This window comes from Scomber japonicus, chromosome 9 (genome assembly GCF_027409825.1).
Source record: "Scomber japonicus isolate fScoJap1 chromosome 9, fScoJap1.pri, whole genome shotgun sequence".
NCBI lineage: Eukaryota > Metazoa > Chordata > Actinopteri > Scombriformes > Scombridae > Scomber > Scomber japonicus.
In genome coordinates, this window is record NC_070586.1 from 11744249 (window position 1) to 11805196 (window position 60948).

General features: G+C 38.6%; 4 protein-coding genes across 4 annotated transcripts in view; all 4 read left to right on the plus strand.

Moving 5' to 3' along the window:
- The window catches only part of nos1 (nitric oxide synthase 1 (neuronal)), a 32928-nt gene extending 24535 nt beyond the window's left edge, over positions 1–8393 (plus strand). Inside the window, exons 17-27 of the mRNA XM_053324608.1 lie at positions 819–993; positions 1255–1393; positions 2139–2217; positions 2434–2627; positions 3013–3182; positions 4515–4725; positions 5748–5835; positions 5985–6106; positions 6554–6702; positions 7138–7332; positions 8271–8393. Coding sequence (XP_053180583.1) covers positions 819–993; positions 1255–1393; positions 2139–2217; positions 2434–2627; positions 3013–3182; positions 4515–4725; positions 5748–5835; positions 5985–6106; positions 6554–6702; positions 7138–7332; positions 8271–8393 — 1645 coding nt within the window. The remainder of the gene's footprint in view (positions 1–818; positions 994–1254; positions 1394–2138; positions 2218–2433; positions 2628–3012; positions 3183–4514; positions 4726–5747; positions 5836–5984; positions 6107–6553; positions 6703–7137; positions 7333–8270) is intronic.
- Positions 8394–13259: 4866 nt separating this feature from the next.
- Positions 13260–24266, plus strand: lrrc74b (leucine rich repeat containing 74B). Its single transcript, XM_053324651.1, is given in 11 exon segments — positions 13260–13398; positions 13981–14029; positions 14287–14438; positions 15072–15214; positions 17312–17444; positions 18273–18479; positions 20529–20638; positions 22364–22479; positions 22940–23018; positions 23950–24045; positions 24150–24266. Coding segments are annotated over 11 exon segments (1341 nt in total).
- A 2368-nt stretch (positions 24267–26634) lies between these two features.
- nipsnap1 (nipsnap homolog 1 (C. elegans)) lies at positions 26635–36499 on the plus strand. The gene is made up of 10 exons (XM_053325487.1): positions 26635–26708; positions 29277–29404; positions 30853–30898; positions 31350–31444; positions 31769–31839; positions 32600–32740; positions 33910–33941; positions 34088–34182; positions 35048–35131; positions 35990–36499. The coding sequence occupies exons 1-10, from the start codon at positions 26635–26637 to the stop codon at positions 36052–36054; spliced, it is 831 nt and encodes a 276-aa protein (XP_053181462.1). The 3' UTR covers positions 36055–36499.
- Positions 36500–38082: 1583 nt separating this feature from the next.
- On the plus strand, positions 38083–59412 carry castor1 (cytosolic arginine sensor for mTORC1 subunit 1). Its single transcript, XM_053326213.1, has 9 exons — positions 38083–38383; positions 45254–45324; positions 49899–50092; positions 50592–50727; positions 54154–54277; positions 54716–54832; positions 55370–55452; positions 56100–56194; positions 59084–59412. Exons 1-9 carry the CDS (start codon positions 38271–38273, stop codon positions 59153–59155), a joined length of 1005 nt encoding a protein of 334 aa, XP_053182188.1. The 5' UTR covers positions 38083–38270; the 3' UTR covers positions 59156–59412.
- The last annotated feature ends 1536 nt before the right edge of the window (positions 59413–60948 follow it).

The following is a 60948-nucleotide window of genomic DNA, read 5'->3' on the forward strand; positions in this document are numbered from 1 at the left end:
GTAGCCTATTGAATGTATATCATATAAGTTCTCTGATTACTTTTTTTGGCACTCACCTATTGTTACATTTTTGGCACGGCAACAGGAAACCCCAACGATAAAGTTAGCTTGATATAAATCTGATTGTTTTGAAAAACACAGCCACAGCCTCACCTTGAATTTACATTTGCGACTAGTGAAAAAAGGAGGATGATAAAATAATATTTTATTCATAACTTTACCAACATAACTATCATCAGTGATTAATTCATCGATTATAGACTGTAAACATCTCCCAGTAGTCGTTGATCTTATTTCTTATAAAAACAAATATTTTAAATGCAAAAGTGGTGGACTGTTACTGATCATCATATACTTAACTGCAGCTTCTCCAAATTTAAATTTGAATGGCCAATCCAATTTTTTATCCTCCCTTAGTATCTCTACTGTAGGAAAGTGGAATTGGTAGTGAAACTCTATTGTTATGACAAGTCTTACTGCAGTGGACAGTTTGCTGATGTGTTAAAGAACAGTAGAGCACAGACATTTAGCTCAAACTTGAACCTGATGTGGGTTGACTGCTTCACAGTGTGAGGGAGTGGAAAGATGACTTGTCTGCTCTTCGAACAGTAATCTATTTCATGTTTACACCTATCTAAAAGTATGTGTAAACACATCAGTTGTTTTACACTGTTTGGAGCTTTTTGAGAGGAAGGAAAGGGCAAACTTGTAATGTAGACTTGGGTTATAGTGATCTGTGAGTATGTTATGTTGTGTTTATCTTTTTTAACAGCACCTGGCTTTCTATCTCTGTCTCTCAAATATGTGTTTCTGTTTAGGTTCTCAGTGTTTGGCCTTGGCTCCAGGGCCTACCCACACTTCTGCGCCTTTGCCCACGCTGTGGACACGCTGTTTGAAGAGCTGGGAGGGGAGCGCATCCTACGCATGGGAGAAGGAGATGAGCTGTGTGGCCAGGAGGAGTCTTTCAGAACCTGGGCCAAGAAGGTTTTTAAGGTCGGTTTCTTTAGACTAGGTTTTAATTCAGTTTGTCGATCATAATGGTATGGTATGGTTTGCTGGTAATGTCATGTTGCTCCTTTGAAACATCCTCAGCAGGTGAAAAGGTGTTTAGCTACAGATGACCTTAAGGTGGTGGAGGCATTCCTACTTTGAGTGCAGAGGGTCTTTTCTGAACTCCTTTGTTATTCCTGTGCAATGCTCAGCGTTTGAATGAAGGTTATGATCTTTACCATGGCTTTAATGTTACATGACAAGGCTGCCTGTGACGTGTTCTGTGTTGGCGATGATGTCAACATCGAGAAGGCCAACGACTCCTTGATCAGCAACGACCGCAGCTGGAAAAAGAGCAAGTTCCGCTTGACGTACACGGCTGAGGCGCCGGCCCTCACAGAAGGTAAAAGATTATGTTGTAGAAATAGTGATACCCTGAGTGATATTGATGCTGTCTTGGTATTAAAAGGGCAATAAGGGTGGTAAAGTTACTGATGAAGATGAGTGACATATTCATCACTTCACCTGGTGCTGAAATGTGTGGCTCTTTTTTCTTGAGTTCTGAGATTTGACAGTTGTAAAAAACAGTTTTAAACATTTATTCTTCTATAAGATAAAGTATAGAAAGAACTCATTTAAAATCTCAATCTTAAATCAATAATGTTGGGATATGTTAAAAGACAAGATCCATACCATTGTGGGGTGCAACTAATGGGAGATGATTAGTTTAGCTGAGCATAAATACTAGAAGCAGAGGAAAACAGCTACCTCTATCCAATGTTAAAACATCTGTCTACCAGCACCTCTGAGGCTCACTAGTTTGGACATTGTATCTTGTTTGATGTAATTCATACACAAACAAAGATGCTTTAGAGGGAGCTAAATCATTCTGCTCAGTGCATCTATGTAGCATCTCTGCAGGTTTCGTGGCAAGATCACTGTGATGACAAGACCTTATAACTCCTCTAAAAACAATAAAAACACCCTATTTTCTTGTGTGCCATGGGACTAGCAACTAGTCTTTTCATCTAACTCTCTGGAGGAAAGCGTTAAAAGCATTTCCCAAAACTACTTCAGACCAGTCTCTAAATAATGCAAATCTATTCATGATATGTATATAAAGTAATTTTGTTTGTGTCTGCCAACAGCATTATATAGCATTCATAAGAAGAAGGTTTATGGAGCAAAGATGCTAGAATCTCAAAACTTACAAAGTCCCAAATCCAAGTAAGTATGTACTGACACATAAAACACTTTCGCAGCAAAAAGTAAAAAAAAAAAAAAAGAAAAAAAAGAAAATCACACATTTGTCTGTTTTGGTTTCCTAGTGTGATAATATGTAAATGATGAAATCTCCTCTCTGTTTACTGCGGTGTGTGAAATGACTGAAACAAGCTGAAAATGATGAAGCATTCTTCCCTACATCTATGATCTTTTTTACAGTCGCTCCACCATATTTGTGCGGCTCCACACAAACAACCACGACAGCCTGAGCTACCAGCCCGGCGACCATCTGGGCATCTTCCCTGGCAACCACGAGGACCTGGTGACAGCTCTCATAGAAAAACTGGAGGATGCTCCACCTGTCAATCAAATTGTTAAAATGGAGTTCCTGGAGGAGAGGAACACTGCCCTGGGTGGGTGATGCAATTAGCAACGTCACGCTACTTTATGAATACAGTAGGCGTATGATCAGGAGCTTTTGCAGTCTGATGTCCGGGCAAGATGTCAAAACCAAAGCATGAATTAGAAACCATCTCTCTCTTGCCTCAGCAACCATGAAGTCACACTTTAGTGAGATATTTTTGCCCAGAAATTGTGCAGTGAAGCTGCATATTGGCAAACAGTCACAGTGACCTTGGATGACTTAAGTGTGATTTTTCACTGTGACTGTGAAGAAAGATGTTTTTTGAACACAGTATGGTGTGCAGCACCAGAAACCAGATTCAATAAGAGTGGCTAAATCCATTGTTCATTTTTTAAAATATATTAATGCATCTTTGGCCTTCCTCTTTTCTCCAGGTGTCATCAGTAACTGGACCGATGAGCCTCGTATCCCTCCCTGCACCATCTACCAGATCTTCCAGTACTTCCTGGACATCACCACCCCACCGAGCCCTGTGCTACTGCAGCAGTTTGCTGCTCTGGCAACTAATGACAAACACAAAAAGAAACTAGAGATCCTTAGTAAGGTAAATTCACTTCGGCGTTACCTTCAATATTGACCTTTAGAATTACGGAGCTTCTTCTGCTTCTACTGAGCGCTTAGCATGGTTTGTGACCAGATATATAAGAGATTTATGACTTGATGTGCGTAGGCTATATCCAAAAATATGCTCTCTTTTTCAAGATCCAAATGTATGCAGACATTTTTTCACTTTTTATTAGGACACTGTTCATAGCACAGTTCTATAAAAAGTCACAATGCATTTGAGGCACAGCAGTAACACACACATTCATCATGAATCAAATATGATGGGTAGTTTTCTCTGTCTGATACACTTTGCAATGATGTACGTACAGTAGGAGTAAACTGGCGCCAAATTAAAGCCGTTGATCGCTCTAAACCCAGAGCCATTCCCCCTTGCAGTGCCTCCCACAATTCACTCTCCATTTTTGTCAATGTGTGGAAAAGGCTGGCTGAGGCCAAGCAATGACTCATATGCTCATACATCGAATCATTGTCACTGAAGCAAGGGGAAAAGACGGAAGGCTTCTGAATTCAGAAAAAGAAAAACAGTACTGTAGAATCAGCACTGCAGCACTGGATCAATTTTTATTTTTATATGAACCAAATCTGAAGCTCATTTTAGTGCTAGAGCTGGGTATCTCAGACTTTTCAAATCCCCCTTTTTTCAATATTCTCATGCCAAGCATTAGAGACGAGACAAGCTGTCATGTTTCATTGATGCATTCTGTTTTCAAAAGCATAAAAGAAGAAACTGATTAAACAAAAATGATGCTATTTCAATCGCTTACTTATTAGCAGTATCTCAAACAAACTAATGATATGAGTCTATAAAGAGTCCAACAACCCCATCTGTATACCAAGGTCAAACAACAGTAGGCCAACGTGCTCTTGCTGTTAAAATCTTGCTAATTGTACGTAAGGTGCTTCAAACAGGGCTTCGGGCTCAGAATGGACACCAGACCAGGCTCCTTAATGGGCACAGTGTCGCTCATTAGCAGCTTGAGAACAAAGAAAAGTTAGGAACATATCAAAGGTTTTTTTGTTGGTTTTTAGGCATGGTGGTGCTGCTCTAAATTAATCACATCAAAATGTCAGTGATGACACACTGAAACAGTTGGGCAGGGAATGGTGAATTGCTCTGCTTGTGGCTGCCTGCTGCTCTCAAGTAAAAAAATGTTTACATATCTAAAGAAGGAAACCATCCACTCTTTTTCTCTATTATTGGAGCAGTTACTTCTTAATTAGGACAGCAATGATTCTTCACCTTTCTAAGACAGAATTTAAATCCAACAAACACGTACATTTACCCAAACCTTCCTCTACAATCTTCTAGGGCTTGCAGGAGTATGAGGAGTGGAAGTGGTACAATAATCCCACACTGGTGGAGGTGCTGGAGGAATTCCCCTCCATCCAGATGCCCTCCACTTTGTTGCTCACCCAGCTGCCCCTGCTGCAGCCTCGCTACTACTCCATCAGCTCCTCCCCAGAGATGTACCCAGGAGAGATCCACCTCACCGTGGCTGTGGTCTCTTACCGTACTAGAGGTAAGGACCTGCTCATCTGGGGATCTTTTTCAAGAACGGCTCCAACTATGCTGAGCAAGAGCTACCATCTCTCTAAGGATTTAAAGGGAGTGTAGGTGTAGCTGCAGGTGTAACGGTCTTTTATGCTGCCTGGAAGAGAAAACTTTAAGTGCTCAGATTAGGCTTATTCTGGCAGTTCTGTTTGGTTTATATGACTATTTTCTTGATATTTCAATAAAACATGCTAAATAAACTCAGCCACATCCAGTAATTTCTAGTAAAATGTATTTAAGCCATAAGTTAGTTCTCAAAAAAGGTACAAGCACAAATACTGTGCATGTCTTTTCTTTTAGTTCAGTGCATGTTATGGATGAAAGGCACTGTGCTGCAGCTCTTTCAAGGTTGCTGCAAAGACTCTAAAAGTCAAATGACTCAGCGTCTCTGAAAACCCTGCGATGGCTCAAAGAAAATTGATTGGAAGTTATCTTGGAGAGCCAGTCTGCTTCACAGGGCAGCTGGACCACAACTGTAATTACAAGAAACATAGATTTAGAAACACCTCTCAAGAAGATTGTCATATCTCTCAACCAATTCTATTTAGAGATAGGAACACAAACACAAATGAGAGGAATTACTGCAAGTATATCTGATGACAGTATATAAAATGAAGTAGCTATTCAGGGTTCAGTTTCAGTGTTAAATACGTAGTACACTCTTATATCTTCACCTTTGCAATTAGCATCCATACTCCCACCTTGTCAAGTAGTCAGTAAGCATTACCAGATGCTAGGCACTACTCCTCTCTCTCACATGTGTAATGTGCATACTTGTGCAAACATATTGCTATGATTCTATATCAGCAACAGTGGAATTACAGTAATTTCCCTTTACAGAGAGAGAGAGAGAGAGGGAGGGAAGTGGCCTTAGCCTTGGAAAACATGTTAGAGCCACTCGTCTCCTGTTTGTTTTTGCACTTAAAGGGAGTGGGAGGAGGAGAGGTGAAAAAAAAGGTAAAGTGCTTGCTTGGTAATCACCCCTTTTAGATGGAGAGGGACCTATCCACCATGGAGTGTGTTCATCGTGGCTCAACAGGATAGAGAAGGGGGAGATGGTGCCATGTTTTGTCAGAAGGTAAATATCACAATGTTTCTCCAAGGACTTTTATAGAGAATGAATCTCTATTGCTGCATATTAATTGTATGTCACAAGCTTTCTGATTCATTTTAGAATGTTTTTTACTTCATTTATACTGAATTTATTTTTCAATTGCATTGTTTTAGTGCACCATCATTCCAGCTTCCCAAAAACCCCCATGCACCTTGTATCCTGGTGGGTCCAGGTACTGGTATCGCCCCATTCAGAAGCTTCTGGCAAAAGAGACTATATGACCTTGAACAAAAAGGTTGGTATGCTTTTTTTATTTCAAGTCATGGGCTTAGCAGTGAATGTTCATTCCTGCACATGAACCTGCAGAAAGGATCTTCAATTTGCTAATCATAAGAAGATCAAGGCCAAGCTGATGCATTTATATACATTTATCCTACCATTTAAATTGCTGTCATATATTTTTCTCATTAATGGTACAATTTGGCTCAAATCCCTGTCAGAGATACAACTACTGTGTATGTGAGCATTAGAAACATTGTAATGTCTTTTGGATATAAAAAAAACATTGTATGAATGTGTGTGTGTGTGTGTGTGTGTGTGTGTGTGTGTGTGTGTGTGTGTGTGAATAGGTGAATATTTACATGTATTGTAATGTGCTTTGAGTGGTCAATAGAGAAAAGCACTACATAAATGCAGTTCATTCAATATGCATCTGTAAAATGACTTTGCCCGTCTCCTTCAGGAATTGAGTCATGGCCCATGATCCTGGTGTTTGGCTGTCGGCAGTCTGAGATGGACCACATCTACAAGGAGGAGACCATCCAGGCCAAGAACAAACAAGTGTTCAAGGAGCTCTACACAGCCTATTCCCGAGAACCTGGCAAACCAAAGGTACAAGAACTAAACTGTTCATAACTCTGGATGACTCAGCTTGTCACAAGTCTCTTTGGACTGCTGTGTGGGTTTGAAATGAAATTATAGCACAGAAAGGGGCGAATAAAAACTGCTGTAGTTATATTCTGAAATGTACACTCACTCCATCTGATTTGAGGACTTTCTGCTGTAGTTTTTTAGGTAGTGCAGTATGTTTTACACTTGCTGTTTTCCAGTCCAGTAACATCTATGTCTCTGCTTCATTTGCGGTTCTTAATGATTCTTGTATTGTTTATGATTCACTATACAGAAAATATCATTTTCCATACTTGATATGTATTTACTCCCTTAGTAAAACAGACTGAAAGCCTATGATTTACATATTCTGATTTCCTTTTTGCACATGTGAGTTCTTCATGCACATTCATCATTCCTCCTGTGCCTTTCTGTTAGAAATATGTACAGGATGTACTGCGCGAGCAGCTGTCAGAGATGGTGTACCAGTGCCTGAGAGAGGAGGGAGGACACATCTACGTGTGTGGGGACGTTACAATGGCCGGAGATGTTCTCAAGACCATCCAGCAAATTATCAAGCAGCAGGGCAACATGAGTCTGGAGGATGCTGGCTTCTTCATCAGCAAGCTTCGGGTAAGAGAGGAGCAAACAGTGCAATTCATTGTGCAAAATCATCACTGTTATGTTCCTCTAAACCCCACTGAACAGCTGGGAGTGATTGTAGTGTTAGTAAAAAGAAGTTCAATAGTTTGAGTCCTAGATGAGCTGTGAAAATGGCGGTGCCCTTAAGAGAGTCAACCCTAGTTGAACATGTGAGGCTGTTCAGTGACCAACAGTGGAAGACTTTGGTTCCACCAGGCAGCTTCTTTATATTAATGTGTCTAACGAGTGCTGAGCACAGAGCTGTTGGAAAAACAGAAGACATGTTGAGTCAGAATTTGAATACAGTAATAAAGGTTACAAAACACTGTCCACTGGCTTACTTTCATCTGTGAGCTCATTTCAAAAAAAGCTAAAAAATAACTAAGACACAGGACAACGAGCACAGTATTGACACACGTACCTTTGTAGTATACAAAAGGACTTGATAAAAACTATTCAGTGAATCTGTAGAGTGCAGGTGTTTAAGGACAGATATCACAACGGAAAATCTCAGCATGCAGCATTACATGAAGAAAATCATTGATACACAAAATGAATATAAATAGAATTTTAATACTAGATATCATGCTAATTGTAGTTGGTATGCAGCATACACAGGTTTTAAACAGAGGAATAGGCCTAGAAAGGGAAACTCTAAAGACAATTGAAACATACAGAGAAGAGTGATCCATTAGCAGTGTAATTAGATGTTAAGGGCTCACATATTTCTAAAGACCTTTCTAGTAAGACCTCTGCTGTGAACTGACAGTCTGACACCATCAGGTATTTTATCTTAAAAGCTCTTACAGAAAAAGGGCTGCTTCAAAGATGTATCTAAATTCCCTTGGTTTCTGTTTGTTTTTACTTATCACATATTTCTCCCCTTCTCTCCGTCTCTTTTTCGCTGTCACCATCCTGCCGTTAACCAGGATGAGCATCGCTATCATGAGGACATCTTTGGTGTCACCCTGCGCACCTATGAGGTCACCAACCGGCTTCGTTCAGAGTCCATCGCCTACATTGAAGAGAGCAAAAAGGACTCAGATGAGTAAGTGTTGTGTGTCATCCAGTTCCAGCATTTTCCATTTAATAGGAATTAGAGTGAAACACCTCCACAGTGAAAGGGGTTATAAAAGCACAGAAGCCTTTTTTTTCCCCCCAAGGTCAATTTGTTCTGCCGGTGAAAAAAAAAAAAAGACTTGTTGAGCTTTTAAAGTGTCAGCATGAACGATACAGTTGCCTTTAGCTTATTGTACAGGCAACATGCACTCAGTTTCACGCCAATTTATTTTTAGCAGGTTATGAGATTTCTTGTGTGCAGTATGAAAAGAGTGTCCAGAGTGTTATGAAGCAGGTTTCTCCTCTGGAAAACAAGAATGTCAGCTACCCAGTACATTTTTCTGCATACAAGTGGATATTTTAGCCTGATGATGGTGCTAAAAGAAAGGTCAAGACGTCACCAAACACCTTTAAATTCACCCTGTTAAGGACATGAGTATTACTAGTTCCTGAAAGACTACAGAACATCTCACAGCTGTCTGGTCAGTAGTTCTGTGCTCCAATGTTCAGATGGACTGACTGAAAATACGTACATTCATTTATTCTTTTTCTTCATTCATACATATTTCTCTCTCTATTTCATTGGTGCATTCATTCACTCATTTATTGTCTATCTGTGAGTGGAATTTTTATGAGGCATGGCATCTACACACAATACACAAAACCAGGATCATTCAGTTTTCTCGTCTGCAACATTGCTGAACTGTGTGGGATGCTTAAGATCTATGATGATGTGTCTTCTGGTTTATTCATCTTTTTTTCCTTTTTTTTTTTTTTTAGCAGAGATCTTTCTTAACCACTTAAATTTGCCAGCTGATTAGATCATGTTTTAGTAAAAAAAAAAAAAAGCAAGCCTTGGCACAGCCCATTGATATTTATCTTAACCATCAACCATCAGAGCAGATCCATCTCTGAGAGACGTTAGTATCTAACTCCACTCTGCAACCTGTAGTTGTTGGCGATGACAATGTGTTATCACCCCTAGTTTCAGATGAAAACAGAGTGGGTAACCATAGAAACTCGTAGAGAAGGGCCTTTAAACTAACAGGATTAGAGTGAAAGCGAGTGGCTCTGCTCCATTTCTGTTTTTGTTTCCAACGTTATTTGTGCATACTCAAGATAAGACACTTCATATACCCTTGCTATGAGAGCAAAACAAGGGCCCTACATAGCCACTATGGCTCATTAAGCACCAACATAATGCATCACAGACGATGGTTCCTGTGTGGATTGTCACTTGAATTTCACATTTGGCCATCAAAGCCCCTGCTCGCTGGATGAGTAATGACTGTAACATCTCTCTATTTCTATGTCTCTGTCACTCTGTCTGTCTGTCTTTCTGTCTCTCCCTCTGTCCCTCTCTCTCTCTCTCGCTCTCTCTCTCTCAGGGTTTTCTGCTCGTAGGTCTGTGAACCAGTCTGGAGGACACGGCAACGCTGGTTAAAGAATACTGTGCCAATTTTTGTACTGTAAAAAAAAAAAAAAAGTGTTTCTTTCTTCTTCTTTTTTTTATACCACATTAATGTTTCTGTTGGGCTCTGCGATTTGTCTGTAGCAAGTTGGAAATGTTCTGTTCTCTGAGAATCTGTTTTGCTTGTTGATGATACTTCCAAAAATTATAATTGACCATTTTGATTCATAATGTGTGCACCTAGTGTAATGACCTGCCTCATTGTGAATGCATGACCAAGACAAGAATATACTCAAGAAATATAATATACTATGTGTTATTGTTACAGTTAAAAGGCTTTTACTGAGGTTTTATATTTGCAAAGAAATGAGTGGCATTGATAACAAACTCACGGACCTTTATGAAGAATGGAATAAGGGGACAGTATTGTTTCAGGTGAGAATCAGACCTGGTCAAATCTGTTCAGGCTGTCTTTTTACTGATATGAAAGGCTGTAGCTTCAGACAAAGTTAGCAAAGGAGAGATAAGTAAAAGATGTACAGGCATGCAGATAGAAAAACTGAAAGATATATTTGCTGCCGTGTTGACTGATTGTTGATGAATTATGAAAACAGCGATTCTGTCACAGCCTCAACAAACATGTTATCTAGCTGTTCATTGGCAATCCATCAAAATGCATCAGCCTTTGTGCCAGCTCTCTTTTTAGTGGCCTGTCCTTTCTCTCATAACATTATAATCTTGTGTGTCCCAGCTGGAGCTTGCCTGACCCACAGCGGCTGCTTAGGAATGTGGAGGGCAGCCACTAAAAAGGAAATCTCCACCTGAGTCAGTACCTAGTAAAATGAAGTCTATTCATTAGCTAATAAAACAGTGTGGCTCTCACACTTTAAAATATTCAATTATAGATGTGTTGACTATAATCAAAGAAAACTGATTTGTGTGTGATGCCTAAAAATCATATAATCATGATGGAGGAAAAGTGTGTTGTAAAATGATTTTTAAAAAAGATTTAAATGATTAAATCAATGGTTAAAGGAATAGTTAAACATTTTGGGAAATACACTCTCTTGCTGAGAGTTGGATGACAAGAATACTAATGCCATGTTTGTACAGTAACAGACACAGTAGCAAAGACTGAGAACAAGAGGAAATTATCCAAAGTTTCTTGGCCTTGGAAAGAGAAGCCCTGGCCAAAAGATAGTGCGGCACATTACCCCCATGAAACTACAACGTCTTTATGCTAAGCTAAGCTAATCAACTGATGGCTGTAGCTTCATATTTTACATTGGAGTTCTATCAATCTCATCTTACTTTCTATAACAATATATTGTTCATTTAAGCAAAAAGATATTTTTTTCAACCAGATCTAATTTGATGGCCGTCACCAAGTCGACCCAATCGTCACCTTTGCAGCTGTTGAATTTTATCAATAACCATGACTCCTCTGCCTTTTGCCTTACATTAACTCTGCCTCTGCCTACATACGTTCATTTTCTCATTTGTCTCTGCATGACTGTGCTAACCCACGGCTCACATGCCACCCTCTCACTGTGACCTGACACCTGTTTGTGTAGCATCAGCGTGCAAGCGTGCATGTGCCATAGAAACCATAACTGTGTTCATCTCTATATGAGTGGGCGTTAACATGCATGTGCTCAGGTGTGCTCTGCACAATGGCTAAATAGGTTTTTAATCTGCCTGTCATCTGTTACCTTTCGAACATGTCAGATTTTAAAATAAGCATGAATTTGTTGCGCTGTGAGTCACTCAAGTCTGAGAATTGAATGGAAATTGCCCACATGGCTTTTAGTTTTGATATCGGCAGTTCACTTCTACTTTTATGTTGCAGTGAAGTTTTTTTTTTGTTTTATTCAAATTCAAAGATGAGAGGCAATCACGCTGCCACTGTGGTCATTTGCTGCTTTCCAATGAGTCAAGGTTATAATTTGAATTTTGGTGCAGGGGTCACATATGTTTATTAATCACCCACTCTGCAGTAACTTGTGGCTTTTCTTGTCAGCTTCTGAGTCTTGTTTGTTCCCTTTCTTTGTCTTTGATTCAAATTAAAGATAACTGTCAGCATGATTTCAATGTGGTTTTCAAACGTTCCTAACAGCTGCCAAGAATTTTTTTTTGTTATTGTTTCTTTGTTCATATTTTGTTTTTTTCCAAGTCAACTGTTTTTACTGCCGGGAGACTATGGGCGATTCCCATTGTCCCCATTGTTATTCATTTTGGATGAATGTCTCCTCTGTACAATTTGTTTAAACAGATTTTGTTTAATTGGAATGAGAGCCGTCAAGAAAATGTCTGTGATGTAAAATGTGCAACAGGAAAACAATTGATACAAGATATAGCTTCTATATATAGCTTCTATATATATATATATTCAAAGACAAAGTATAAAATATAAAGAGTACCACTTGGATCTTTTCTAAGAATGTATTTTGATTATGTAAATGAGCACTATGATTCTGCTTGATTTAAAAAGAACAAAAAAAGGCCTACTCTGTGATGTCTCTCATATCCTTTAGGTATGGGGATGAAAACAGCAGCATTAAATAAATGCATGGTGATCTCCTGTCTCCTGTTCATATTTAAAAAGCTCTGTCTATTTACCAGCACTGTGTCAGTCAGTGAGACTGTATTGTGAGGTTATCCAGCCTTTTTCACAGGGCTTCGGATGGTTAAAAAAAAAAAGGAAAAAAAGGAAAAAAAAAAACATTCTCGAGGGTTTCTTTTTTCTGTGTTTGCATATCGCTGCTGCTATGAACAACTTTGATCCAATCAGCCTCTGCTATAATGACCTTTGTTGTGTAATTGATTGAGGATATTCCATTTTAATGCATTAACTGGAAGGACTTTGCATTTACTTACAAATAAAGAGAAACATTTACAGAATATGTCAACACAGTTGCTTGGTTGTTTTTTCTTGTTTATATGAGAGAAAAGCAGGACTGAAATGATTTCTTCCTGCAGCAGGATGTGTTTAATGTCAATGCATTTTAGTTTGATGGTCACATTTAGCTGTTGATATAGGGTTTTTTTTCTTTTTTCTATGAAAAACAGTTACAGCAAACAAGCATTTTGCTTTCACTCTTCCTCCTGCCTCTGTAAGTGCTGGTCGTCATGGCTCTGAGAGTCGGCACTCCTACTGACATATCTCTTGGCACCATGGCAACCTGTCAACAAAACAAGCCATGTAAACTTTACACAAGGACTCTGATTGGTGACTGGCTGTCATGTAGTGGAGCAGTGGCCTTTCCAATTAGTCCTGAGACACGATCCTCATTGTGGAAGTTTGACCCTCCTAGTGAGCAAGATCAGTTGCACAAATATACCTTCCTGTCAATTGCAGTGCTGTGATTTCACTCAAATTAGAGTGTGCTTTCCGAATCAAGACAAGAAAAATATCACACTCCTCAGCTGGCTCTACGGTGTCGAAGAAATGGTTCATGGGAAGAAGCTGGCTGAGGAGACGCTGCTGCCTTCTGTGCTGGAAGACAGTGATGCAGAGACAGAAAGTGAGAAGCTACAGCTGGGGAAGGTAGGAAGTCAACCATCTAGCCAACTCTGAAAACTCTAAAGTGAACTAAGGAAAGTGTGAACAACCAGGTAGGAGACGGGAGACATGCAGGAATTAATGAAATGCTTTATGGAGCCTGAGTTTAAATGAGGCACAGGAGAGGGACAGGTCTTTATTTGGCTTTAGAAATGGGGTTCTTAAGCACAGCATCATCTCCATGCACGTCTGAGCACCTTCCTTGCTCAAGGCAAGGCATTACAGGCTTAAAAATACAGACTAAAGACCTGCTATTTTCTTTTTTATGGAGTGCTCTTTTGACCTATGTACTCATGAATTTATTTAACAGAGGACACACAAAGTCTCAACCTAAAAAGTGAATTTTAATTACACTTGTATGCGGTGTAATCACAGGGCTGCATACCCCATAGTAATTTAGAGGAATAAAGTGTAAAGCAGTGCGTATTGTGCACATTCTAATACAAAAAACTCTTTGGATTTAACTTTTCCACACAAGTGCCCTGGAACATGTGTAACTCCACTCAAATGTCAAATGTAAACAGTATTTTTAAAAGTCTGATCTGTCCTGAAAATAACATTATATTGTATGATAAGTGTAGCTGAGACATAGTGAACAAGCCTTGAGATAAAGGGTAAGAAAGACAAGTGAAAACAGCCTCTGGTACAGGAGGTTAAAGGGAGGTGGAAAGATAGTGGGAGGGAAGTGAAGAAGTTGCAGAGACTAGAACGACAAAAAAGACACAAGTTAAAATAGTCTATTCACATTAATAGACTCAGTTATAAGGTATAAGCTTTATTCTCCTGGAAGCAAATCCATTAAATCTCCTCAGCAGCCAGGTTTGACTTCCTTATGATGTCTTACTTTCTCATTCTCCATCCAGCAAAGAACGGAGCCGACAGAGGTTGACATGCGTGGGCTAAAGGACCAATGCTCCAGCCCTGACAGAAACGTGCTAGACGGAGGTGAAAGAGAGGGTGAAGAGGAGGAAGAGGAGGAGGAGGAGGAGGAGACTGAAGAGGAGGAGCTGAGAGGAGAGGAGTATGTGATCTCTGAAGAATATGACACAGATTTGGAGCTTGGAGGTATAGTTGTTTTTAGATAGAAAAGCAGAGAGAATAGAATGGGGTGAATATGGATGATGAGAATAGGGTGGGAAAGTCATTACATGTTATTATAAAAGGTGTGATGTTCCCTCTTATGGAAGAATTGGCTTGATTTAAAATAATCCATTTCATCCTCTGTAATTATCTGTATAAAATGTTATTGGCTCCAACAGAACAAGGTATTTTGACTTGAATCATAATTTGATCAGAACAAGCATTGATCAGGCAAAGCCCTCCTGCCACCCCATCTGTTAATGTGTTTTTTCTTTTGCCTTATTCCATCTTCTCACTCTCTAAATGATTTCAAAAAAGAAAGAAAAAAAAAAAGCAAAACAGAAACTCCTACATGCGCCCGCCCACACATGTAGAGCTCTGTTCTGCATCTTAATGATTCCATCTCAGTCTTTGTGTCAGGCTTTCTTTTCACCAGAAGTGAAAACCATCTGGTATGAATGAGCTCCCCTGACAGGGCGAAATCAGCCACAAGGGACTTTTCAATATCACACTCAAAAGGTCTTCCTCTGGGGAATGTGCCACATTTTTCCTTTTTCAAAGAGGTATTGATAGCGAACAATTGTAGCAGACACCATAGTGTCTTTATTTATGTTGCAGATAAGGAGGAGGCATATGACCCCACAGGGCAGACGAGCTACATGGAGGCGTGTGAAATGTTACAGGTAGTGCCTGTCTCATATTTCCTGCAGCATATGCAAAACAGCGAGTTGGCCATGATGCATCAAGGTCTGGGGCCTCAGGTATTGTAATCAAAAGTTAGACTATGTGTCTCGGCTTTCTCGGCTGATTTAATAGTATGCAAGAACAGTGCTTCTCTTCACTTCTTTCACTTGTCTGATCAGCGTTCACCTGGGGGAAGGTACTCAAATTGAACCTGCCTTCCTGCAAAGGATGTGCAAATGTTTGAACATCCCAGCAGTGGAGATGTGCTCACATCAGCTACCACATGTGATTTAAAGTTCCATGTGGTGAGCTTTAGCAAAAGCTAAACATATTCATTAATAAGACTAGACCTAACACTGTTTTAGATTAGCCCAGTCCTTTGTTCACCAAATGACTCATTAATTCAAAGTCACATTCTCCTCCAGGGGAAGTACGTTGATCATGAGGAAGTCTGAGTACAGCTGTATTAAGTCTAACACAGCTGTGCTTCAAGGAGTTTTCAGTCCTCTCCAAGAAACTAGATCATGAATGTACATATCTTTGCAGAACACCTAACATATAAAATTGCACGAGTCTTCTTACTAGAACACATTCAAGTGGAGAGTCTTCACCTCTTCAAATAGAAGCCAGGCTGCTGGTATTGATTTACACTAATGAGGGCGGTTCATTATGCAGATCTGAATTTTGATTTTCCAGTTGGTAAATATGTTTTTTCCGGTGGGTAAATATGTTTTTTCCTAAATGACAGCTTTAATTAGCATTCATTATTTGTTCATAGTGAGCTTAAGACACAAAATCAATAATGTGTCTAAATGTTTGCGCTCTCATATAATCAGAAATGTACACATACAGTACATAAGCTAGGATACTTTTTGGATGTTAAACTAAGCAGGAAATTCATTTTAAATACTTTAACTTAAAGGCGCAGTATGTGAAAATCAGAAATTCCTTCTCATTAATGACACTGGTGTGCTCACAGTCCTTCAGTTTGAGTGAGCAGCAGCGCTAACATTAGCCAGCTAAAACCAAAATATCACAAAATATATCACATGCTTTGCATTAAGAGGCAAGTCACTCACAGAGCACACAAAGCCACTCAAGTGCACAAAACATCACATCTTCTTAGAAAAACCAGCCCAAGTCCTTCACATAGGAATCAGTCCACAGGCTGTTACAGGCAACTGAAAATGTCAGGGAAGGTCTCATTTCATTTTTAAAGTTATGTTACAATCCAGTCACTCATTGGCAATAGAAAACAACTGATACATGTAAATCACTTCACAGTTCTTACATGTAGCACGTTTAAGTTGATAATTAGAGCATAATTATAAAGCATTTTATACCCCAGGAAGAGGCATTTGTGAAAATGGATATCTATAATATTTTCACAGTTAAATACTGCAGCTAAATTGTATCCCAGCAGTCAATAACAATTAGAGATGTTTTTAACAGTTAATCGATGCACAATTGTACTTCCTCCTGTAGCTTTCATTAACACAGTTTGACATTTGTGCCGGCTTCCGCTGGTCCATAACGCTGTAAATGATAGTTGTAAAAGTAAATCCATTCCTTAACAAGCCATCTCCTGAGATTTCTAGTTCAGGAACATCATTCAGACGAACTGAATTGGATTTTAAGTAAGTCTTTATATGTTGAACACAGAGTACAAGTGAAGGAAGTAAGTGCAGTTGCTAAAGGCTATTTATTGAATGTCCTGCAGACTGATAGGCTTCCTCAAATCTTACAGAAAGATACTATGCTCTATCTCTCTCTCTCTCTCTCTCTCTCTCTCTCTCTCACACACACATACACATACACATACACATACACATGCAAAGAGCAGAGCAACCTATGATGGGGCTGCTTTCCTATTTTTTTTTTAAAAGATCAAGTTAACATAAGGCTTCATGCACTCAACTTTCTCATTAGCTGTGCTAGAAACTATAATTTTCATGTTCTGTGAGCTTCATTTCTGACCCACGCCTCCACACAGCTCCATTCTGCTTCATTTGTCTCAAACAGGTTTAACATTCCTCTCTTCCTCTCTCTCTTTCTCTCCGCCAATCTGCATCAGTACATCTACTCTTTTAACTGGAATGCAGATAAGAAAATATACTGCAGTGAACAAACAGAAGAATGTCACTTTGGGGGTGGTGGGGTTGTGTGTTTTGCAGGGTACCAAAGCACTGGCGGTTCCCCTGGTAACCAACACTTCAATACTGAGGCTGAACCTGCGAGATAATTGGATGGAAGGAATGGGTGGAGCTGCTATCGCCGAGATGTTAAAGGAAAATTGTTACATTACAGGTGGTTTTATCAGGCATTCAAGCATGCACATATTTTCTCTTCCTCTCCCCTCGCTCCATCTCATGTCCATCTAGCAAAAGTGCTCCCTCCCTCCCTCCCACTCCCACTCGTATGCCACTCTCACCCCAATTATATGCCACAGCACATGGTTTAACATCTGTTAAATATTTGTTAAATGTCAGTCATGCGTGCAGTTCAGGAACCTATGGGAGGATCTATGGAGAATGAGTCCTGTGAGTCATGCCGGCTCTTTTGGGCTGACATTATTTTTAACATCTTTAGTCATGCGCCACTATTCAACTTTCAGTGGTAATCCAATTTTATGAATATATAACAGATTAGTTGCGAGTGTGTATTTCGCTGATGTCGCAGCAGACATTTAGCTGTCATGAAATTTTCAAAGGCAAACACGTACACAACAAATGAGACCTCTAAAAGGTTTGAATTGAGTGATTTTTTATTTCCATTAAAATAACAGTGCTTAGTAACTTGACAATATTCAAGTGGTTTAAAAAAACAGAAAGTACCTTAAAAATTCAAAAGGTGTATTATTCAAGAGCAAAAAACGCCTTGGGGAAAGAACTTCTTTTGAACTGTTCAGATTTACAATTAGGTTGGTTCGTGAAAGTTATCTCAACAATATTCAGTCTTTTGATAAAGCAGAACTTTAGATTCAATGAAGCAGGGTAGGAAGGGGGTGACCAAGAATTGTGGATGATTGTTTATTTGTAAAGTCTACTTATGTGGATATACAGGCCTCATTTCTCAGGCTTCTTTTCCACCATGCACCACCTTTGACCCCACTGTGTATTTGTGTGTTCATCTCAGAGGTGGACCTATCAGACAACAGGCTTGGGGATTATGGTGCCAAAGCCATAGCCGGGATGCTTAAGGAGAATGGAACCCTGGTCAGCCTCAACCTATCAGGAAATCATTTCACAGATCAGGCAGCTGAGCACCTCAAGCTGGCCCTCATCACCAACACCAAGCTGCAGCATCTCAACCTCAGCTACAACGCTCTTGGAGAGCGTGCAGGTATAGCATGGTAATAAACTCTACAGAGTAACAATCTCATACTTTTTGTGAGACCTTTGCCTTTTGAAGAATGACCCAGTATCCGTGGGTTCCATTTTTATTAAGTTGATATTAAAGATTTACACTGATACATATTTTCACACATTTTCCATTAGTAGCACTAGGTAACTGAACTTCAGGACCTAAGTAATATATGTGGCGCCACTAAAGTGATGTGAGGAATGAGAACATTATTGAGTCCAGTCCAGTCCAGTTTCTTTAAGTTTCTGTTCTCTCTCACTTGATATTTTACAACAGGCACTTTGCTTTTGGCACTTCAATTTCCTTTTAGCAATGTAGAAAAAAAAAATAAAGTCTTGTGAATGATGTCAAACTTCTAATATTCACACTAAATGGCCAAGAGCATGTGGACAGTTGAACAAAGTATGAGGACACTGGAGCATTAAACCCATATGTGATTAGACATTAATCCGACGCTATGACAGCATCCATTTTTCTGGTTTCAGGCTTTCCACAAGATTTTGAGACCTGGCAGCAGGGATTTGCTCCCATTCAGCAACAAGAGCATTAGTGAGATCAGCCACTGATGTTGAGAGATAAGACCTGGCTGAATGGGGTTGAAGTCAGGGCTTTCTGTAGGCCAGTCAAGTTCTTCCACACCAAACTAGGGAAACAATTTTGTATGTTCATGGGGGACAGAAAAGGGACAAAGCTGGGAGCTCTCTATTGCCTAAAATGTAACTGTACACTGTGACATCAACATTTGCCTTGTAACTTAAGTGCCTAATGTCCAAACAGCAACAGAACAAAAACATACAAAATCAAAAGTATTACAGATATGACATATATAAACTGTCCACATACTTTTGTCCATTTGATATTATTTAGACTTGGAATGGTATAATAAACTACTCTCCAATTTAAGATTAGTGTCTGCAGATAATTGCCATGACTGTCACCATTGCACATACAAAATGTTGTTGAAAAGCAGCAATAAGCATGAATATCTGATTAAATAGTATAAAAAATATAAATAATTGAATGCAAAGCCCTGCAAAATTGCCCATATGTCTGGAGAGTGCTGAATTGTTAATCATTATGATTATGTGAAATTACTGGTATCAACTATTGTTACATTTTTTGACCTCTACTATAAAATCCATTCTGATATAAACCATTACAGGTGTGCGTTAATGTTGTAGCCTTATTTTTTTTTTATAAGTAGTCAAAGGACAGCAGCCGGCAGCAGACTGTGGCATTCAAAGGTCAAGAACATTTGCCTTCATTAAAACCTCTTTTTATTATCATGTGGATGAGCTCTGTGACAGGCACCTTGTGGAAGAATGGCAGACCAGGATGCACTGAGCATATGATATAGGTAATTGAAAATAAATCTGTCAGTGAAAATGGGGAAACCGCCATGTTTCAGTGCCATGCGTGCGGCTATAATTCATCCCCACATATTCGATTCTTGTTTTCTCCATTGCGGAAATATCAAAGGACATCCTTGTGAATTTTGAGTGCACTCTTCCATATAGTAGCTCCCTGAAAGAAAAGTATACCAATCAAACACTGACAGTCATGCTATATGGCATTATTGCTTTTTCAACCAAACACAGTAAGAGTGTCTTTTTCTATGATTATGTTCCCGCTGAATGCCATGCACTTTCTTATCCAATAAAGTGGGTGAGATGAGGATAAGGATCTTTCTCTTAAGTAAGGCTTTTAGGTCATGAAACACCAACAGAAATACATCGCAGACAGATGAAATGAGTTTTTGTCATTACAACTACTTCCTTACTTCTAAAATATCTGTCATTCTGAAATTTAGAAAACCAGTCTGCATATGAGCTTTTTTATTTTTTACAAAACTCACTTGCTGTTACAAAATGACAATAATAATGATTTATAGAGGCTTTAAATAAACTATCGTGAATGATATATTGATGACTTTTGTGTTTGTGTTTTTTTATAAATAATCAAAAATACAATCCTAACTTGTATTTAACTGACTGCTATGGCATTTTCTTATTTCTCTCTCATCCTAAGGGCAACTCCTCGGGGACGCTGTGTCAGAAAACACAGGGTTAAGATCATTAAGTCTGGCCTGGAACTGCATTCGAGGGAGAGGAGCAGTGATGTTGGCCAACGGACTTGGGGTAATACACATGGAAATCCATGTTTGAACACTTTTATTAGTTTTTAACTCATGCAAGACATAAGAAGATCTAGATAATACAGTGACGAGTTATTAGACCAGGACACTTTCTTAGCTCTCAGTGTCTCAGTATTAATCCATCAGATAAAAAAACCCATAACACTGAATCAGTCATATTGGAATCAGTGAGGTTGGATGTTGGGCGATAAAGCTCAGCCCACAGACCAGATCATCTCACAAGTGTCAGATAGACTCAGCTCTGTGCAGACCAGTCAAGACCTTTGATGTCATCCTGAGAAAACTTTTTCTTTATGGACCCTACTGTACCTTTTACATCATCATGTAAAAACAGGAAAAGGCCTTTCCCCAAACTGCTGCCACAAAGTTTGAAGGATGCTGTTGTCTAAAATATAATTGCATGTTGTAGTATTAAAACTTTCTTTTAGGTCACCCTTTGTAGCATTTATAGGCATTATTACAAACACTATAATGTGTAGAAACAGATAATGAATCACAATCACAGTTGTAATAATATGTAAGATGTTTACATATTAATAGACATTGACTTATAGCTGCTTATCACTACTTTATATTGTATTATAACTAGGGCTGTCAACGATTAATGGCAGAATTTCCATAGTTAATCACGATTAATCGCGTTTTGAATTGCATGTTTAAAATCCTGTTATTTTACATTTCAAGGCAGTTTTAAGCCCATAATATAAAGCATTTCTTACCAGAGTGTCTTAACTGGGAATCAATCACGGCTCTGCTGCGACTCCCACACTCCAAAATGGTACTTTGGTGGAGCTGAGGCTTGCTTGGCTGCACCTGGGTGTTTAGCGTGGAGGTGCTAACTCAAACTCGACGTACTCCGTTTGACACAGGTTGCATTTTACTTTTGACTTGTCAACTGAACCGTCTCGAAGTTTTTTTAAAGTTAAACAAGCCGTTCAAAAGTCCAGTAGCTCTCTTACTTTCCATGCAGGAGGCCACTTCAAAGCATAGCGCTACAGCTAGAGGAGCCGTCTACGGGTGAGTAGAAGGGACAAAAAGGCATTAACGCTGACAGCCCTAGTTATAACAAATTTTAAATGTCTATATACTGCTTATAAATACTAAATAGGGGGATGAGAACAAAAGCACACATGTAGTGTATACATTGCACTAGTTGGCTGTGTTGAACATTTGGGTGAAGCCAGAAGGATTTTCCACACTATTATTGGAAAGTTGGTATTGTGACTATAAAGACAAAAATATAATATATTCTACTGATGCAGTTATGAATGTGAAAAACAAAAACTGTAGATCAAATTTAAGAATCCAGCCAGGTGGATAATAGAAGAAGATATTTCATAACCCTGCTAACTTGCTTATCTTGTTTTGTGAAGCAGCCCCCTGGTCTGGTATTCATCAAGAATCTCACAGCAGCGCAGACGGTGCGGCAGCAGTTTTCTTTTCCATATCTTAATGACCAAGATGGTCAAGGGGACCCTGATCAGTAAGCTACACTGACAGGTTTGATTGATTCAGATCCTGAGAGGCTTATTACCTCAGGATCTACGCTGCTGTCTCGCTTTAAATTAAGGTGTTTTTCTGCTCCTGACTTAATCTTGTTAGAGAACTTGTTGAAGTTTGACTTGTTATTTCATTTGAGATGGTTAAGCTAAGTTTCTAAATCTTACTTTATCAAAGATACACTTATTCTTTTGTGTCTTTTCTCTAGGCAAACATTTTCCTCAGAAGTGTGGATCTGTCATATAACGGCTTTGGGAAAGAAGGAGCCATTGCTTTAGGACAGGCTCTTAAAGAGAACAATGTTTTGGAGGAGTTGAATGTGAGGTATGTGATGTTATCATGGTATCTGATTATCAGGTTTGTTTACAGTAAATGAGTTAAAAGGGACAGAGTTCAGTTTAGATCATTCTTTCATGAATTAGATACTGCACTTTTCCTTGTTTGGTAAACCTGTGAGGCAATATAACGATAAAAAAAACATTCTTAAATGATTCTTGAGGAGATTAAATTTCTCAACCAGATTTGTGACTTTACTAATAAATCTTATGAAGCACCCATTTTTTTCTCAATGGGAGGCCACCGGTATAAACGAAGTTCAAGTGAGTCAGTTGTATCTGCCTCTTGTTTAAGTTAAACAATGTTTGCCTCACAAATTCCAAGACATTTGTGCTTCACGGATGAATAATACCATTTAAAAAATAGCACTTTATGATTGCTTCCCTCACACTCCAACACACTTTTTTTGTTGTTGTTGTTTTATGCTTTTGTCTCTCTCTCGCCACAGTAACAATCGAATACCCCCTGATGGAGCCGTCCGCCTCGCCATGGGCCTCAAAGTAAACAAGACAATCAAATCCCTGAATGTAAGCTGTTGAAAAGAGATTGGTTTTAACTTCAAAGGCAATGGGGGCATCAGTGGATAAAATGGGATAAATAAATGGATCACTGTACTTTGTCATAATGTCAAAACCCAAGCACGGCTCTCAGGGACTCTGAAAAAAAAAAGTTACTGATAGAAAAAAATTATGACGAAGACACTAAATTAATTTACAGCTTGAGCATTTGATTTTTATTACATTCGCCTGAACTGAAAATGCTGTTTGAGTGTGTGTGTGTCATCGCTTTTGGAAACTTCAAGATCTCCTCCTGGCATGTATTGAAACATAATGTGTATCTGATGATTTTCCCCCACACAAAAAAAGTATGATTACTACTTTAAAACATTTCAATGGCATCTACTCCTTCACCCTCATTCCGAAAATCTATGAATATGCAAACATATTTCATTTCAGAAGTTTAACTCCTGGAAACAAACTGTCTCCTACTTCACTGTAAAGTCCATTGTGAGTGTTTATGCACTGAAGGATTTAAGTTTCCCTATGGCACTTGTATAAATTGAATATGGACCGGGATTGGCTTCCAAACTAGTTGTGATGTCACAAATCCTGCTCATAAATCTGCCTCTAAAAATAAGATTCTCAGGGAGCACAGACTAAATTTCCACTTTCAACAAATGATTGAGAAAACAGCCTCCTGATGTAGAACTCTACATCATTCTGCACAGTCAAGCCCAAACATCCATCTGTAGCAACAAGATGACTTTTTTTTTTCTTTCTAGTTTTAGTACTTTAATACAGGTGAATTATCCTAAAAAAATGTTTTGGTAACAGTAAAAGTCCCAAAATATGTAAAGAAACCTACCACCTTCTTGTATTACATGCATATCCAAAAACACAACCGCTACAGCTCTGTAGTATTATTTATATTCTCCATTTCTAATTTGTCTTTGGCCAGATGGGTAGGAACCCCATCCAGAACGCTGGGTGCTACGGGATCCTCAAATCTGTGCAGGAAAACCCAGATTCAGCCATGGAGACATTAAACTTCTCTGTGAGTCACACATGTTCCACCTCTATGAGAATAACAAATCTTCTCCTTTATGCAATGGAGGCAAACTTATTCACCCGCTTCTTTATGTATCCCTCTCTCTCTAGGACATCACAGTGAACCAGGATTTTGAAGACTTGTATACAAGAGTAAAAGAAATGTTCCCTGCGCTTCAAGTAAATCACGGGGGCAGAATTGGCACATTCAGAAAAGCAAAAGCCTGAAAAGTGTTACTGTAATTGCTGTACTTTTATGCCAGAGAAATATGGAAGAAGTCTCATCAAAGCCCTGTGGACGTTTTTATCGACAGATGAACCAAAAGGATGGATATAATTTTTCAAAGGATGTCATTAAAAAATGAGAGCATATGCCCTCGTATGACATGTATTTAGAATAAATATAACTTGTCAAATACCCAATCAATGGAGAGTAAAGATAATTCAGGCAGACTGTTAATTTTCTAAAAGAAACTGTACACAGCATGGGTTTGAAATATAGTGTTGCTGGAGTCATTAAATACGGGCATACAATGACAAGGTGTTGAGTATGATTCTTTTAGGTATAATCTGATTTGATGTTATATAATTTCAGTGGGTAGAATGATGGAGAGGATCAGAGAGCAGCGCATTGTGTATGAAAAGAAGTGAAAGTGGGTTGCACAAAAAGGATTTAAGTACTGCATGACTAGTCTAATAGAAAAACCAGCTTCTAAAGAACGGTCCACTATTAGATAAGAGACGTGTTTACAGGAGTGGGTTTGGATAAGTTTCAGACATATGCAGTATATGCTGGATTTACCCTAAAATATCACCTCCACCCCAATTTTTTATTTTTATTTTAGAACACCAATGTATCCCTGCAATACAGAACAGCTTTGTCCTAGTATTTCTATAGCATCTTACATTTATGACTTGGTTACTAAGTCAAGTCAGTCCAATTTTATTTACAATATATTTATTACACTATATTGCCCAGAATTACAAACCGCTAACCACTAGACCCTTGACTTATAATCTTTATGTCACTGATATAATGTAATTAAATCAGGTACTGTAAGCACAATATCTAGGAACTTTCTTAGAACAGTCATGTTTTTGTGATACTTTTAATCTCAAAAAAGGGTTTTCACATGAAAATATTCCCGTATCTAATGCCTGTAGTTGCTATTTTCTCTGTGGATAAAGATTTGAATGTTATAATTATACAAACAACACCAACAACAACAGCAAAAGGTTAACACCAACCAGACCAGCTACTACACTATAATTATATATGAATGTGATCATTTGATTTAATTAAGAAGTGCCAGTCCACATTATTACATTTCACTGTTAATTAGGATATTACTTTATTTAAAGTAAATATTGATTACATAACTGTGAACAACAGTCATGTAGTTATCTGACCTGGTGTCATTTTATGACTTTTTATTGCATCATTCTTTGGCAAGGTTACTTTGGAAATAGGTTACAGATTACTAGTTGCTCTATTTAAAATGTAATAAGGAATGTAACTATTTCAAGTACTTAATCAAAGTAATGTACCGTATTCCAGTTGATTACTTTTTGATTACTTTTTCTAACAAATGTTTTTAACTGTTGGGGAGGTAATTTCTTATAAAGCAAAATGTATATTTCATTTGAAAATGCATTCATTAGTTAATGTAGATTTTGGAATATAAAATAAATATACTTTATGTAAAAAGTCAAACATCTGGCATGGATTTATTTGGTACTGTGACACCATTTAAGCCCATGTGTGCTCCACATCATGATTTATTGATAACATATAAACAAATCTTGAACGTAATGGATAACAACAGCCATATGTGTATTTAGTAAGATGTTAAATATAAAAACATAAGGGGGAAAAATCCCCTCCTTAGTAAAATCTTAAAGGTCTGATTTCAGATGTAACACCCTTTGTAATCATCAACATTTTAAGTAATTGTGTACTTTAATTACGCATTTTTCTCAGTAACTATAACAGATTACAGTTACATTTATTTTGTAATTACATAAGGTGATGCTGTCACATGCAAATATTACTCCCCAACACTGTATGTTGAGGTTTGCGTGCTGTGTATTTTACAGGTCTATAGGGATGAGCATGCATGGCAAACTAGCTCAGTCTATAAATGCTGTGGTGTGTTGCATTAGTTAGATAGTGATATATGCTTGTCCCTATACAAATAAACATTAAATACATTTAAATATTTTTTGTAGTCAGTGTGGTATGCATTTTATATAAAAACACTACAAAGACAGACAGTTTGATTAAAGCAACCTATGGGTAATAAAATAAAAAGTTATCTACATTAAACTCAAGTCTGTGTATAAAATGTTACTATGATGCATTGTATATTAATATCACTGGATTAACTCAAGTTTCACTCAACTAATCAGGTCTGATCGATTGATCACTGCTTAGGCCACGTGCTGCGTCACTGTGTCACGTGTTTTTTTTAAATACCTCGCGGCCGAGCTGAGTGACTGGTTGAAGGAGATAAGCATTTAAACATTAACCACCAGAGTAGCGTGTTTACGTGTCAAGACAAGTTTTTTTAGTTTTTTTTTTACTTTCCAGAGGAACATGGCGAGGACTGGCTCAGCGTGGCCCAAAGCCCAGCTGTTATACAGATGTTCTGTCAATCTGCAAGCCACCAGGTAAGGACGTGTTTTAGTTTTAAATGCATTAGCTTTGTTAATAGTGTGACTTTATATGATTAGCCTACCTGCAGACTTTGGTGAGTTGCTAACTGTAGGCTACAATTTGACATTTAATGCTAGCTAACTATGTCAAACTTTGACATATGAAACAATAATATAGCTTACGTCACTCTGGTTGTTTTAAAAACTAAACTCACATAGCCTACGTAACTTTTAACCTTTCCTAAGTTAGCTTTCACCACTTTTTAACAGCTGTTTTATCTCCAGCATTTTGTTTTCTTGGTGACTTTATTCATTTTTCCCTATCTTTCCCTATATAAAAACTTATATTCTCCAAATCCCCAAATGAAGGTGCATGTGTGTGATACATAATGTGCTATCAGTACCTGTACAGTCATTATTACCAAGACAACAAAGCAGTTTTCTTCCTTTAATCATTTGCTGAACCCCTGAACTTTGTCCCTGTGAAGCTACACTAAATGTAACTATCACTTGTTAACAATTTATCAGCACCTTCACACTGTGCTGTGTGTATTTACTCTGTCACTGTATTCAAAAACAAGTGGGGTTTTTTTGGGTTTGTTTTTTGCTAGGGTACCAGGGGAAAAGTGTATCTAATTATAGTTCCCAATTAAAGCCACTGGCCCATGAGGTTATTAAGAGAGTTCCCACTGATCTTGAAAGTTTGAGTTTTTTTTTTTTTTTTTTTGAATAATAAAAGCCTTTGAAACTTTGAATTAACAGATGACAAAGTACTTAAATTTAAGAAAATAAGTGTGATAAAGTATAGCTCCTTTATCACTCTCTCTAGTGGGCATTTTTAGTCTCTCTGGATCTGAACACTCCTAATCCTGAAATGAGATTAATTTTGCCTTATAAAATGGTTTCAGCAAGATTTGTTTTAGCTAGATGATATTATAAATATATAAAAATCTGTGCATGTCATTTGAATGTCCTTCAATGTGATGTCCTGCTGAGTGTGGGAACCCTGTTTAAATCTGTATAATGCATTATGTGTCTTTAAGAAACAGTTGACAACTTGTCTCTCAAAGTCTTCCACTCATTTTATTTTTCAGTTTTTGGTTTCAATTCTTGATTTGTATGTCTTGACAGAAGGTATTTTGCCCTCTTTTTCACTGTTTCACTGTTTTTTAACCCTCCTGTTGTCCTCGAGTCAAGGAAGGAGGGGAGGAAGAGGGAAGGAATGATGGAAGGGAGGAAAAAGGAAGGAAAGGAGGAAGGAAGGGAGGAAGAAGGACGGAAAAGAGGGAGGAAGGAAGAAGGAAGGAAAAGAGGGAGGAAGGAAAGGAAAGAAGGAAGGGAGGAAGGAAGGACAGAGGAAGGGAGGAAGGGAGGAAGGGAGGAAGGGAGGAAGGTAAGGGGAGGAAAGAAAGAGAGAAGGAGGGAGGGAGGAAGGAATGAAAGGAAAGGAAAGAAGGAGGGAGGAAGGGAGGAAGGAATGACAGAAGCAAGGAAGAAAGGGTAAGGAGGAAGGAAAGAAGGAAGGGAGGAGAAAGAGAGAGGAAGGAAAGAAAGAGAGGAGGGAGGGAGGAAGGACAGATGGAAGGAATGGAGGAAAGAAGGACGGAAAGGAGGGAGGGAGGGAGGAAGGAAGAAGGAAGGAAAGGAAAGAAGGAAGGAAGGAAAGAAGGAAGGAAGGGAAAAGGAAAAGAGGAAGAGAGGAAGGAAGGACAGAGGAAAGAAGGAAGGGAGGAAGGTAGGGGGAGGAAAAAAGAGAGAAGGAGGGAGGGAGGAAGAAATGAAAGGACAGAAAGGAGGGTGGGAGGAAGGAAGAAGAAGGAAAAGAGGGAGAAAGGAATGGAAGGGAGGAAAGAGAGAGGAAGGAAAGAAAGAGAGAAGGAGGGAGGGAGGAAGGACGAAGGAAAGAAGGAACAGACAGGGTCAATTTGACCTGGGAGGACAACACGAAGGTTTCCAATTTAAGAAGTTGTAACCTGAAAATATAGAACTTTTTTTTTTTTTTTTTTGAATATAATCAATTACTGAAATGATAAACAAATGGATTACTCATCTAATCCTTGCACCACTAATTCAGTTTTAGCGTAATGTAACAGGGTTGTCATTTGGAATAGTGCCTTCCTGCTTTTATGTCATTATTAAACTCTTTCCCACTTTATGTTCTTTTACACCAGCTCCAGAAAGTACAACCTGAACACATTCAAGTCTCATCTCTGTGCTCTCTGATTCTGAGAGACAGTTTATTCATGTTCAAACACTGATTGGTAGCATCTTAGGTTGCAACAATTGTTCTTAAAGTGAGTGATATCCCCCCTTTTATCCACTCCAGAGTGGGTGAAAGGGAAGTTTGATGCTGAAGACACAAGCTACGGTGTTCAGCCCCCTCACTCATACAGTATGCATGTTTTTCATATCAAAGGATATTAGCATGACTATCTTTTAACCCATATGTCACGCATCTCTATGCTCCTTTTAAGTTCTTTTTTTTTTTTTTTTTTTTTTTTTTTTTTTACATTGACAACTTCTCTGTCTTATGTTGTTGCTTTGAGCCTTTGTGAAACTTTCTTTCATTCTGTTTCTGTGTAGGAGGTTTTCAGAGAGTAGCGACAAAGGCTGGTTCCGTTCCTTATTTGTGCACAAAGTCGATGCCAGGAAAGATGCCCACTCCAACCTGCTGTCAAAGAAAGAGACCAGCAACCTGTATAAAATTCAATGTAGGCATAAGGCTTTTTTTTTTACTTACTTACAAATAAAGATGATTTTTTTTTTCCTTTCAGCACAGGGTCAAATCCAAGTGAATATGATACATTTACAGCACATTATAATGAAATGGCTCTGCAGTTTAGAGTCTCAACAGTACATCATCCTCATGTTGATCAAATTAAATCCACACTGACCTCACTGGGAAACCTCACAGAGAATACTGACAGTAACATGAGAGGCAAGCCCAGGACTGAGCTGTAGCTGTAGCTGTAACCCAGGGGTGTCAAACATGCTGCCCGTGGGCCAGAACTGGCCCGCCGAGGAGTCCAATCCGGTTCACTTTCCTTCCTGTGTTCTTTTCCTTCCTTCTTTCCTTCCTGTTTTCCCTCCTCCCTTCCTTCCTTTCTTCCTTCCTTCCTTCCATCTTTCCTTCCTCCCTTTCTTCCTTCCTTCATTCTGTCCTTCCTTTTATCTGTCCTTCATCCCTTTCTTTCTTCTGTCTTTCCTTCCTTCTTTCCTTCTCTGGATCCATCTTTCCTTCCTGTCTTCCTTCCTTCCTGTCTTCCTTCCTTCCTTCCTTCCTTCCTTCCTTCCTTTCATCTTTCCTTCCTTCCTCCCTTCCTTCCTTCCTTCCTTCCTTCCTTCCTTTCATCTTTCCTTCCTTCCTTCCTTCCTTCCTTCCTTCCATCTTTCCTTCCTCCCTTTCTTCCTTCCTTCATTCTGTCCTTCCTTTTATCTGTCCTTCATCCCTTTCTTCCTTCTGTCTTTCCTTCCTTCTTTCCTTCTCTGGATCCATCTTTCCTTCCTGTCTTCCTTCCTTCCTTCCTTCCTTCCTTTCTTCCTTCCTTCATTCTGCCCATCCTTCCTTCCTTCCATCTTTCCTTCATCTCTTTCTTCCATTTTTCCTTCCTGTCTTCTTTTCGTTCCTTCTTTCCATCTTTTTAATGGTCCGGCCCACATGAGATCATATTGTTGGTCTGTATGTGGCCCTTGATTGAAAATGAGTTTGACCCCCCTGCTGTAACCAGTTATTTGACATTATACATGCACCACATGTAGGCAGCAACAAGTTACTCTGTGATATTATAATGTTTTATATTCTACAAAGTTGTGTAAGCGACATCCAAACACTTTGTCTGCTTTTCTTTGAATGTGTGCTGACAACTGTGCCTGAAATCTATCATTCTTCGGTGGCTTTGATCTTTTTTTTGTGTGTGTGTGTGTGTGTGTGTGTGTGCCGTACATCACACCATGTAGGGATTGCAATTTGAACACTCTATCAGCCGTAGCCTATAACCTATTGAAAGCAAATCAGTTTTGTGTATAGAAGTCTTTGCTGAATCCGAGTGTGAAATTACTTTGTTGAATAATTTGATTGTATTTTTTTTTTAAGTTTTTTTTTTTTTTTAAATACAAGCAACATCTATTTCTGATAAGTCTGGCTCTCTCTTTTTTTCAGTTCACAACGTCAAACCGGAGTGCCTGGAAGCATACAACAGTCTGGAGTGAGTGTCTCCCTCTGCATTGCTATTTTCACTGCTTTGAAAAACGTTTCCCCTGCTTCACCTACACCAACCGAGGGGATGGTTCATTCCTTTTCTTGTTTTATTGGAATATATTTCCATAAAATCTGGTGGAAAGATAAGATAAGCTTTCAGTCAAAGAACAGCTAATTAGATTTTTGTTTTTGATACTCTTCTGGGATCCCCCCCCCTCTCTTCCATTAACAAGATGGACTTTGTTCCAAGTTGTAATGGTTTTCTTACAGAATCATAAAATTAATCTAACATAAAATGGAAGTAATAGGTGTAATGTTGGATAGAAAGTTGGATAATTGTAGACTTTATGCTCTCTTGGTGCTCTGTAGTTGCTCATCTTGGTGAAGAGAGAGGATATAATTAGTGTTACGCATTTAGAGTGTGAAGTGTTTTTATATTCCTTTTGTGCTGACTTTAGGGCCGAGGTGCAAAACAAGCTCCATCGTGACCAGGACTATCCGTGTGAGGTTGTAGGAAGCTGGAATACCTGGTATGGAGAACAGGATCAAGCAGGTACAGTACACAGTAATGCATTAGAGAAGTAAATATGAGTATATGAGGACAGAAGTAACCTCTTATTGATCACAGTCACTGTAGATTTGTACTGTAAATTCTTTGGCGGATGATCATAGAAAAATATACGGACTCTATCACATGACTCATCGCCAACACCTCTCCTACATATGAGAAAGTACAGTGTATAGTACACATTCAGAGCATTAAGTGGCAGCAAAAAAGTAATCACAGTGGTGACGGAGGTGCTGTGTCTCTTGGTTGTGTGGGTGGCATCACTCCTTACATGGTGCTACAGTGACATCTGCTGGTCTGTTTTTGTAGTGCATCTATGGCGATACAGTGGAGGTTACCCTGCCTTGACTGAATGTCTGCAAAAGCTGAACAATAACAAGGTACGTCCTTTTTAGAAGTATTCTTCTTCATTTTGATAGAAAAAATGAAACAACAAAGCAGAAAGAGAAATGGAAAAGCTTATATTTAACCTTCCTGTCGTTCTCCCGGGTCAAATTGACCCTGTCTGTTTTGACTGTTCCTTCTTTCCTCCCTTACACCCTTCTTCCCTTCCTTCCTTCCTCCCTCCCTTCCTTCCTTCCTTCCTCCCTTCCTCCCTTCCTTCCTTCCTCCCTTCCTTCCTTCCTCCCTTCCTTCCTCCCTCCCTCCTTTCCTTCCTTCCCTCCTTTCTATCTTCCTTCTTTCCTCCCCCTACCTTCCCTACTTTCCTTCCCTCCTCCCTCCCTCCTTTCCATCCTCCCTTCCATTTTTCCTTCCTTCCTTCCTTCCTCCTTTCCTTCTCTCCTTACTTCCTTCCTTTCCCTCCCTCCCTCCTTACACCTTTCCTTCCTTCCTTCCTTCCTTCCTTCCATCTTTCCCTACTTGTCTTCCTTCTTCCTTCCTTCCTTCCTTCCATCTTTCCTTCCTTCTTCCCTTCCTTTGTCCTTCCTTCCTTCCATCTTTCCCTCCTTTCCTTCCTTCTTCCTCCCTTCGTTCCTTGACTCAAGGACAACAGGAGGGTTAAAGTGCAGCTAGTCTTTGAAGAATTGTTAAATCTACAGCAGTAATAACAGCAGTCTGTAGCACTCTCAGCATATTTGTTGGGTATTCTGTATACATTATCTTTCTCTTTCATCCTAACATTTTTTTCTCTCTCATCAGGAATATTTAGAGTTTCGAAAAGAGAGGGCAAAGATGTTGATTTCAAGGCGGAATCAGCTTCTCCTGGAGTTCAGTTTCTGGAATGAACCTCTACCCAGACCAGGTCCAAGCATCTATGAAATGCGCACCTATCACCTCAAGGTAGCTATAATTCATGTCCTAAATTACTTGCACATATTTAGATATTATTGCATAGATGTTATTTGAGTTTCAAAGTGACTTCACACAGTAAGTCAGCTGTGATCCTTCCGCTCTTTAAACAGGATGAATTCCTGGAGCCTGTTGCTTTAACACCCTGAAAGGACTTTTGTCAGTAAGATAGTATCTGTGTTAGTACAGTTATGGTGATATGGTTGCTTACACATCACTGTCATTTTATTTATTTTCAAAATTTCATGTGTTTGCATACTTTAGGTTTGCCTGTTGACATGAACAAAAAAAAGCAATTCTCCTCTTATCTGTCTTTGTCAACAAGATATTTGAGCTCTTAGATCAGCCACTGACAGGATGCATTTATGACTGATGTATTTTGTGGTAAACAGTATTGTGCAATGCGCAATAATGCTGAGAAGTTAGCTATTTTTATTTTTACTTTGTCATGTTTTAAAAGTCACTGCTACTGACATAAGTTTTGTTTGAAGAAAGTGAATTCATGTTTTTAAAAAGTGTAAACAAAATAAGCTTCAGTCTACACCTTTTTTCAGAATAAAAGAGAGAATAAATCTTTTGTAAGAGAAACAGATAGGGATGAAGAAAGAATGATGACTTATGGATTGTTTTGTTTATATATTCTATCTATTTTTCTCTTCTTTTTGTTTTGTTTTGTTTGCATGAACATCTGTATGAGAAATTTTTCATGGAAAGTCTTAATTTAATTTATTTTGTAACATATACCATTTCAAAGCTACTAATATCTCTCATGTTGAAAGTTTTACTATTTTGCCTCTCCTGAAACTGCTGCTGTGATTTACACTCATTCATTCACAGTGAACTCAATGTGCTCTTTGCAAATTGAGGGATGTACCTAATAAAGTGATACAAACGTCGCTATGATAAGATCTGTGTAACCAACACTGAAGCTCTTCCTGCATGTGGGCAAATGTGCTGCACAGACTTGTGTTAAATAAACATCTTTGATTTTTCTGTTCAACTGGTTTAACTGTGCTGAGTCATGGTGTAGCTCTTACACTGATAGAGCTGTGTTTTTATATGTAAAAGACATGTATTATGTGAGGCGGTAATGGAGCTTTTAAGAGTCAGGTTTGAGGTTTAAAATGTGTTAATGATTTACCTTCTCACATCTGTTTCAGCCAGGAACCATGATCGAATGGGGTAATCACTGGTAAGGCTCCACATGCTTAATTTGCTTGAAATATAAATTATATTGTGGTCAAAAATGTTCCCACAATCAGGGCAAACATCAAGTGTGAAGTATTACATGTGTTCACGAGATGATTATACTCATGGAAATAACCTCTCTTCCAACAGGGCGAGGGCAATCAAGTACAGACAGGAAAACAATGAGCCGGTGGGCGGATTCTTCTCACAGATTGGTGACCTTTATGTTGTTCATCACTTGTGGGGTGAGTAGAAATGTACTGTACGTCATGTCAAAGATATTGTTTGGGGTTTTGGAGAAGTGGGCAAAGGGAAGCTTCAGTACCTTTCTTAACACTCCTGTCGTCCTCCCGGCTCAAATTGACTCCATCTCTTCTTTCCTTCCTTCCTCCCTCTTTCTTTAATTTTTCCTTCATTCTTCCCCTCCTTCCCTTCCATCCATCCTTCCTTGCTTCCTTCCTTCCTTCTCTCCTTACTTCCTTCCTTCCTCCTTTCCTTCTCTCCTTACTTCCTTCCTTCCTCCTTTCCTTCTCTCCTTACTTCCTTCCTTTCCATCCCTCCCTCCTTACTCCTTTACTTCCTTCCTTCCTTCCTCCCTTCTCTCCTTCCTTCCTTCCTTCCTCCCTTCCTTCTCGCCTTACTTCCTTCCTCCTGTCTTTCCTTGACCCGAGGACAACAGAATGGTAGCTCAACAAGCTCTGTCTGCACCAACAGATAGCAAATGTATTTGTGAAAAATGATCATATTAACCTAAATCAATTAAACACTTTTTAAAGAGAAATCAGTCATGTAGTCATGAATGATCTGGCACTGGTTGTTTTATGATACTTCTGTTGTAGCATTGTTGTAAATTTGTGGATTATGTGCATTATGTGCATTATCCTATGTGTGCACCCAGTGAGGTTTAACCCAATCAATTACATAGTTTTTGCTTACAGTGACCTTACTATCTATTACTACTATTCTATCTGAATTTTTTGTTTAGACTTTTAAAGCTGATTTTCTTTTCTTTGTTTTTGAGACTGACCTAAATGTATCCACAAAAAAAATGTAGTTTATGTATTATAGGTATAATATGGTTCTATGTATGTGTGGTTTATATGTTCACAGCTTATAAAAGTCTCCAGTCCCGAGATGAAACAAGGAACTCTGCATGGATGAAGGAGGGATGGGCTGTAAATGTGTATGATACAGGTAGGAGAGATGCACACAGAAACATTTCAAAGTAAAATTCTAGCTTTGGCCAATTTAGCAATAGGTGCTACTTACCTTATAATATGCCAATCATCCAAGACAGGACATATTTATCTTAAATCTGTTGCTGTTTAAGTCATGTTAGTAAGTGAAATTGTGGTTGCAGAAACTTCTAATCATAAAAAATATTTATTATGGTAGTGTTGTTGCTACATTTCCAACATTACAAATTTGATCAAACTTATGGTATGGTTTTGAAGTAAAGTTTGTACATGCTTTTAATTCATTCATCCACTCTGAACATAGGGTAGTAAACAATGCAGGCAGGCAACTTGTCAGCTAAAATATGAGATTTATTATCTTAACACTCCTTGTGAAGTCTATGAAGCAGTAGTTGAGAGCACAGGGAGTGATCATTGCAGATCCTCCTCAGGGATTGTTGAGAACAGAGTCCACAGGATGCTGAGGAGGTGGTGGGAGTACGCAGAAATGTCTAAAAGGGAGTGTTGTGGCGGCAGAGTAAGCAGATAAGAACAGGGGTATACTTTATGAGATAGCTATACTTCCAAGAAATGGTGTTGCAATGGCACTCAAGTGATAAAGATATATTCAGATAGATACATAGAAAAATAAAGTTTTTTTTATTCTCTGAGATTGTAAAACACGGTAAGCTTAATGAAAACCGTGATCCTGATGAAAATGAATAATTAATTCATTTAATTGTACATGAAACAGGCCTTTTACAAGTCATACCCTACTTGGGTAAACTTACAAGTTGAAGTCATTTCCAGTACGTCCAGTTTCTTTTAACAAGTAAAGGTTTAATGTTTAACATTGTTTCTCTCTGTGTGTCGTCAGTGCCTTTGATCAGAAGCATGGAGTCTAGGATAATGATTCCCACCAAGAGTTCACCATTACAATGAGGAGATGACTGAAAATGCGAACATCCCGGTGACCCCGACTCATTCACCTTACTGCCAGCGAAACGAGGAATGAAGCTTGGTCTTACTGATTGTAGATTTTTTGTATCTGCTGGATGATCTGTACCACCAAGTATGTAAACAAAAACATTCAGATTCTATATTTGCATCGCAGCCAGCCAGTCAGTCATAGGTCAAATATGTGAGGGGGGAAAAAAAAGGAGTAACAAAGTGAGACAGTGGAATGTAAAATGATACGTTGATGATATGCCAAATGTACATTATGATTTTGGAATAGCAAGGTGCAGTGTGTTTCATTCTTATGGTAATGAAATGGTTATGGTATTTTTTTTTCCCACAGTGAATAGTAGGGATGGTTTTATGATTGTACTTTTATGCCTGGAAATGAATCACACTGAAGGTGATCACATTTGTGACTGTGAAACAACTGCCTGATGATAAAATAAAATTTGTCAGGTAACCTCGTGCTTAAGAGTCCACAAACATATTGCATTACCTCATCATTTCCTTGATAAACAGTAATTGACAGTAAGCTGTGTCAATAGCCCACCAGGAATAGATCTGTAACTTCCGGTATGACGTGGTCAGCAAATTAAAAAATAAAAGTGGAATAATACACAGCATCATATTAATTGCAATATTTGGCATTTCTATATAATTATAACTGAAGCAAAGTGAAATGGTTTGGTGGGTAGAAGAATTTTGAGCCTTTCTTGTGATAGTAAAACTGTGAAGTCAAACTGTTAACAACAAGAAAATGTGATAGAGATGTCATAAGATGCCCTTTTGACTGACTGAAACAAATGGCAGTGCAGTGTAGGTCTGTATGTCCATCAAAGACGAGAAAACATTTAACATGAGCTGAGGTTCTGTTTTATATCTATTCTGTGTAAATATGTGTACTACCAAACATTACAACCCATATCTTGAACATCTCATGACAAAACACTTCAATAAACTGCCACAAAAAAACCTTGTGGGAATACTTTCCAAATGAGTTTGAAACCTGCCTACATCTACATGAGCATTAGAGGTCAGGCACTGATGGAGAGTGATAAGGCCTGGCTCCAAGTTCCTCCCAAAGGTGTTGGTTGGGGTTGGGGTTGAGTTCAAGGCCCTGTGCAGACCAGTCAAGGTTTTCAACACTGTACTGGGAAAACTTTTTTTTTAAATGTTTTATTCCATGCTGAAACAGGAAAGGGCTTTCCCTAAACTAGTTCTAAAAAAGTTGGAAGCTCACCATTGTCTAAAACTGTGGTTCCCAACCCAGAAGGCAGGACCTCTGTAAGGGATAATATTTTTATTTTTCAAAAATAACCTTTTTTCATACATTTAAATACTGCATCATTTTACTTTTCAGTGTAATGAAAACAATATATAGTTGAGCCAGCTGTTTGCAGCTCAAATTTGCTCCTTGTGTGAAGGGGTTGCAAGTACACATACAACTCTAATATATCATCATATGTTATTTATAGCATTAATATGTGCTTTACATTTGAACAAGGGGTACCATGAAAGACTCATTCAGTCCATTTTTGTTTGACTTCCATTTTGCAGGCCAAAAATCTGGTATTACACCATATTGTTACACAATGTTGAAAGAAGTACTCAGATCCTTTTCTTAAGTGAAAGCATCAGCAACACAATAAATATAATTAACAAGTATAACATTTAAGTATAGAAGTAGATTATCACTTTTACTTGCAGGATATTTACTTATAATTAAATATTTCTACATTGTAGTATTGATACCTAAGTAAAGGATCTGTGTAGCCCTACTTCTTCCACCACTGCAGGTCAGGTCACACAATCTGATGGATCACCAAACACTCCGTAACACCGGAACTTGATTTTCCCCTTGCTGGCACCTTCACACTTGACCAGCAGCGCATGTGCGAGACATTTAACATCACCGACCTGCTGTTGCTTTAAGAGGTGGAGGCGTGTCGCTTTCTGAGGCTGTCCTTGTATTTGAATATACAGTAGTTCAGCGGGACTGGAGTCGGATTGCGTCGGATGTTTTCCGTCTTGTGAGAGGAGAGAGGAGCACAGCGGGACGCGGTTGTTTGTGTCGCCTGTTATGCTCATCATCCAGGCCTATATTTAACATTTGAACGCTATCATTCAATTAGGAAGGCGTTTTCTCCACCGCATGCACACACACAGGACAGGAGACTGCACGGCTCGCAACCGAGAATATGGACTTGCACATACTGGACCACAGGCTACGGGTCACCTGCATATCCAAGAATGGGCTGGTGAATTTCACACACCCGCTGATAAAGCTGATATTCCTGCGAAACAGGACACGGTAAGAGGAAGAAGAAGATTGATTGGTCCGGGGGGTCAGATGTTTGTTTTTGCTCGGTGTGAATCAGCCGGATGCATGAGATTACCTACAACGTCTCTTCATTCACTGATCCATTACTGGGTTGTTTGCCTGTGCATGCCCTGCTCTGCCTCTCTCTGTGACTTAAAGGCAGAGTGTTGTAGCTGCAAAGGAACTCAAGTCTAGTTGATGTATGATAGATATTTAACATTTTAAAATCTGCATATGAGTCTAAATGGTTGGGGGAGTAATTCATATAATGGAGATGTGATTGCATCCATTATGTTTCCCAATTAATAAGGTTATATTTGCACTAGAATCTGCAGCAGCTTAGTCAACACAGTCATATGTTCACATGCATTTGCTTTGTAGAAAATGCATGTATGTTGCTTCCATCACAGGGCTCAAAATTAGCATCAGCCATCAGCCAAATATGCAAATGGTTGATAGATTTGCTTCACTCACCAGCCCAGAAAACAATGTTAATCTATTGTGTAGATGGTCAAATTTGAACTTTCACTAGCCATTAGGCCATTAGACAAAAAAGTAACATTTGCACCCTGCTCCATTCAGCATAGGATCAGATCAGCATGAATCAAAATGCTTATTAAGCATTCAGTGCCCCCAGCACAGGCTTGCCCTCTCCCATCCAAAGCAAACATCTAGCTTGCAAGTTGACCGGATCTCATGTCGGAATTTAGTACCAGATTTCAGTTAATCCCTGGATATCCTCCTATTGTTATGTAATTGTTTATTGCTCTCTGGCTGCCCTACATATACATGGATAGAAGAAGAGCTCAACATCTGTCTCCATTCTGCCCATGATGAAGGCCAGGCAGTGGCTCAGTCACTTGCTACCATGCCAAGTTACAAATAAGTTGTGAGCAAATATGAGGGGAGATTTTCCTCCTCTGATCGTCTTTGTGCTCTGTGACGTTTGAAGCGCAGATATCACACTGTGTCCTCGAGGATTTTCTTTTTGTAAGCATACTACATGTATCAGCTACAGAGCAGCCCCTCAATAATCAGTTTACCAGGCAGCGGCACTTGCCCATGTCTGAGTATGTGAGCCGTGATCCTGGAAAAAACACTTCCATATTTTATCACCTAAAGCCAACAAATGAAAAATATATATTCTCCTGTCAGACGCTCACTGACACTGTTCATGCCTGGCTGCATCAATCAGCACTCATCTATCTCACAGTATTGGGTAATACAGTATTTGACATGTCCGTATCAGTCAAGAGTGTGTCATGATGACTTGCACCGTAAGTAAACAACTTGTCACTGTGAGTTACTGTGAGTTAACGCAGCAGTTGCATCAGTATCTAAAGTACATGTTCAGAATGATTAATCCTCAATGATCACAAACATTTATTTCAAAGGTATGAGTCTACATGATCGTTGAAACAGGCCATGTTAAGCATGCAGGCCAGGGTCTGACAAAAAAAATAAAAATAGGCTGAGCTCAGACTGAACTAGAAAAAGCATGCAGGCTCCACTTCTTGGATTAGTAGGCCTGTTTGTTTTTCAATTTGCTGTTGTGCATGCTGTGGAGTTATGTCATCATTCTGTGGCGTGGACATGTTTTGCCTTGTTTTTCCTGCTCTTTTTTTTCTGTAGCAGGGATTGGTTCTTTTTTTCTCTCTCTCTCTCTCTCTCTCTCTCTCTCTCTCTCTCTCTCTCTCTCTCTCTCTCTCTCTCTCTCTCTCTCTCTTCTTCCTCTGGTCAAACTATAGGCGATGCAGAGTGGGGAGTGGTGCAGAAGTTTTGAGTTCATGGCAACTCAAAAACAATTGTGGAGCAAAAACAAGCCTGATTGCCTACGTTGTTTTTTTTTTTTTTTTTAGCCCCTTTCTGGCCTCAGCTATTCATTAGAGAACAACTCCCAAAGACTGTGTGTGCAAAGTGATTCAAAAGCAGTCCTGAGCAGAATTTTAAGGAGGTGTAGTCACTTCTAGAAGCCAGGATTATCCCCCAAATTGTTAAAAGGTAGGTTTTTCTTTCCTCCAACATCACCAACACAACTAAAGCAATATAAGCCTCAGCCATCTGTGTTTCTGAGGATGAAAGTGGTCGGAAGGATGTCTTTTGCCTTGTCAGGAAATGAGGACCTTTCTCTGATGAGGCACAGCTTTTTGTCAGCTACACTGTTAATCTGTCAAGGTCAGCAGCATTTATCCATATTTAGACTAAAGGTCAAATAAATGTAAAGCTATGAGAAAGTCAAAAACCCCTTTAAAACTGAGGACATTTGATGATTCAGGGTCAGGACTTGTGTCTTCAATAGATACCGGACACTAAACTCAAGTATGAAAAATACTGATGGATGTTTCGAGTTTCTAATCCTGTGTTGTTGTTGTTGTTGGTGTTTGCAGTCTGTGGGTGTGGTAACGATCAAAGCCCAGTATCAGCCCGATATATCAGGCTGTACTGTACTGTGGATGCAGCCCTGCAGGCTCCAAACAGTCCTCTTTTCTTCTCCTCCGTGGCTCACAAACGAGAGCATGGGTTGGAAGTTGGAACAATGCCTCAGCTGAGCTAGAAACCCGGTAGGGAGTTTTCCACTTGTCTGCCTCAGTGATCTGTCAAGGTTGGGGGCTCTCGTTCCCCTCGTTCCCCCTCGTTTACACAAGGCTGCCCCCTTCCTCTAATAACAAGCAGGGATTTGAAAAAGAAAAAAAAAAAAAGAAAAAACGTCCCCATTGTTCTGAAAAAAGAAGAGCCTGTGAGAAAATGATCGGTCGGTTTGTTGCAAAGCTGTGAAGGTGGCCAACAGTTTGGTGGTCTACTGAAGATGGTCCCAAGATCGCTCGAGGCTCGTTCCTCACTCTCTTGTAACAACATATCCGTTTATTTCACTCTTATCATGTTTCCTCAGCTGGAGCATCAGTTACAGACTCCCCCCACCACCTCCACCACCGCTCACTGCCGCTACAGTATACCACCCGTTGCTTCGTGCAGCTGGATCAAAGTCCAGACTCCTGTGTGTGTGCTTGGTTTTCATCTTCCCAACTCCACCGCTTCCTCGCTACCTGTTGATTCCTCTTGTCTTTTGGTTATTTCCCAACTCCTTCTCTTCATGTTCCTTCACGCTACAATAGACAGAGATTGTTTTTCTTCACCACAAGTGATCACAAAGGCTAGGCCGGTGTCCCTTTTTTTGAAAAGCGCCGTGCAAAACATGTAAGGCTGCTGCAATCGATTCATTTTTGATTAGCTAATGAATTAATCAGTCAATGAAATATTGGTTAGTATATAAAAATGCCCATGGCAAGTTCCCAGAGCCCAAGACAGTGCCTTCAGATTGCTTGTTTTGTCTATCTAACAGTTAATAAGTGAATGACATTTAACTTACAGTGATATAAATTCAGGAAAGCATCAAATCCTCAAGTTAGAGAAGCTTTAGATGGTAAATCTTAAAATCCAGCACTCTTCCAAGTTCAAGTTCAGCTGAAACTAATATGAGCTGTGTGGATTTTGTGAATATCAAACAGTATGAAGAAGGGGAAGAAGTGACTGATAACTCCATAAACATACATATATGTTAACATTGTAGCATGTTATTAATGTAGGCTTAACTACAAATAAAACCTTTTATCTGCATTTAATTATACATGGTCATGCATCACATTATGTATCTATATTTTGTTACAAGGGACAATTGCATTCTTGTAATATCCTGCAAAAGAAGTAAATTGATTTTGCATTTCTGCATTTGCAGGTGTTAGAAATGTATAAAAATTCAAGGTGTAGCAGTTGTAGATAAAAACAATCTTTTTCAATGTGTTGGAGTGATGAAGCAAGTCGAATAACATTTGCAGAGATGGCATTAGACAAATGGATTTTCTAGTCTAGTCAAGTGATTGTCAGTATTTTTATATGAACTTATGGTGAGGCCTCTTTTCTGTTTTTATCTCTACCTCATAAACAGGAAACCAAACAAGCACAGTTCTCCGCCAGATGCATTTCCCTCAAAGCTGCTTGACAGCACTCAAGCAATGTGTTGATTCACTTGCAGGTGTAATAAAAACCTAAGCCTCTGCACGGTCTTCTCCAAAAACACACACCACATGAGATAAAGCTCCAAGCTCCAGGATAAAGCACCTGATTATTCTCACTTGCAGGATAGATGCTTGGCATGCACTACCTGCAGGAAACAGCGAGCAGCGGAGGGTGAAGGGTCAACAGGAAATGAGGGGGGTATTATAACACAATGGGGTAGCTGAGCTTGCTAGCAGAGCTGGTAGCTGGTGTTACAGTGTTCTCTCTTTGTCTCCCTGTGGGGTGATTGTCCCAACTCATGGCAGGGATTACATTTTGCTGAGTCAGTAGTTTTGCGGTCTCATTCAGGCCTCTACTGTAATAGCCTCAGCTGACTGATAAGTAGAGGAAGAGGAAGGTGTATCTCCAGTGAGAAGTTTTAAGAAAACAGGAATGACACACTTCCTTTTTTTAGTGATTCAGAGAAAACAAGGAGAATCATCCATATAGAAACGTTAGCTAAACTCAAGAACGAGGTTTCCGCAAGGAAAATGTTGGTAGTTTGCAAGATGGTTGCACACAGTAGTTGGCGTACATACCCTCTAAAAGCTTCAATTATATCTTTTACTGCTTTACTGAGATGTGTATCCAATGAAAAGTCAGCTATTTGCTTTTAAAGCTGCACTCGGCTCTAAATACTACAGTATCTTACCCTTGATGAACCCCAGCCCCATTGCTATATGGACAAGAAGCTAGCAGATGTGCCATCAGAGCTTGTTCCCAGTTGGCACCATAGATGCTAAATTTATTCAGAATTCACCAAGGATTGAACCCATTTGAAACTTATAAATATTTTATCAGGTTTCTACAAAGTGTAATCTTCCCGTTAGCAACATGCTTACCTTTAGCAACATGCTTCCCGTTAGCAACATGCATCAGAATGTTTAATTTCAGAGGTTCAATGCTTCTTTCTGGAGATTTCTTTTGTAGTTGTGGTTGACTTTTCTCCCCATGTTTTTACATACACAGGTTTGTATGTTTTTGAATTTTTACTCAAGAAGTGGAAACTTTCAAACACAGTTGCTCATCTTTTGTACTTATGCTTAAACTGGGAGAATTTTAGAAGTACCCCTATTGGCACTAGCATCAACTTCAAACTTCTAACTACATTAAATTATTACCTTGACACTGGTCCTTAAAGCTTCTTAAAAGGTGACAAAAGCCACAACAGTGTGTTATAGTTTGAAGTGAGTGTACTGAAAGCACAAAGTGAAAGCCTTAGGTGTGAACTCCCCAGTTTGTCTCATCAATGTCACCTTTTAATGTCAAAGTTGAACAAGAGACTAGAAAGCAAATCTTGCCGACCAGCTTACCTTGTTTTTGCACTTACTAGGGGTGTGACGATACGCTCAGCTCATGAGATGAGACGAGACACGATATTGGGTTGACGAGATCGAGACGAGACGGGATTTTAACTATATTTTTAAGAAAACTTCAATGAGGAAATAAATCAGTTCTTTTATTTGAAATTCACAAAATGGAAATGGACTTGAAATGTTTTAACTAATCATCTTGTAATGAATCCGCTTCTCCTTTACCACTGTTCCTCTCCTCATCTCATACTATTGACTGAGATCTTCTCAGCAGATAGAAGCTGCAACAAGGTTAATGATCGACATGTGACATTATAAAAAGAAGACATGACCTGCAAATGAGCGATAGAAAACCGATCGTCTTTTTTTTGGTGCGACCCTTAATTACAGCTTCGCGAGACAATATTAACTTTGACGAGAAATATTGTCGCGTCGCGAGATCTCGTCGCACCCCTAGCACTTACACTACTAAAGATATATCTTTGGATGTAGAACAAGAAGAATTTTCATGTCCACAAACTTGGATGTAGTTTTGAAGTGTGTTGGTCTCAAAAGAAAATCTTTGCTTCACTGCCTGATTCTTCCTCAAAACCATATTAAATCCCATGGGCCTATTTACTTTTTCCCCATTGCTCTCCTGCTACCCTTTTTCAACATTTCACAAAGGAAACATTCAATGGAGCTGAACACAGCCGCCAGACCGAGAAACAGCCTTTGAAAGCAAATGCTTTTGGCTGCCAGCCGGATGAAGACACAAATATAACAACTATCCAAAGTACAGTAAATTGTAATAATCTTATTTAAGCGCTCTTTTTTTTGTATAGAGAAATTCTGAGATCCACATTAAGAAGGGTGATCTCTATTCCTATTTTATCTCTGTTAATTTTTAACCTCAATGGGTCATATCAGCTGGCAAAAGTGTTGTTTTCAAATATTTAACCAACCCAACTCAGCTCTATTTTAATAACAAGTCACAGAAAGGTCACAAAAGGTAACATTTAAAGATCATGGCCCGATGGATGACTCAAACCCTACATAATGGTATCTGTGCAGACAGATTTGAGCACGTTATAAACTTGTTTTTCATTATAGATGAAAATGTCCAACCCAGTGAATTCAGGCACTCATCGCATTTAGAGTGAACACATCAGAGGGTAACTGAAGCAGTGCCCCAGTTTGATGTGTTACCCACTATTTGCTGTAGACAAAGGAGAGTTGCTGGCATAATGCTGAGCTTGTACTTGTGGTAATTGAGTGACAGCCAGCCCTGACCTCTATGCACATTTCGGAGAACCCCATTTACTTGAGTCCTGGGTTACTGCTATTCCTGGTAACTGAAAATCTGAATCTCCTTTTTTGTTGAATGCAAATGAATAACACTGTTCTTCCACTCTCTTTCTCCTCCCTCTCTCCCTTGTTATCTCCTGCTTTCATGTTTTCTCATTTGCCAACCACATGTCTCCCTCCATCTGTGTTTTCCTCTCCTGTTTTTCAGATGCAAGTTTTTCAGCTTGACAGAGACACCAGAGAACTACACAGTCGTCCTTGACGAGGAAGGTTTCAAAGGTAAAAAGCTCATGTGCACACACTTCTTTCATCACTGTTATCTGGCAGGGTTTGTCCTCTATGTATGAATCTTCATAGTTAACTGTGGCAGTGAGCAATACAGTTTTATACAAAGGACAGACTGTTATTAACTTCATCTCTTTTTCTTTCTTCTTACAAACCTCACGAGGTAGGATGGGTGTACACAACCATATATTGGAGGAGTTGAAGCTGCACAAAAGCACAGATTGTTAAAGTCTAAATCTTGTCAGTTGCAATAAAGTGAGGCAAGAGTACTGAAAGAGTGCTTTGGTTCGCCCCTCAATGAGAAATGTAACCTGTTTGATTAATACAATGTGACAATTATTCTACAAATCTAGTGAGTGGGTATTTGGTCTGAAGAAAACTGGACTTACCATAGGGCTGGGGAATATGTTGATTTTATATCGATATTGTGATTTGAGACTAGATATTGTCGTTGATTTTTGTAATATCGTGATGTGGCGTAATTGTGTCCTTGTCCTGGTTTTAAAGGCTGCATTACACTGAAGTGATACAATTTTCTGAACTTATCAGTTTGTTCTAGCTATTTTATTATTTACTTTTACGCAATTAGTCATTAGATCCACAGTACTGATGATTATTTAAATCGTATTGTGCGAACATGGATATCGAGATATTTGATTTTGTTGCTATTCTGGGCCTTTTACTTATAAAGGTCAAGTGCAGCTTTAGGGGAAAACTACTTCACTTGTTTCTTTTGAGTATAAAGTTCAAGCTGTAATTGTGTTTAAAAATCTTTTAATTAAATGATTTGTAAGAAGTTGAAAGCATAAAATAGTGTCAAATTACTCACAAATATACATAAGCGGTGCTCTGATCCACCTTAAATAGTAAGTGGTAAATGGTGTTTTTATCCAAAGCACTTTACAATGTTTCTGCTGCTCACTCATCCATGTACACACACACACACACACACACAACACACAACACACACACAGATGGCAGAAAGCTACCACACACAGGGTACTGGCAAAACCATTGGGAGCAATTTGGGGTTCAGTATTTTGCCCAATGACACTTCAACATGTAGACAGGAGGAGTTAAAACCATGACCTTATGATTAGTGGATGATCCACTCTGTCTCCTGAGCCACAGCCGCCACTTAAAGGTCAGTCCACCTTAAATGAGCATTGTCAGGTTGTTGCTTACTTTGGGGCTACATGACAATCACTGATCTGCTGACACAGGTATTTTCTCTATTTGAAGTTAAGCAGTATGCAGTAAAAGTTGCCTAATAGCTAGCAGTAAACTTAAGGAAGTCCTGTTTGCCAGTTGTTATTGCCCCCCAAAAAAATCATGATTTGTTGAAGGTCACATTTTTTCAGTGACAATAGCCTTTCAGTAGCACCACCCATGTAAATATACTTTTCTTGAAAGCAAAAACAGCCGAAGATATTGTGCACTTTGGATGTTTGCCACTATTTTTGAAATTGATTGTATATCTGAACAATTAGACCAAGATAATGGATCTGTTAGTTAAGCCTTCTATTAATGTTGCCTGTAGAGCTTACCTTTCTCTCCCCCTTTACACTTTTGGGACAGTCAGCATCAATCTAACTATCTGTGTACACTTTATACTCTAATCCTTTTACCATCCAGTCATTTTTGTCTAGTTCTTTAACACAGATGTAGTTGTTAAAGGCATATATTGCCTCTGGGTGCTCCGTTTCTCTCTCTGTCTCCTTCGCTCTCCTTCTAACTGAATGCCTATTTTAAGAGGTGAAAGCTGGTGTAGCAAAGCCACAAGGGGCTTCTGTGACAAATTATGCCAACCAGAACAGTGGCCTTTTTGAAGGGGAGTAAAGCAAATGAAAAAGAGGTGTTCACTGCAGGAGGTGGACGCCATTTGCGTAATGATTTTAGCACACGCAATGGAAATGAAACCATAAAAAAAAATAATAATAAAAATACAAATTTGTGCCTCCTCTGAAGGTTTCCAAGACTTGGAAAATGCATATCAACCAAGTGGAGGAACCATTACCTCCTACTCAATATTTAGAAGTTCTTTGCTCTGCAGTTGAGTGTTTTTATGTAGAGCTAGGAAATTATTCATCAATTCATCATTTAGACTTTCAAAGTAAGAGTAGGCTGTGCCGGTATGGGTTTTTTTTGTCTTAGCACAGTGGAAAAACAACATATACCTGCAGTTCAGTGGGGACAACATTGACGCCAATTTCTATGCATATAGTTAAGCTAGGTTCATGCTTAAGGCGGTGTCCCTGGTGCACGGGTGCAAGGTCAAAAATAACGGCATCGCGCTAAGCGTGAAGGCTCTGCAGGTTGATGTGGTGCTTGCTTACGAGCACCGCAGTACAACTTATTTTTGGCATGCACACTCTAACACTGGGGACAGTGTTGTGCATAAATCTCACTTCATGAGTGTTATGCTGTCAAAAAACACATCTCGCCTTGTGAACATAAGAATTATGACTGATCCACACTGTGATCACCAATGCTATTCACATACAGGCTGGCTCTTACAGTGCAAACCTCTGGTAGAGAGATGTGTTACTAGCGATATTCCCTATGGTGAGGAATACACTAAACACACTCACATACACAGCAGAGAGTGTCTTTATCTTGTTCTACCCTTTTCAACTCTGCTCGGGAGGCAAGTGAGGACAACTGCAGGGGAAACAGCCAGACAACCATTGACTGTGGTGCGTTAATGCACCTTGATGCCTCCTGTAATTTTCACTAGCCCTATTAGAAATGACAGTGATAATGGTAATGAGCTCAGCCATGCAGTAGGCATCTCATATTGCGGTAATGCCTTTATCCTCACAGTCCTATGTAAGAACCAGATTCTGGTGTGTCTAAGTTATCACCCCCATATCACATCCTTCCAGCCTCTTGTTGACTTCCTGGATAGACACCTGTTTCCCAGGTAGTTGCCAGGTTCAACTCTAGTTGTGTTTTGGGACAGAGTGAAATATCCTGCTTTTCCATTTTGGCTCAGACACTCAGGATGTTACAGCCATATCTGAGGCATTGCACTGTTTGAACTTTGACTTTTAGTCCTTCCTTACCACCCGCTAGGAGACACACGCGAGTGTGTGGACACTAATGCATTGCTATCATGTCACACTCCACGTCCAGGCATGTTGTGGTGGTGTAGGTGTAGTAGGACTCTCCTGGGCAAAACTTTTACTTATGTCACACCATGTAGTATAAATAGCAGGGGTGTTTTCGGTCACCATGCCAAAGGAAACGGCAGGGGCTGGGGTGAAAGGAAGTGAGTGTATGATATACACATATATTTGGTTTCTGCAGTTAATGTATAATGTGAACTTGCTACAAGCAATGTCCATAGTGTTGATTTTAAAGTATTTTTTCATTCATCAGTTCTTTTTCATTTCATTATTTACCCTTCCAACACAAAATATAAACTGAAATGACATTTTACACATTCCATCATTGAAAAGGGGCAGGGAGAAGCATAATCTTACAGTACCTGCCAGTCTACTTCTCAAAAGGCATCAATACACACATATATTACAACCAATAGCATAAAACTAAATCATGAATACTGCTTGTTAAGCTTTTATTGTCCAATTACTTAGTCTGCATACATTTTTTCTTAAAGTGAATAATAGTTGATTAAAGGGAACACTGCTGCTTGAAAGTAGTGCATCCAAAGTTTTTAAAGGAAATTTCCCTGTGATCACAATCACCTGTTGCCACACATACAATCTGCTGATTATTTTCAGGCAATAATCTGATTTTATATAGTTTTATAGTTTCCATTACCCATATCTTGATTAACAGTCTATTGGTTTCTTCCCTTGAATTAATCCACCTTATTTCTAATATTATATTAGTTTTGTGTTTCTCCACAACTCTTCATAGGTACAGCATTTGTAGTGCCATATAATCCTATTATATATAATAATGCCAAAAAACTTTGCTCAGTTCAGAATTGCAATACTTTTGGACACTTTTGTATATTTAGAAGCTACATGAGGTTTCCAAGAAAGCTTACAGTCTGTTATTACACCCCACATGTTAATTTTGAATACTCGTCTGTGTAAACTCCATCTATATTATCCTCCTTATTTCTGTAAAATCATCTATCCAACTTTACTGCTTCAGTTTACAACACAGGTTTAATATCAAAACCCCACAGCACAAGATGACCTTGATGACATCATTGGAGTTATTTTCTCAGATTTTGCAAAGCTCCTTCCAGACCCACAGAGGACATTATGCTGCATTTTTGGAACACTGAGTAACTGTCCATTATGAGTAAACTGGCCTCTATGTGTAAACAAATGGAGTGGATTGCCCCTTTTTAAAACTGGGATAAATTTGGTTACATAGTATAACCATTCTCGTAACAGCATCTAAACGATTACGTTTTGCATCTGCACATTGAAATATAGTCACTGAAATACTGTTATAACAACACTTTTTAACCTAGATGATCAAATATTTATTCCATATATTTCTCACATAAGCATATAGACATGATGCATACTGTGCTTATGCCAGCTGACTCACTGACCATCCGCCCTCTTCCTAACCCCATCCAGAGCTCCAGCCCTCCGAGCACCTTCAGGTAGAAGGCTCCATCTGGCTGCCCCTCAACGTGGTCTCTAATGGCAACGCCTCCAGCAGCTCTCAGGCCGTGGGTGTGACCAAGATCGCAAAGTCGGTCATCGCCCCGCTGGCTCAGCAACATGTCTCTGTGTTTATGCTCTCCACATATCAGACTGACTTCATCCTGGTGAGTCCCATCTACTTTGTGGATTTTACTTTTTAGTGTCTGGTACACTCTTTTCCACTCCAGTCTAATCAGTGCCGACAAGTATCTTGTAAAAATGGAGGCACTCTAAGCTATACACTGTTGTATAATTATGAGACATATGGAGCAATATTTCAAACTCTCTAAATGTAGAAGCACTCTTGAACTCTACTCTCGCCGAGAAGCCTCTCACGAACTGAGCATTGCCAGACAAAGGAAGCCACACTGTCAGCGTTTTGTCCACCCACCAATTTTGCAGATAAGGAATTAATACCCAACAGAGCTGAGGCCTCTAAAAGTTAGTTGATGTATTACATGTAGAAGTGTTAAGTTGGCAAAAATAGATAACAACTTGACAGATGTTTGTGTCAGCAAGTGCTGTATATTAACAGTCGGCATGTTGTGTAAGTTCTAATATTAAAAAGTACAGTAAGCAGTCTTCCCATCAATATTTATGTCCCACATCTTATTTTTTGTGTAGGTGAGAGAGAAAGACTTGTCTGTGGTCGTCACCACTCTGGAGGAGGAGTTCAATATCTACAGAGAGGTGGGAGGAGAGTCTGTCCCTGTGCACTGCCAGGATGTTTCCAACGGCCTCCAAAAGAACGGCAAAGAAGGTAGAGATCAAGAGGTCACAGTCCTGTTTAGTATGAGTTAGTATGAGAGCTTGCATCTTTCGTATTGATTGAGCTTGAGCTTGTCTCTGGGGACAAAGTTAAGATCCTCTAGCACCACCTTCTGATTTAATGCACAAAGTGTGAAGACTTTTTTTTCATCACAAAGGAAATTAAAAAAAATACAAGTTAAGAAATACTAGAACATTTTACACTTTTACATGGCTTAAATAAGACTAATAACAGTGTGTAAAGGTGAGATTACGTACATTAAAGACAACTTTTCCGAAGATGAAGGTCAAAACATCTTTATAAAATCATATCGACACACATCCACTGTACTTACTAAATGATCTGGCACTTTTAGATGTAAAAATGTTGTATATAAATTTATTAAATAATGCTGTATTAGATGTGCAATTGCCGCTGCCTCACTAAAGCTACCATGTAGAGTTTTTGACCACATGTAGAGCTATGGAGTTTTTCATAAATCTGTCCTTGACCATGACATCACCCATTGGTTTGTGGACTCCCATTTTGAAGCCTTGAGTCTTGCATTTTGTCCTTCACCAATCTGGGTGTTTTTTGGAGCCAGAATTGATGAAAAGTGTTTTTTTTGGGGGGGGGGGGGGGGTTCAGTTTTTTTTTTTTTAGATACATTTGGCCGGACAGCAACACCTCATGCACCCGCTGTGTAAGCGACTAGTCAGCCACAATGTAACCACGCCTCAAAAAAACATATCCTTATTTATCTGTTTTACTCTTGATGGGACCATACTTTACAAAACAAACATCATGCTGTATTGAAAACTTAAAATTAGCAATTGAGACTATGAACACATAAGGAAAGTGTTTAACAAAATCAAGTGAGAAGTAGGATCATTTTTGCATAGACTTCTATTCAAACAGACTTCCTTTTGGAGCCAGTGGAGTCACCCCCTGCTGGCCACTAGAGAGAATGCAGGTTTAAGGTACTTCTACATTGGCTTCACACAGTCCCAGAGCTACCGTCTTGGCTGATGCAATATATATTCTTGCTAAAGATTTCACAGTATTTCACTAATCTACAGGTGATGAAATGCTTTCAACACACTTGTTAGACTTTAAGAATACATAGTGTGTTTGAGGAATAGTGAAGGTAAACAAAGTTTGTTTGTTGAAGAAAGCCACTATTGTAATAAATGTCATATTTATTGCATATTTCTAATGCACAAGAAAATAATATATGTTCAATAAACCACTGCAGAAACAAAACTGCATTAGAAAATTTGACCTGTCACATCGGGTAAGGATGTGTTTTTCCTAAATGCAGCAAATAAACTAAATCCCATTCATCAAAATGTCTGCCAAGTCCCACTAAATGTCTAATTGAATTCCTGCCAGCTGCTTTATGGATGAAACATCATCAAAATACTTTACCTGCAGGGTGTGAGTAGTTATATAAAGCTTTACTATTCTATTTAATTCTATGCATTCTGTGTAAAACAGGCAGCAGGATTGTGTTGCCACAGTTCATGCTCTGTAATCAAGCTGCAGACATAAACAGATCTTTACTCTTTTGATAGTTAGATTTTCCAACTCAGCAGTGCTGCCACAGTGTTACAGTTTGCAAGAAGAAGAAGCAACCAAGAACAGTAATGTCAAAAGTTGATGTGAAACGTGGAAGACTGAAGTGCCTTTTTTGAGAGTAACCCTGAAAAGAAAAGCGATTCAAAGCAAAGTTAAATGCAATATCATAGTCTACGAAATATACCTTTTTTAAAAACATTATTACTTATGTTAAATATCCAAAACATACTAAGTATATAAAAAAGTATAAAGTTACAGTAATAAGTGTGCCTGTTTTTAATGAATGTTCCAGCTGGTTTTCTTCTGACAATCAGCCCTGATGGTCATTGTAAAGAGTGAAATGAAATATGTATTTATAGCCAGAGGAACTGCTGGACATGGACACCTGCTGTACTTAACAAAGCCAGTGTTTGCCTTATTAAACAAACATTGCAATGCATGACATGTAATGAAACAATGAAACAGGCTGGGTCCACTGAAGCTTTCAAACATAAATAAATGTTTTAAGCTGCACTGAGTTAGTTTGTTATTTTTACATCATCATGAAGTTCAGAACATGCTGTACAATGAAAGCAGTACATGCAATTGTAATGAAAAGTGTGTCCACCCTTTCAGAGTCTTCCATATATCAGCAGCTCCAACATGTCAGCATTATATCAAACTCTTAAGAAAAACTTTTTCTTTTTTTTTTGACTTGACACATTTTTTTCTGACTTGCTCGGAAATGTTTCACCCACCAGATAAAATGTTTACTTGTGCATAATGCAAATTCCCTTGGTAACTTGTGGTCACAGTTGTGACCTAAATACAACACTGATTACACTACTTTTATCTGCAAGACTGAAGAAGAGTAACAGAGTAGGAGGTCTGTTATCATTGAGAATATGTTACAAACCTGCTAACTGAACCTCTCTTAAGAACCAATGACTTATTAAATTATGAAATATAGATATTAATTGTTAAATGCACTTTTCAGTTGAACTAACCAAATTCACACACAAAAAGTGCTTCACTGAAAACTTAATTTGTAAAAGAAGAAATTGTTCAGTTTGTCGATTTCAGTGTTACTTTTAAGTTATCATAAGTAAAGCCAAAAACTTGTAACTGCAACAATGCCTCTGTCCTTTTTTTAAATGACAGTTTTTCAAGTCTGTCCTAAAACAGTTGCCCCGGTGCACGAATGAACACTGACACATTTTTTCTTGCTGTAATCATTCCTCCTCTTCATGCTGACCATTTAGAGACCCCTTCATAATGCAATTTAAATGTAAGAGATAAGGGACAAAATCCACAGTCCTTCTGTGTTCAGATGCATTTAACAGTTTATCTAAAGATATAATGAAGCTCCAGCTGTCCAGATTAATCTTTCAAAGTTACAGTCTTTTTAGAGCCACATTTCCTCTTTTTGTTACGTTCCTTCCACTGCAGCTGAACAGGAAAACACTGTCCACTGAGACACAAAGAAGGAAGTTTTTTTTTTTACTAAAAAGACTGTAAATGTGGAACATATCCACTTTATTTCACAAACTAACACTGCTGAAGCACCATATTATCTCCACATAAACTTTGAATGCAGTACATTTTGCTCTGAATGAGGAGGCAATATTTTAATCATCCCTATGAAAAGACTGAATGATTACAGTTCAGTGTTCATTTGGGCACCTGCCTATTGTTTTAAGACAGTCTTGGCTATCCTTTTAAAGTAAGTTCTCTCTTATATGAGTTTAATTGATATTTTAAAAGTAAATGTTTAGAAATGTCTGAAAAGATATTTTTTATATAGGAAAATACAAGAAAAATGTAGTGTGATAGCACATGTCCAGTACTTCCATAAACCAATGCTGTCTTTTCTCTTCCCAGCCATCCAGCCTACAGTTCACCCAGTGCTGATCCCCCAGAACCAATTCTGTGTGATGTCTCTGGACCCGGACACACTGCCATCCATCGCCACCACGCTAATTGATGTCCTTTTTTATTCCAGCAGGTGAGACCACATCTCCTCACTCCACTGCAGTACTTGTTAAAAAACACAAGGTGGCAGCACATGACCCAGACTAGACATCAACTCGTTTGATTGTGATGTTCTTAGGAAATTATAACACCTCCGTTTATCTGCACCGACATGATTCAATATGAGTTTTTTATATTGATGCTGTTTTAGATTATGGTTACAAGCTCTAATAAAAAAGTGTAAGTGTGAAAATTGCACTCTAAATGAGTCTTGTACCATGAGCAGAAATTGGATATAAGTACATAAATAGGATAATTTCATCATTTTACCATGTTTTTATTCCCTTTTTAAACAAACTCAATATTTTTATTATTCTCAGTTTTAGTTCCTATTTTGAAGAATGATCTTAATATAACGTCATACCTTTTACCTTTTTTTCTAAAACGAATGAATGTGTTTCTTCTTCTCTAGCCCCAAAGAGGATGTGCAGTCATCTCCTAGCCAGGACCTGGACTGCGTCAAGTTTTTCTCCTTCTCCCTCATCGATGGCTACATCTCACTGGTGATGGACACAGAGGCTCAGAGACAGTAAGGCTTCTAACCAACTTTCTCACATTGACCCAGACCACATTTGACACCTCAGTGCAGATGTGTGAAAAATGCAATATGCTTCTATTTCAGACCACTGGTTATGTCCCTTGGTAAAGTGAATATTAGGGGTGGATGTAACCCAGTCTTTCTCCTGGATTAGTGTCAGGGCAAATCACGTGTATGAGTAATAATAATAATAAAGACTCAGAAAAGAACAGACAGTGCATAAATGATACCTGAGTAAAAAAAATAAATACCAGAGATTTTTTGGCATGGCTGTAGCACCATTCAGTAATATTAAGATGATGTGTAGTTCCTTCTGACACAGTTAACTGTATTTAGTCCTATCAGTCCTAACATTACCAAATATTACCCATTGTTAGGGTAAGATTGATTTAGCAAAGCAACTCATGTTAACTGTAATAAACCTATGTATCCGTTTCAGCGTCTGTGTATTTCCCCTTTCGACCTCATAAAATTGTGTATGTTTGCACTCGGTTGCTTGGAAATCAGTGGTTATTCTCTGTGCTCTAGGTTTCCTGCTGATCTGCTTTTCACCAGTTCCTCCGGAGAGCTGTGGAGAATGGTGCGGATAGGGGGACAACCGCTAGGTTTTGGTAAGACCACTTCCTTTGAAAGGCTTCAGAATGTGGTAATTTACTCTGCATACTGTATGGCTTTTTTCCGTCTGTGTTCGTGGCATTTGATGTCAGATAAGAAGTCTTTGTAGGTTAAACGTCTGGTGACACAAAATAGAGTGAACGGCACCTCTTTATCATCTTTACAAACTTTGATGCATTAAAAAAAATTCAGGACAGGAGAAAAAACAGTAGATTAAAATGTGCAGACAAGCAGTTTGAAATACTCCATCATGGCTGGAATGCAAAGTGAAATCACATTTTTTCAGTTGGACATCAAGAAGCCCCAAAAATATAGTTTAATTTTTTTGGTAACCACTGGCGTTTTATTTTCCCTGTATGAATTTGATCTCAATATTGATTCCAATTTAAGATAGACGAAAAAGTCAGTACTAGCAGAAAAAGAAAAAATAGGGAAATTATGGGAACAGGACAAGCTGTCATTTCATGTTTTTGTGGTCTTTATTACTTTTTTGTAGTTTATAGCATAGTTAAATCACATGCATGTTGACTCAAAACAGAATTGTATAAAAGGCGAAACACAAGATGGCCAATGATTGATTCTTGATTCAGAAGTGTGCTTGTATTTTCAGTATATTTCTCCTCCACTTTTTCTTTGTTTTTAGATGAATGTGGGATCGTTGCTCAGATATCTCAGCCTCTGGCCGACAGCGACATTTCTGCCTATTACATAAGCACCTTCAGCTTCGACCATGCTCTGGTGAGTCTCACATCTTCATGACATTGTTTTCCTATCAGTGAAATAATGAACGGCAATATACCAAAATAAAAAGTTGTCATCATGGTGAAAACTTGCTACCCAATGCTTATATTTGTTGTATGTATTACAACTATCTAAGGTATTTATTCAGGCTTTTTCTTCATGTGGGAGTTCAGACAGATAAAGACAGATAAAGACAGAGCTTATGTCACATCAACCAGCATTCCTCTGATTCAACAAGAATGTCAAAGTCAGACATTCAATATCATTTCAAGGGTGTTTTTACTTATACAAGTTTGTCCATAGATTTGGTACAAAATGTATAAGGCATATGTTTTGAATGCACATTTTCATTCTAATAATCCTATGATGTAGGCAATAATGTATTATTTTCTAATTAATACTGTCATTAATTATATATAATTATAATTATATCGTGACCTGACAAGGCATTTTTAGCATTTTATTTTTATGTACTTAAATTTAAGTTCTGAGAATTATACATTTGTCCTTTTTAATTTGATGTCCATGTTGGTGTGTAAACCTTCTGTTGTGTTTTGGAATAGATCTTTAGGAATGTTTAGGCTAAAATAAAGACTTCTTCACTGTAGTCCTCTCCCAGATGTTATTAATATTATATATAATAGGTTAGGGTGAGCTTTTTCAATGTATAAGAGAAGCAGTTAAATTAATTTGATATATCCATGTCAGGGTATTTGTGGCATGCATACATTTCCAACACATGAGATGCTGAAACACCACATTTGCTTTGTGGTTTCAAAGATTTCCGTATCGATTTGACTTTCCTATTTAGCACACATTGGCAGTTTTGTTAAATTCATCTGTATCTCTCTGCCAACTTAATCAGTAACCCCTGCAACATGAATTATCTTGAAGTTACCGAGAAATGATTATCTAGGTAATTTCATTGCAGTTACTCAGAAACTTATCGTAGACTGACTGTCTCTCTGTGACTGAGTGAATGAGCAAAGGAAAATTTCCCTCCTACATCAGTGAGATTCATGCATTTTTTAAAGCATTCTTGTGCCATTAAGTAAGACTGGAGTAGTCTGTCACCTCTTCAAATTACATCACACATCCGAGTGTTGTTTTTGGTTTATGTGGATCAATTTCACCTTGACTCTCTATTATATTATATTATATTATATTATATTATATTATATTATATCATATTATATTATATTATATTAAGCTATAACTTTTCAACTCTTAAGCGTTTCTAGGTCAGTGTGAGAGATTCAATTCAATTCTCAAACAAAAGCAGTTCAATGGGCTTTACATTAAAAGAAACATCAAGAAAATGTAACTAAACAGAAACATCATGCATACATACGCATAAAATCACATATGTATGTGTATATATATATATATATATATATATATATATATATATATATGAATATAAATATAAATGCATACAACCAAGAACATTCTATACAAATATGGTGTGTTCATTTAAGAAAACGCTCATCTGAAAAGGAAGGTCTTCAGTTTGCTTTTAAAAGAACAGTGTTGGAACGAGTCTTAATTCAGCAGCCAAACTGTTGATGAGATGAAATAGAGTTAAATGGAGTTCCACATCCATCCATGTTTTTTTGTTTTACTCCTACTTTTTTGGCAGCTGTTTGAATTGAATTTTGAAATGTGTTTTCTCATTTTCATAACTGTACTATGCCGTGCAGGAAGTCACATAACGTAAAGCGTCTTAGTCATAGCAGTACATTCAGTCAATACCATGGAATTGTATAGTAAGAGGAACCTTGTAATCCTAACCCTGACCCTTTAGTGTGAGTTTTACCGGAAACAGGCCTAATAATAACAATTGCCACTGATAAACGTATAATGTATCTGTACTTCTGCTTTCCAAATTCTTGGGAAGTTCTTTGCATCCAAACACAGCAAGGTAAATGTATTAAACCAGGGAAAATGATCTCAGCTTTGCTTGAAGAGTTTAACAGTATACATTTAATTATTTTTCTCACTTTAATTTTGTCAGCATAATACGTCTACGTTTTCTGGGTCAAATTGGCACATCTTAAAGAGGAAGGAAGAAATTAATGGAAGTCATTTAGAAAGTGCTTGACTGAATAGTCATAGTAACTGAAATAGGTGAGGACATTCCCTATCACTTAACAGAACAACACTGCGTCACTAGGACATGTGAGAGAACATGTGCATATGGGCTGATGGGCTGAACCACTTACCGGTTCATATATCAGTAATTTAGTCATAACCGTGCTATTTTCACTGAAGTCGAGTGGATATTCCCATAAACACCTTGAATTTACTGGAAACTAAAGTATGTGGAATACTGCTAGTGAGATTTTAGAAGTTGTAAATCAGTATTTTATTGATTGGAGTGTGTGAATTTTTGATTTTATTGTTCACATTGAACTTGAATCCACAAACAGGTTCACAGCACTCACCTGATCTTGCAAAGTTCTAACAAAGAGCATACGCATTTTAGCTGCACAACTGTCCATTCTCTATGAAATGGTAAAATGGTTATGAGTAATGTGAAAGATGTTGGGTTAGGGAGGATCCCACGATGTAATCACTGACTCCGCAGTTCCCCTCTGTCCTACAGAGCATTTTTGTGTCTTTTAGCTCATAGTTTTGAGCAAAACAAAACTCTAACCCACTGTACACCAGTACAACCAGCCCTAAACAGAGAGACAGACAAACATAGTGGAGCTTTTAGCACATAAAATAGATATTTCCCTCAGGTGTTTGAGATCAACGGTACTAATGGTGTTTTATATCTGCTATATGTGTAAATAGGCAACTCTTTGCTCACAAGTTCATAACACTGTCCAAAAATCAATAAATGCCTCTTTAACTTTTTGCTTCTCCTCTACTATTATCCAGGTTCCCGAGGAGGATATAGTGAGTGTGACAGACATGCTCCAGCATCAGAGGAAAGAACCAGCCACCAGCTGATATCTGAAGTCCCATCTGAGCTGGACCATCAGCTCAATATGGCCCCCCCACCCCACCCCGCTCACTCCAGCTCCAGTAGCCAGGGGTGGCAGGGAAGCAGGAAAGGGAGGCTTAACTCTGTGCCTAGACTAGCACTGCATCGCCAGCAGTATTAACTACTATGAACTTGCCATGAACACCAGAAGCGCTTCCCTTATGGTGTGCACAAACAGTTTGTCTATGAGGCCTCCTGTCTTACCTATTCAAGGCAGAATGCACTGAGCTCACACGTGCACATCCAAATGCACAATAAAATCCTTAACACACACACACACACTTGCACATTCAAATTCACAAGCACAAAGTCAGACTAAAAAACATGTATGAACAACTCTTTCTCTCTAATACATGATATTGTGTGGTGTGTGTGTGGTAAAGTTGAGTTGTTCGAAACATAATTTTGCTGCATAGAGCAGAACACACTCTTATATAATTTCTCCAGTGCTATAAGCACACAAATTAGTCTTCTGGTAATGTTGATATCATAATGTGTCTGAACAACCTTCTTTTTTTCTTTTCTTTTTTCTTTTAAATGAAAGGCCATTCCCAATAATAAAACTCTTTGTGAAAGTGTGAAGCTTAAAATGCAATGCAGTTGTGAGAATGTTGAGCTTACATTCATTTTCATGCAAAAGACAACAGAGATTTTTTATTTTTTTGACAACAGGGCTCACCTTTTGGTTTGAAAAAGAATGTGCAGGTAGTATATTAAAACTACTACAAATGCTGTCGAGCATAACAGTAGGCTTGATCAGTGTTTTTTGAAAGGTCAGCATTTTGTAACCATAACATTACCCAAGGTCAATAACACTATGTCTTATTTTTTTGTTATTTGCACAATGAACTTTTACTTTAGCTATTAGCTTATCACGTAGATTTTTTTCTTTGGTACAACTACATTTTGTACAATTTGAAGTAAAAGTATGCTGTAAACATTTGTAATTTTTTGTGCTGCTTCATTCAATAAAAAGTATTGAAAATAAGTGTTTTTTTGTTGATTTCTTGGCATAAGCAAGTTGGATTTTTTCACCTCGGGAAAGGCAAGATTATGCCAGTCATACCTCACTCATGAGTCAAGTTTGTTAAATTAGGATGATGGGATTTTGTTCTTTGACAGCAATGGAAAAAATGATTGTCACTCTAATACTAATGATTGTCCATGAGTCTTGAAGCCTTTACACACCTCATAGGTGATGAAATAAAAGCCTAATAACCTCCACCCCAGCTGGATATGCATTGAGGCTTATGTATTGAAATAAGATATGCCTTTTAAAACTGATGATCTATCCAAGAGGAGGCAAGTACAAGGAAAACAAATAAAAGAGAAACCAGAATGGAACCATTAGGACACACCAGAAAACTGTCCTCCTGATCTGGAAAACCTCTCATCAGAAAGGTAAGAAAAAAATCTGAACTCAATGAAATCAGAGGGATGCAATGAGATCCAGCTGTGGCAAACATGTGTGAAACTAGCAGAGGATACTGTAGGTGAGATTATGAGGGGGTGCCTTTGTGCCCAGACATCTCAAATGTCATGTTAAATGGAAAAGACGGGTTAGGGTTAGGGTTTTCTAATATTTTGGTTGGGTTGGAAAATTGTACGGTGCTGCCAGTGACGCAGAAAAAGTGAAGAAGTGCTAATGTACCTGATAGTATCAACCCCCCCGCCCCCCCCCCCCCAATTCATATTAGTTGTTTTTTTCCAGATGCCTGAAAAGTCATGGTTTACACAGAAATTTAGCGTAATTTAATGT

What these genes read in the sequence shown, in the direction of transcription:
- nipsnap1 (XM_053325487.1), top strand. Translation starts at nt 26,635, where the DNA reads ATGGCGAGGACTGGCTCAGCGTGGCCCAAAGCCCAGCTGTTATACAGA. An exon ending in CAACCTGTATAAAATTCAAT is followed by an intron (nt 29,405 to 30,852) that starts GTAGGCATAAGG and finishes TCTTTTTTTCAG; the next exon opens with TTCACAACGTCAAACCGGAG. An exon ending in GAAGCATACAACAGTCTGGA is followed by an intron (nt 30,899 to 31,349) that starts GTGAGTGTCTCC and finishes TGCTGACTTTAG; the next exon opens with GGCCGAGGTGCAAAACAAGC.
- castor1 (XM_053326213.1), top strand. Translation starts at nt 38,271, where the DNA reads ATGGACTTGCACATACTGGACCACAGGCTACGGGTCACCTGCATATCC. An exon ending in GACACAGAGGCTCAGAGACA is followed by an intron (nt 54,833 to 55,369) that starts GTAAGGCTTCTA and finishes TCTGTGCTCTAG; the next exon opens with GTTTCCTGCTGATCTGCTTT. An exon ending in TCAGCTTCGACCATGCTCTG is followed by an intron (nt 56,195 to 59,083) that starts GTGAGTCTCACA and finishes ACTATTATCCAG; the next exon opens with GTTCCCGAGGAGGATATAGT.